Below are 69376 nucleotides of genomic sequence, written 5' to 3'. Positions count from 1 at the left end.
GTTGGATGAGATTTAAGAGTAAAAAAAAAAGGTTGTTTTTATGAATTTGACACTGCAGGATCAGATACTGTCTGTAGATGGGAGTGCCGGGCTTGACTGCTCCTCTCCATCGCCCCACATGGGATAAGGCTGTGAATTTCTCCTCTTTCATCCATTCTACAACTTCTTCTGTTGTACTTTTCTGTATTTGCAATGTAATTGTAAGAGTTGTGATTCTTACAGAAGACCAAGTGGAGAATCTTGTCAGTGTGGAAAAGGAACGCTGAACTCAAATCTTTTTGCATGTTGTGGAAAATGGTGCAAAGAAATGATGCTGGTGATGGCAATGTTGTGGTCTTACATAAAAAAAAAAAGTATTAACAACAATGTTGATAATGTTTTTGGTTTCCCAGCTTCTAATAAAGGCAACCTACTTTTTCTACAGATTTAACTACCTGGTTTCTGATGTTCTGGTGCTGTTGGCGTGCAATGATCTGTAATCCCTCCAGCCTCCACAGGGGGCGCTGCGTCAGGCTGCACCGATACGCGCACAAACACGCAGGTTTATAGTTCCTCCAAAACTCACATAACGTTGCAATTTCTGAAGTTCTGTCAAATAATCTACTGTAAATATTTGCACTGTAAATACAAACAACGTTAAAAGTTAGTGGGTCGGGCTAAAATGGCAAAGGTAAAACAGCGCTGAGTAACTGCGGCTTATTTGCTAATTAAAAATGTAGAATGGTGGAACTGAACCTGGAGGAGAATCCTTGATACCCGTGGAGGAACATTTGATACCTTTACTATAGGTTCTTGACTCGGTTTACGCAGCGAGGAATTACAAAAGCACTTCCATGACGTCAGTTCTTTAAAGGGCCACCATGTTAGAGTTTAGCTGCACAGTGTAAAAACTAAAAGAGCCGTCTTGACTTCTGAGGAAGCTGTAATTATTTTTAAAGGAGAGTAAGAACAAAAAATGCTCAGATGTGGGTCCATGTGGTTCTGGGGGGCCTCAGGACAGGGCCCTGGCCCTGCTGGGATATTCACCAAATCCACTTTATGTTATTTAATTGTGGGACAGAAACACCCCTGACATTTAAAATAAAGCTAACAGCAAACGAGCATGCGTAAAACAGGGGTGTTTTTTTTTTTACTTTCCATGGGTGAAGATGTGACATGACGTCGTGCTGTGTGCTGTTGCCAAGAAACCACAGCAAAGTTCTGAAGGTCTTTGGTGCATAAATGCTGCAGTCTACTCTTCTATCTACTTATCCTTGTGCTCTTTAGTTTATGTGGTTGGTCATTCTCCCTCTCTCTCCCCCCTCTCCCTCTCTCTCCCTCCCTCCCTCCCTCTCCCTCCCCCCTCCCTCCCCCTCTCCCTCCCCCTCTCCCCCTCTCTCGCTGACCTGTTGTTGCTCTGTTTAGCCACCAGATGGCGATGCTGTTCATCGGAATAAAGTCGAACTAATACCTCAACTTAATTTCTGCGTGACGAACTCTAATTAACCTCCATCACACCTCCAATTTGTGAGACAATTCTCAAACTATACATTCTGTAATTAACTGCTGTTTTCTTAAACTTCCAAATGATGACTCTTCACTTGAGTCGGTGTAATCCTGAGAGGACAGTGTGTTCTTAAACACAGCCAGGAAGTGCCTGCAGCCAGAATATTCTATATTACAATACACAAACCATTACTTTACATATTTTATCTAACACTCACTAACACTAACTGGTCCAGAATCTCTGTCCAGTTATTCTCTGTCTCTGTTCATATTCCATACTAGTTATGGTTTGTTTTTTTAAAAAGTAATTTATTTAAAAATTTAAAAATATTGAAATACTACCGAAATGATTATGTAATACATCTAAATAAAAGGCTGTGACATGAGAGCAGACATGAATGTAAATTTAAAGTAAAAAAAACACCAGTTAGAAGAGCATCAACTACAAAGAAGTAGTTTATGTGGCTCCAAAGAGCTGGAAAAATCCAGTAGATATGAAGAATAAGAAGCAATTAAGGCTGATCAAATGTCAGAACGGGACTGCAGACTTGGTGAGGAGTTAATTAGCACACGGCAACAACCCTGCTAACATCAGTAGAACAGAACTGGGTTCATTATTTGCTCTATTACCGTCTCTGGAAGCCAAACATTTGACATGGTTCCGCCTTACTGTCAATGTTGATTCCAGAGAAAATCACCAGACTTGTTATCACGGCCGTTGATAATGCAACAACGTTAAAGCACATTCAGTGGCGGTCCCAGAACAGAACCCAGTGGGACACCAGAGGTCCAGAAAGCAGCCACAGACATGTAGACAATAAGCAGCTGGCAAATCGATGGAGGAAATACTTTTACATCAGTATCATCATAGTTGAGCTCTGTAAAGTGATGAACGATGCCCAAGGTTGATGTCCACCATCAGGGTCTCTGATCCGTTTCCTGCAGCTTCCTAAGCCCGACTGTGGTTCGGACTGTGGTCACTACTGACATCCTTCCTCACTCCTCTGCAGTTTGGAGGTGTTTGAGGAGAAAAAGAAACATCACCGCTTCTTCTAACTGATTAGGGGGCAATATGAGGACAGATGATAATGACAAAATAAAACTCAATCAGAAGCAAATCAGAGCAATGACAGGAAGCCCCTCTACAGTTTTGCCTGCTGACTGCAGGATGAGGCTGTGCCAGGGAGGTCATGTGACCGCCGGTGTTTGAATGTGAATCATAGTCTATGATCAGCCCCCTCACTTCACTGAGAGCCTCCAACACAAGACCAGCAATACACGGTGGAAGACAAACCCATTGAAGATAATCCGATTGATTGGATCACCAGCTTTGGGTGTAAGTCAGCACGTGGGGGAATGAGCTGATTGGCGGAGGTGTGCGTGTGTTTTGTTTCTGTTCGTGGTGAAGTCATTCGGGACGAGGTCATCCCTCAGAACGACCATGTTCTGCTTCCGGTGATTGGCGCCGCCCCCGTCACAAGGCCACATTGTGCTCTGCGCCCATGATCAACACATGGCAGTCAGAATTTATCGGCCGCCGTCCAATCAGAGCGCTCCTATTAGGGCGAGCCTCCGCCGGGCTCGGCCAATCAGCGCGGCCGAACGGGACCCGTGCCTCTGAGTTGTGCTGCGATGCGGTCACGTGACGCTGGGAAAAGGAATGCCAACATGGATCCGTGGCAAGGACGCGACGTGAGAGCGCGACGACAATAACACGACGAAGGAGGGGAGAAAGCGTCCAAATAGAGAACGCCGTCGACGGCGCCGCTTCCTGCACCGACCCTCCTTCGCTCTGAGCACGGTAGGCCCAGGCAGATATTCGGGATCCCCCTGATCTGGTCACCAGAGAGACGGGGGGAGTGTGGAACATTTTTTTGACCCAGCCGAACTTGAGACCCGTGGATTCCTGTGCAGGCGCTGCTGTAGTCAGACGAGTTTGCCGTCTTTTGAACGCTTCTTGCGCGACAAAGGCCGTCCTGGCTTCCTCTGGTTCGGTCTCCGGGCTGGTTTTGCGTGTGCACACGGCCGTGGGTGCGTCGGTGAGGGCCATGTTTACCAGCCCTGCTGGTGCTGGTGGAGTCGGAGGCCTCGCTGCAACATGTGCTGAGGCTCTGACAGCAGCCACAGATTCCTTCGACATGATCGCAGCGCGGCTTCGACTCTGCCTTCAGATTCGACGCGTAACACTGGAAAATGAGACGCTCTTCATTCGAATCCGCCGAATCCACACGTGTTTAACAAGAGACTGAAAAGGCGAAAGGTTTTACAGGTTTCTTATGATCGTATTTTCCAGTGTAAGTGTATATTTATGCCACTATTTTTAAAAAGAAGGAAATCACCGATGTCCTCGTGCTTGCTGGGGCTGTGCATTGGATCAGAAATCGATCTATAAGATCAAATGTGGAAATATGGCCTTTTTTTGCTTATGACAAATTAGGAATGTTTATAGAGACAGTAAGTATTTACTGATATTCTGAGGGTCAGGTTTTATAATAGATTTGCTGTATTGAATCTAATACCTGTGTTAAATCTGCTCACGTCGTTGTTGTTTATAAAAAAGGAGGCTCTTCCTCCATTTTCATCATCACTCAGAGTTCAGCTGGAGCGAGATCTCGCTGATTCCCTTCAAGCGTGCAAAAACTGCTGCTCACTTACTTCTCCTTTAATTTGATTGTAAAGAGAACAAGGTTTGAGTTGTTGAGCTGAACCTTCAACACACAATAACACTCGCTCGGTGGTTTTAACGTAAAGTGTGTTTATGATGCAAAGAGATCTATAAAACACAGATATGGCCAGAAATGAGTACGTCTAACCTGATCAGTCATAAGAGTGTGTATTTAAATTTATTTAGAATGTGAATATAAAAGATGAGTTATGTGATAGAAGGAGAATGTGAACCAGTCCTGTTGAATGCTCATCATGTCTATTCTCAACGTTGCAGGTTTTCTGTGATCCCAGTTCTGGAAAAAGTGTTTCTTCCACATCTCTCTTCTGCATTTGGTTGGAATCAATGGTGTCGCTCCACAGCAGAACCGGTTTGGACAACGACCTGTTCAGGGACGGCGGCTGTAGCGGCCTGTTCTCTCTCGGTCTGGGAGAGGGAGCTCACAGCGAGGGGGGCAGCTCGGCGTCGTGCGACAGCCCCGAGGCCGGGGAGCTCGCCGCCATGCACAGCTCCAGTCCTGGGGAGGAGGAAGATGGTGAGGAGGAGGAGGAAGATGAAGAAGACGAGGCATGCCTGCATATTTTCCTTGGTGAAGAGGGAGAAGATGAAGCTGCAGGTCAGGAGCCCAAGTTGCCAGAGTTCCCTTTCAGCTCCTCTTCCCCATTCTCTCCAACTCTAGAAGACATAGAAGAGTTCCTGAGGGAAAAAATGGAACTGGTCAAAGACGAGGCATTGAGCCCCAAAGAGGAGCCCTCCCCTCAAACATGCATGGACTCGCCATCCTCCAGCGCCCCTCTGACCACCGATTCAGACACTGGCACCGAACCTGGGACGAGCACCTCGCAGTGCACTTCAAGACCAGACACTCCTGGCAAAACAGAAGGAAGCCCAGCTGACCTGTCCCGTTCTCCCCAGGTGAACCTCTCTCCCACTCCAATCACCCCACCTGTGCTCCTGGGGGCTCCTCTCGTTCTGCAGCTCCAGCCCCTGCAACTGGCCCAGTCTCCCACCCCCGCAGGATCCCCCCCTGGAGTCCAAAGTGGAATTTGGCTCACTCATCTGGTCATGGGTCTCCAGAATGGAACAGGACAAAATGTCACACTGTTGACCCCACAGGTGCCCTCCACCCCCACCACATTGGTATCATTAAACGCTGGAGATACCAAGTCAGTGGACCAGAAGTATGTGAAGATTGCCCCGCTGCCCCTCACGATGAGGACCTTAGAGATCAGGGGCGTGAGTGGGGTCGGGGGCCAGGACAGCAGCCTGTTGAAGGCTGTAGGATCCCGCGTGACCAGAGTGCCCCCCACTGAGAGGGTCCATAAGTGCTCTCACCCAGGCTGTGGGAAGATGTACACCAAAAGCAGCCACCTGAAAGCTCATTTCCGCCGCCACACAGGAGAGAAACCGTACACATGCAGCTGGCCTGAGTGTGGATGGAGGTGCGTAACAGGATTGTTATCTTTTTTTCCTCAGGTTTGAAGGCATTTTTTTAGAATGTGACTGGAATTTAATGTCACATGACCAGCGCACACGGATGGGTTGGACAGAGCATCATGCTGTGCCCAACTATTGACTGTTAATCATAGAATCCACCCATGCATGTTGCCTGCATATTAAATAGAAACAGAAGGTGATAATTAGCAACCATCTGCAAACTAAAAATTTCAGGGAGTTTCAGGATTAAATACAACTTAATATTGAGTATTAAGGTCTGAGTCCAGCAGAACTCTGGGTGTAAGTGACAGTAAAGAGGCTCAGCCTTGTGGTGTGTGTTCCTCTCTGAAGAGAATAAGCAAATGTTAACTGATAAATCCATAATCTGATGATCTGTTACTGGGTTTTAGTATTCCTTTTCTCACCCAGAAGGCTTCCACATGTTTCCATCACGTGGATAGTTTCTTGGCTCTTCTCTGATGATCACCTGCCAGCTGTCCAATAACGGTCCTGGCTGCCGCTGCATGTGTCGCCCCGCCGACACATTTGTGTGGGTGGCGGGTCACTCTCAGCTGCTGTGGTCCTTCACCCACCTGCTCTCTCTGCTCCTGTCTCGCCAGGTTCTCCCGGTCCGATGAGCTGTCCCGTCACCGCCGCTCACACTCTGGCATCAAGCCGTACGAGTGTTCGCTGTGTGAGAAGAAGTTCGCCCGCAGCGATCACTTGTCCAAACACACAAAGGTCCACCGCAGCTCCAGACCCAACAGGATTATCAGAGCTACAGTGTGATTCTCAGCTAGCCCCTAAAATCTGCCCTGCATCCATCCTGGCCCCCCTCCCCGGGGGGCTCCAGAACTCAGGACTCTTCGTGATCCAGTGTCGACTTTTCGGATGAAATTTGAGAGCCAGCTGCTGCATCTTCAGCGTTTCTTCCTTCTTTTATCTCCTCCCTGCCCTTCGTGTGTCATCTCAACGTTGAGCGAAGAGCCTCCTCAGGAAAATGTCCGATTTCCTGGCCTTCACATACGCTCGTGTTCAAGGCGGCGTACAGGAGGGAGCTTTAAGTGGGCTGCTTCCACCTTGTCTTTACGTGCATCCCGAGGGAGCCGGGATGCATCAGAGGCCAGAAGGCTGCTCGTGATATAAGAAATCCCCTCTGAACGTGTTAGTGATGAGAACACAAAGGCAGTCCGGCCTGGACCCGGTTTACTTCCCATCAGCCCTCCTCTGTCAGGCAGAGCAGCAGCGACGTTCCCGCCCCCTCCGGTGCGTTTCAACAGTAAATCTCACTGCCTCCAGTTTTTCCCAGACTGTGCGCTGCAGTAGAACTCTTCTTTGTAACGTTCTACACATCAATTATGCACACACGATGTTGCTGTACTTGCAGAAGAAGAAGTAAGCACTTACCTGAAGTGAGTCTAGATACGTTTATCTATGCTGGTGGAAGCTATGTACATGTTTCTGTAGCAGGGTTGTGAGACCTGAAGCAGTCAAAGAGAGCCACGGGGATGTCCGTGAAGACAAGGTCAGGAGAGCCCTGGAGAACCCCTGTTTGTAGCCTCTACCTGCACTATTGTTCCAGTTTTGAAGCTACTGGGTACTGCTGGAAGTGTACTGGCACAGTAGTTCAATAAGCTCCATCTTCTTTTGGAATCTTCCAATCAAAGCCAAAGGGTCCACACGCATTAAGATTTTGAATATTTTTGTTCATGGTAACAATGAAAGTGTGCCAGGTTGGCAGCACATTTATGGTATGTGTTCTCATCACAAGGAATGCAATGAAATATTTCTCTTTGCTGAAATCATGGACGCTGCAGACTCCTCCAGAAGGGGAGGAACAGATTTTCAGGTCATCTGGAACTAATAGTATGGCTCCTTGATTGCTTTGCCTCCCGTTGGACTGGGCTAAAACTAAAATCTGCTCTGCTCTTTGTCAGTTCTGGCCTTTTTAATGCAAAAGTCATAATCCTCCTTATTTTGACCTGTATGCCTTTGCTCAGTCCCCGTGTGCCCTTATTGTGACTGATGCTTTTCTCTGTGATACGAAGCCTAACTTTAACCTAATATTGTCACAACCAGCTCTTATTTTATGTAACTGTGATTTTAAACGGAGGGTTGCCAAACCAGTAATTCCCGTTCTGGCCCCGTACAGGCATGAACGCATCTACCATGTGCTTTCGCTTTATAAGCTCCTTGTTCTCTGAAGTTCTCTTGAAGTCAGTGTGCAGCCAAACCTGCTGCAGATGGCCTCGAAAACAACTCGGATTGCATGTTCTGTTTTGTGACGTGGAACATGGCTCCTTCCTCTTTACAGCAGCGTTTGCTGTATATGGTGTTCTCTTGTGTATAGCAGCAAGAAAAGCTAATCGGTCAAAGAGCTGGAAAGGTAGCTAACATCTCTTCAATCCCTGTAACCCGGTATAATCGTACTGAAACTGTACAGCTCGTAGCCATTGTATAGGTGTATTTTTTGAACAGAGAGGAGGTTTTAATCAGTGCATTAAGCTATTCATGTTTCTCAAGAGATTTTTTGGTCTTTAATATGAGTTTGATTGTAGTGTGATCCTTCTGTGGAATGTCAAACTGATTATGGGCTGGGATTTGGAGTCCTAAACTACCACCCTGCAACCATTAAGGTGTCAAGTGCACTTGTGTTAGTGGAAAGTGAGAAACAATAACTGTGCTCTTATGGCAGTTCCATAAACTTATATCGGAACCATGAAATGCCAAAACAATAAAAAGCATTAAAAAAAAAAAGAGCTGAAGGTTGAGCTGCACGAGCGGTGCAGTCCCTCTTCTCTTGTACCCTTGATCCGATCACCTTGGTGCTTCATATGAAGAGTCTGTCTAAATGCCAGCGTTGACATATCTAGATTGTTTCCTCAGAAACAGACGACTACAGTGCTGACCACAGGTTACTGCTTGAACAACATTGGTGCTTCTGGTAAACACTTAACGTAAAGCACTTATTCATGCCGCCGTGCACAGCAATCATGTTTATATCTGTGTTTCTAGCATCATGGAGGCGTTGAGTCTCACTTTGTAAAAACATTGGTCTGTGTGAAAGCCCACTGGACAGACGGGCAGACGTGTTTATCTGTCTGAATCAATGCTGTCTTTGTGTCTGAGCCTCCCCAGGCTGCTTCTACTGACCTATATCCAGACCTGTATTCCCTAATCACCATCATCCAAATCTCTCTCTCTCTCCCTCACTGTCTCTCTACCCATCTCTCCTCTGTTTCTCTTTCACTCCCGCCTGTGCTTTTGGTTGAACATGGGCTGTATATACAGTATTTTGTTTTTTGAATACCAGAAATGCTATTTTCCTATTTGCAGAAATAAAATTGAAAACGCTGAATCATTTTTGGTGTGGCGCTGTTTGTTACTGACCCGTTTCAGCCGCCCCGACAGGTTCACGCGGATGGGAGGAAGTCCCACAGTCCCGTTCAGGCAGCCATTAGTCCACTTGAGCTGATGATGAATTTGGGGGGCGTCGGTCTGCAAAACAGCTCTGGGGGGTTTTAGCAAACAGGCTTTCAACTAGTTTTGAAAAATAAATAAAAAGAGGCAGCAGGGCCGTCCGAGCATCCACAAACTGATGCATTCGGTGTTTGAAAAGACCTGAAATCATTTACTAAGGTGCTTCTACCGCTAATAAACACACTTAAGTACTGTGAATAAACAGCATTTGCTCAGCTTTCTTGATATATTACCGGTATTAGTTGTAAATATAGATTTTAAATGAAAAAGTTCCGGGCATGGCTGGTTCTGGCCAGTCCTGATCTGCTCCATCGTGCATGTATCCTGTGACCCACTTCTGGTAAACACCATCAATCTTTCACGGGATTCTGCGTTGTGTTTGTATATGGTCACCTGCCTCACATCAGACATTAAGACTGGGAACCAAACAGGATGCGGCACTGCTGCACAGTCATTACAATCTTAATTACATGTAAAATTCAAATGCTGTTTCAGCTAAATCTTTGCAGTTGGAGGTGATTTCTGAAGTGTTTGTGTTGATCTACAGGGACAAATCTCGCTTTTTCTGGTGAACTGACTCTCAGATGTACTCGTGTGTTCGGTGCCCTGTGCAACAGCGGAGTGGGTGGAGGAAGAATTAAATCAAGGCCAGTAACTTTTCCAAACCGAGAATACTGCCGACAGTTTCAACGGTTCGGCGCCGCAGCGTGCTACAAGATCTGGGGAATGCAGAGAGGAAGTTGCAGCTCTCCGCCAGCGCACATTTGGGGAATTTCTACATGCTGGTGTTGCTTTGTTTGCCTGGAGGAACGAAGTTCAAATATTTGCTTCCACGCTGCAACAGAACTCACGTATGGTCGCTCTCAGCCTGTTCTCACTAATCAGGGCTGAAGCGATGAAGGAAGAACGGCCCTGATTTCTGACAGCAGGCCAGAAGAGGAGAACAGTGGGATGAAGAGGCTGTCCGTCCAGGAATGCAACACAGCCGTGGCCTTGTAACGTACCACGTCACTGTGAAAGTGACTTTTGTCAGTAAGAAATGCTGCACTGCCTTTGAAATTTCCTCTGACAAGAAAACCTCTTCTCACGGCCCTGAGCACATTCTGATCCTTTTCTCTGTCAAACTTGTTTGCGTGTTTTTGAAATATATTTTGACCCTGCCCTTTGTTTCCCTCTGTCTTGTCGTATTATGTGCAACAATTCAAAAAAAGACATAAAGAAAATCTAAAGCACTAAAAATCATGTTTGCAATTGTTGCCTTTTGTCAAAGAAGAGATGCTGTTTTCCGACTGGCTGTCATCACTGCGTGTTTTGCTGCAGGAACATTTCATTTTATCTTCAACTTTGAGGAATAAGCTGGTGGGAAAAGGTGCTAGCCCGTTTAAATTCTCCGTAATCACCACTTCAGAGACGTGAATATTTGCATATCTTATTTTTTACACTTAACTTACACTGTTTTAAATAAATGTCTTTATTGTTATTATTATGTTCATGTTATTATCAGCATCCACAGGCTAAATATTTCATATAGTGGCAACACTGGAAACTGCCACCCTGCTGCTGTTTCATTGTTCTTTTATAAAGGCTCCAGAGGTCAATGGTGACAGTTGGAGAAGGAAATCTAATTTTTGCCTCAACAGTGAGCCTTGGCCTGAAAACGTTTGACATTTGATGCATTGTTGGGGAAAGCTGCCTCATAGTGGTTAGTTTATTAAACTCTGCAGTCTCACGCAGCTTCCTGCACTTTCTTTTTAGATTCACAGAGGCCAATTACACTAACCAAACTACAGTAACTGGTGCTACTTAGACTTTATAAAAAAATGTACATTTTGTGACCTTTGGTACAAAAATGTTTTCTCTACTGAGGACAGTTAGCAGCTCTATAACTGCATGTTTGCACTCCTTTATTTGTTGATTTCCACACCTTATTTCACTCCCCATCTGATGCAGGCTGCAGCATTTGTTTGCTTTTATTTGACGCATGTGCAGTCTAAAATCTCTCAACGCTACGAGACAACAACCTATAATCCTTTATCATAGGCAGTAGGCATTTCAGTTTAAATCTATCTTGCTTTGTGCTTGTATTTTTTAAGGACAAAACGACCGGAGCGTGTGATGTTGACTAAACAGTAAATTATGTAAATGAGACCAAGCTGCAGGAAAATATATTTTCAAAAACACAACAACAAGAGGAAGTGATCTCAATAAAAATTAATGTTGCATTTCCATACCGCCCAAAAAATCGGAAATCGAACAGACGTTATTACGTTAGAGTGGCAAAGTGTTATAACCTGAAGTGCAGAAAAATAATGCAACTCTTGGGTAGCAACTGAGATAACTGAGAAATTGTTATTATTCGACGGATACCACACAGTCTTTAGTGTTCTTAAGTAAATGAATTTGCGTTTTCATTTTTAGACAGGATATCAGTTGTATTGCTTTCACCGGTTGTAACAAAAGCACCTCTCAAGACTGAATCTAAAACACATTTTATAATTTAATTATGATCTAAATTCGCATCCACAACAGTCACTAACGAAAACATATTCCCCGTAAAGGCGCAACGATTCTCGATATTGACATTTCCGAGTAGTTTTAAACGCAACATATTTTCAGTTCAAAGGAAATGCCGTCATGACGATCCAAAGGCAGTTTAATGTATTTTATGTTTAGGTATTTTTTTAAAATCTAAAACTTATTTCACTGCATATGAAACATTAATACGGTTTTCAGAAATGTTTTGGGAACGTATCGACGCGACTCGACGACTCGGAAATCCACCCGTCTCTAGGAGCGAGGTAGGTTAGCCGCTGAGCTAATATGCTAAGAGCTAACTTCCAGTTCAGAAACTGACGCTAAAGCTTTGATTTGTTGGCCTCGACGTCTCCGTGCACGGAACAGCAGCCGTCGGGCTTTTAAAGGCAAACTGCGTGAAATCAGCAGCGAGCCTGTCGACTGTCACCAAAGGGAGGGCTTTTAAGCAACAAGTGGTCTTTATTTCCCACTGTTGTCGGTCTGTGGCGGCGCCAGTAAAGCCCAGTCGGACCCGTCCGGACCCCTGGATCATGTCTCACACATGTTACATGAGCCATTTGTCTCAGCTCGCGTTTGCGCCATTTGTGGCGAATGTTGCGCAACGACGCTGGTTAATCTTCCCGCTGGCTGCAGGTTGGACGCTGCCGAACTTTGGATAGCTCTGGTTCTGACAGGGTTTCCAACCTGTCAGGTGTGGATGAGTCAGGCTCATTGTTTCTGTTGCTCGAGGCGCGCACACGCACATGTTGACCGGTGCAGATGTGTGTCGGTGCTTTTGGCTCCACTTCAACCATAATAAAAAGGAATGTGACCAAATCACAGCAGCGCTTTGGTTCGGCCCATCATCAGGTTCTGGACGGTCTCTGTCTCACACACGTGTATAAATGCCTCTCAGAAACCTTTCTGCACTTGTTTGACCAAAATCTTCCCCATTTTGTGTGACCTTTGGCCCCGACAGCAGCGTGTTGGGGCGTCAAACTCCAGAACCAGAACAGAATCCCTCCTGATTTCTCTGTGGGTGCAGAACCTTCTCCAGCTTCTCTGAACACACACGGCCACGCTGAGCCAGGAGGTCCAACCCGAATCAAAGCTGCAGCTTCCTAGAAGATGATTATACGGTGGCATTAGAACATAAAACACTTTGGTAAGAGCAGACCTGATTAGAGGTCAGTGCACCTCACACCGGGGGTCTTATTCAGCACTGGGTTCTGGATCAGAACACACTGCACCTTATGAGGACATCTGCTGCGTGGGAGGCAGCTTTTCATAGGGGATCTGGGGCGACATCACACCCATGTCCCCAGCTACAGCGGCGAGATTTATCTCGAAATGGGTCTGGAAATGGAAATCACCACCACGACCCAGCTGATGGACCCAGCTGGTTCCAACCCGGTTCCTCCCTGTGGACGGTCCTGATTTGGGCCAAATGTTATTTAAATGACTTTAAAGTGGCCGGAACTGAAATGTAAATGCCATTAGAAGCAACAAAGCTGCCGAAAATGGTCGGCAGGAGGCCTTTCTCACAACTTTGTGGTGCCTCTCTCACAACTTCTGCACCAGCAGGTCCGATCTGCCAGTGTGGCGTCATGAGGGCTGTGATTCTGAATCTATATTCGGGAGAAGGAAGCTGTTGTTGTTACAGAGCTGCTCGGCTTCATGAATGGCTCATGGAAAAGTTGAACCGGGTCATGTGACCCCACCAGAAGCACGAGTCCCATATCTTCTGGTTCGGCTGCGTCCGTCTCGCAGGTGTCCGTGCAGCGGATAAAACTTGCAACTTCTTTTTAATACTGAGCGTTTCCCTTTAAAACGACATCTTAAGTGCTTCGGAGGCGTGAAACACGTGGTCTTAAACTTCATTTTACCTGATTCGGCCGCTGGAAGGTTCCAAATGTGAGTTTTTCCTCATTTATCAGGGCTCCCTGCTGTTATTAGGGATCAGAAGGATGTCGAAGAAGAGGCCTTTGTTCGTCCAAATGAGCAGTTTTAAGACGGAGGGATTGCGTTGGATAAAAGTTTTCCTCTGTTCACCAGCCTCCGTCTTGGCCTTTGGGATATTTAATGTTCACAGCTTCCTGGGCTCGGACAGCCAGATGTGAACAAGATGTTTGTAAAATAGTAATTAGCTACGTTAAAGCGTCAGGTTTCTGTCTTCTTTTCTATGACTGGGTGCTACTTTTCCTTCTTTAGCGCCTGGTTTAATGCCCCAACACGTCACCTAAAACCTTTATTCTGTGTAACAGCCGTAACAGACACACTCACTGGTGACTTGGCTGCTGCCTTTTTACACCAGGGTCCAGATCTGCCTTTGATTTATTGATATTAGGTGGTTTCCACCACACAGATCCTGTTTGGATCCTTAGAACGTGGCTCCATTAAAGAGGCTAAAGGTCAGGAGGAAAACGCCCACCGATGCAGGAGACGGTTGGAACCTGACAGTTTGGTGTTTGGTGTAATTTCTTTCATTTCTCTTTTCCAGTGACAGACATGGACAACTCTGTCACTCTGTGGCAGTTCCTCCTGCAGCTCCTACTGGACTCCAGTAATGAGCAGCTCATCTGCTGGACCAATGAGAAGGGGGAGTTCAAGCTGCTGCAGGCGGAGGAGGTGGCCCGGCTGTGGGGAGCCCGAAAGAACAAACCCAACATGAACTACGACAAACTCAGCAGGGCTCTCAGATACTACTACGACAAGGTAGCTGCAGCGGAGACGCTCGGCACAAGTGTGTCCTGTCCCCCACTGTCCCCGTGGGTGTGGACGCCTCTGCTTTAGATGTGGGGCTCAGACAGAGGACAGAGCGCTGTCCCACGGGCCGTTCTGGTCTCTCCAGTCATCTTTGGTTGGGGCAGAACTGCTCATTTAACACAATATTTGTTTAACATCTCCTTATTTATTCTCCTCCACACGTTTGTTTCGCAGAACATCATCAAGAAGGTGAACGGCCAGAAGTTCGTCTACCGCTTCGTCTCCTATCCGGACATCCTGAAAGGGGACGTTTTCTCCCGAGCGGAGGGAGGAGATGCGCCTCCCCAGGCCAAGAAGGGGGACGGCCCCCTCCCGGAGGGCGAGCCGGCCGACCACGGCAAGGTGGGAAGCAGCTCCGGCAGCAAGCAGTCGAGCCGTAACGACTACATCCACTCTGGCCTCTACACCTCCTTCACCCTCAACTCGTTGCAAAACGGACGGCAGCTCTTCAAATCCATCAAGATAGAGAATCCAGCCGAGAAGATGGCCGACAGGAGGAACGCCGGCCCCCGAGCTCACAGCCAGGAGGAGGCGCCCCAAACGCAGCAGCCCACCTTGTCCTCCGTCATCAAGTTCGTGAACACCCCTCCAAAGCCAGCACCAGCACAGACACCAGCACCCCCCCCTCGGGTGGACATAGAGCCCGCTCTGAGCTCCAGCCCGTTGGACCCTCTGCCAGCCACGGCCCAGAGACACGAAGGCCTCGCCACACACTCCTCCGTGCCGTCCCAGTACGCCTACTCATTCGAACAGGTCCCGCCGTCAGAACCAGCCTTCAGCTTACAGGACCTGGCCTCCACGAACCCGTCACCAAATCTGGTGCTCTACTCCTCTCAGGAGCTGGTGATGGACAGCGACTTGGAGTCTCAGCCTGTGGACCCTCAGTCGCAGGAGAGGGTGAGTAGAGGACCGCACCCTCCTGTTTGACTCTTGTTATCTTCTAAAATCTGTCCTGTCATGTGATGTTTTTATTACTAGAAATAACATGTTTGTAGAGCTAGTCGTGGCAGGTGTGCCCGTCCCACTGTGGAATTCCCTGTAGCATTCTAGTGAAGACAGTGTGCAGATCCGTGTTCTGTCCTCTGTCCTCCAGGTGGACAGTAGCATTGCTCTGTCGGACGAGACCAGTCTGGTGGATGCTGAGACCAGTTCATCCTCAGTGAGCAGCAGCACCACAGTCAGCACTCAGAGCTCAGGAAAATCCCGGAAGCCGCCAAAAGTCCTGCAGATCAGCCCACCCACCCTGCTGGTCACCACCTCGGACTTCTCTCCCATGAGCCTCTGCAGCCCCTCGTTACCCACCGCTTCTCTGACACCAGCAATGATACCGGTGAGTGTGTGGAGGCAAATCAGCACAGAATATTGGACCGACGTAATTATCTGATAGAGGAGAGATTAAACCTGAAGATCAACCACTTCTAAATCTTAATATTTGTGGGAAAACTGCTTCATTTATTCATGTAAACTTCAGTTCCAGTGTCGACCAATAGGTGGCAGTAGACGCTGCGATGTGAATGGTTATTTGGTGTTTTTTGTGTTGTTTAAAGCTGCATTTAATGTTGTTTGCTGAACACATGACTGGGCCGCAGTTGCAAGATTCTGTCATTGTAATTGGATTTAGCTTTAGACAATGTAGTCTTTCTGGTTCGGTTTGGGGCCGTGACTGATCACAAGATCTACTGGTGTGGTCATCCAGTAAAACCTTCCTGTTAGTTTAAGATAGATTAAGTAGATGAGAAAACATCTTCACATATTAAGATAAATGTCTGTATCTGAACATTCAGGTGTTTCTTAAACAGAAACGTTTACATTTCCTGCTCAAGGTTTTGTGGTGTGGACAGTAAATACGGTAATTTCCTCCATAAATTAGTGTATTAGTGTCCTCCCTCTTTCCCTCAGACTCCCACCCTGCTGTTGACTCCCAGTCCTCTGTTGTCCAACATCCACTTCTGGAGCACGCTCAGCCCAGTGGCTCCCCTCAGCCCGGCCACGCGTCGTCAGGGAGCTCATCTGTTCCAGGTAAACGCATCAAAGTGCACCACACACACACACACACACACACACGCACAGGCACACACACACTCTGCAGAGATGTATTCAAACTTCTGTCCTTTTCCAGTTCCCGTCCGTCTTCACCCCTCAGTTCCAGATCCCTGTACACAGCATGGACGGAACCAACACACCTGGTCCCATTTCTCCAGACCCTCAGAAGACTTAGAACTCTGCAGCGTTTGGACCCAGACAGGCAAAACTCACAGTTGCAGTATTTACACTACACACACGCGCAGGAGGACCTGGAGTCCTTTCAGAATCCGTCCTCACACACTGATACTCTTGTTCCACTCGGACTTTTGGATTCATGTTCCGGGGCTCCTCGCGTGCATCGGTTTGAAGGAGGGAGAAGTTTCTCTATCAGCAGCAGGTGGATCCACGCTGGACCCCCACCAGCGACAATCCCGTTGGGTTATTTTGGACTCGAGCAATGCAAAGCCTGGATTGTTCTTTTAATGTGCAGTTGTGTCACTGCTTTATTTCCTGATCCAGCTGCACCTCTGCTGGCAATAGTTCTGTTTCCTTTTCTCTACTCAAGTGTTGCAGAGGAACCTTCTAACCGCCATGTTTCTCTGCAGTCCCTCGGAGCCCCTGAACCCGCTTTACCTGCCCGTGTACTGTCTGCTGCTGTGAAACTTGGGCTGACTGTAGCCTGATCAGCTCCGACTGTCTCCGTGTTGACGTTGAATCATTCCTCTTCTCAGTGTAAAAACAAGCCATAACACTTTGTGTGCATCAGATCTGCGCAGGCCAAAACTTAAATTCAGCCCCTGTCGCGTCTCTGCAGGAAACGTGCAGGTGGCGCCAACAGTAATCCGGACTAGGACGACGGCATCCCAGCACTCCTGACTTTGACCAAAGAACACAAACGCCACCCTCTTCTGACAGCCACTTATCAAACCTTAATGACTGGTGTGTTTAAACTGCACACACGACAAACTGTCAAAATATTGACTCGCTTTTCCCCGGGAAGCTTCAGCTGGTCGGACTCATCGCAGGCAAAAGAACAACAATTGATTTTGCACTTATTGCAGACTCTGTGTTGTAGTTATGTGGGAATACTGGCAGCCACACCCCAGAGCTAACGTTCTGCTGGCCTTGATGATGCTTGTGGAATTTAAGGATCCGTACGGACGCCGCTACGCGTTTACGGCAGGTGGTCGGGCTGCACGATATCCGCACCAACAGGTGCTTAATCAGAGGCTACAGGTTCATGTGCTTCAGCTTTAAGAGATACTGGGCTGCACCGTTCTGCTGCTCCTGGACTTTACATTAGCTTGTTTGCTTCGCTAATGCTAGCTTTTTATAACTGCATAGATTTTTGTGTGGGTATGGAAATAATCGTCCTTCAGGACGCTAAAATTGTTAAGCATGAATGACGTAAAACCGCATTTCTAGCATGTGGCTAATGGATGTAACAACACATTCTGTTGTTTTGATCTCTGCTCTCCATGTTTGACATATTTACCACAGCTTTGTTCATATTTTGTGATTCTTACGACTAATACAACGAAGTATTAGGTTTAGTGTGAGCCCTAACATGTGTATGAGTGTCACCATAATGGAAATTTTAATTGTGACGCTGAAAAATATGATGAGTAATGGTCAGAGTAACTGACGACCAAATGATTCTGTTTTCCACTTCCAAATCAAGTATTGAAACATATTTTGTGACGCATTAGCAGACGACAGAAAGATGCAACGCCACTCGGTCAGCAGTCATTTTCCAGTCTACCAGCCTGAAATTGAGCCTCTTCTCACCAGTGAATGACAGCAACCCTTAATCCAGAAGCCCCCGAGACTCTGATACACCTTCTTTAAGCTGCACCCTCTCCATAAAGAGCCATAAACAGTTTTGGACCTGTTTCCTAATAGATGTAGAAGCCATAAGTCTGCGTCAGACTCATGAACATGGAATTATGTTTACTCGATGCTTGGATAGAAGACACGCCTGTCTTTCTTTACCCAAGTGTCCCTTTCTAACCCAGGGATGTACCAGCAGAGATGTGGAGAATACTGGCTGACCTTTGACCCCTTTGCCTGCAGGCTGTCATTCCAATATGGTGCCTTACCACAGCCAAGCCCGAGTCCATTTCCTAAAATGCAAATCCAAGTAGGCGTAAACCCAGTAACAACGAGCCTGTTTAGTGAGTTTTGCCATATCACAGCGGAGGTGCTGAAGCCGATCAGCGCACGTAAATATGCAGCGCTTGCAAATCTAAGACGGCTTCTACATGTTTGCGCTAAATTTTCTTACATTTTTCTCACAGAATATAAATATTTAGACCCTGTTCATTCAGCGTAATCTCCTTTCCTGTAACCGTAGATTATTTTTGTAAGAGCCCGATGGCTTAGACGTGTTTCGGGTTCTCGGATTTGATGTTTTTTGTCCAGTTTCTCCTCCCGTGAGTGTGGAGGCAGCTGTGCAGCAGTGGCATTGTCTATTTTTGAGAATCAAAAGCCTTATTGAGAGAAATCAAAAGTCTATGTTTTATATGTGCAGTGTTTTGATATGGTGTTGATATTGTACATGCAGATGTGGTGATGGAACGTTTGCACTTCTCCAGGTTCTCCTTTAATTGCATTCTGTCGCTTTTCACATTTACTCTTTGACAAAATGTTGTTTGTTTACTGACTAATGTATATTTTCCCAAAGGGAGGAACATCTTTGCACTTTGTATGAAATACGATTCTCACAATCTGTCAAGCTATTAGTCATGTGATTAGTCATGTGATTAGGTTAACCCAGACTATTTATTTCAACATGACTCACAGAATTGGTTTATATTGCATTTTGTTTCAGTGCTTTTAATTAAGAAAAAGTGTCCGTGAGACTAAATCCCTTTTAAAACTTTCTGCTCGTCTGGACCTCCCCATGTTTTCCCCTCAGATGTAAACTCTTGGTTTTTTTTTAAAAAAAAAAAAGAAACAACCGTTGTTGCTTTTTTCTGTCCACTTTTTATTTCTTCTTCTTTCCTGATGTTTACAAGTTACTTGTCTGAAGCTGCACATCGATGTACGAGAGGCGGCGAGGGAGAGTTTATAATCGGTGAGACCAAGAATTAAAGATGTGTAACCAGCCCCGTGTCACCTTATTAGCAGGTTCAAGTAGCCGCAGGTAGGAACGTATAAGGCACACACACGCAACACAGAGCAAACATCGTTGTGTGTTCTGGAGGGCAGCTACAGCTGCTGAGGATGTGTGACGGGTTTGCCCAGAACGGAACATAATAGAGTCCTGCTCTATATCCAGCTGCCTCTGGAACATACGTGTCACTCGGATCTTTGGAATTCCAGGAAAGTCCTTGTGATAGGAGGGGACGTGGGGACATCAGCAGCCTCTTGTGGCCCCTATTTCTTTCTAGATTAACCTGGGGCAGATTAGAGGAGGGTTTCCTGGGATGTTTGTCTGTCAGCCTGATCGAGGAGGCCTGGCATGGTAGCAGAGGTGGGTTTACCTGCGCGGCTGCTTCTGTGGAGGTGCTGGACGTAGAGGAACAGCAGGAAACAGCAGAGGGCCGTCACCGAGGCTGTGGTGCAACAGAGCAGGAAGGTGAAGCTGCCCTCACGCTGGATCACCTGCAGGGAGAGACCACAGGCGACATCAACGGCTTCCACGCGCTGCAGCTCTCATTTTACCGAGGAGATGGATCTTGGCTGAGGTTTCAAGTGTAATCATCATGACAGGGAAAACGGCACTCACAGATCCAAAGACCACTTGCAGCAGCATCTCTCCTGTGCTCGCACTGGTCACCAGGACGGTGGTGGCGCAACCTTGAACGCAAAGAAGAGGAACGGGAGTTCACGGACAGATCTGTTGGTAGATTCCAGAGGCTTCCAGAGTTTACCTTTGTAGTCCAGGATGTCCTCTGTGAAGGCCAGCATGGAGGGGAACATGCTGCTTATGCACAGCCCCAACACGCACGTACCAATGAAGAGAAACACCCAGCTGGTGTAGAAGATCATCAGCATGAACTGCACCAGTATGGCCCCCACCTCAGGCAAACATGCGGACGGACAGCAAGGATAGAGAGTAACTGATCGGGGTGGGTATTTACAGAGGTCAGCCTCCTTAAATGAGATGTTTGAACAAAGATTTGGGTTTCTGTCGTCACAAACATGGACTGGTTTCCCAGGAGAAAAGGAGATTACAGGCAGAAAATAGACTCCACCCTGCTGTTAACACACACCACCCCCCCCCCCCCCCCCCCCCCATCTGCAATGGACTTTAGCAGGTTCTTTCCAGAGGAGCTGCGTGTAAACGCATGTGTGACTACAGAGATGTGAGAGCTCCTGGTGGGGCTGTCGGCTCACACACGCAGCACCGCGAGGGCGTGCACGTCACACTGCAGATGGTCTGAGACACAGACGCATCACACTCCTGGAGCATCGCTTCAGCCGTCCTCTGCAGGATCCCCTCATCTCCTAGATATCACTCCTCAGCTTCGTGCCATGCTTTGAGGTTCCTCTATCTGCCGTGCAGTGGCCCATTGGCACGGCTTCAGTATTTACACGAGGGGACGCGAGTGAATCTGGGTGGGAACAGCAGCTGTGTTCACACATCCAGCTCCTCTGGACTGAAACTCGAGGTGGACTCTGAGCTGCGCTGGGGACAAGCTTCTTCCGCCTAAACCACACGCCGATCATCTCTTTTCAGATTCTTGAAATTTTAAAAATCCGACTCTCGTACCAGACTGAAGGTGAGCAGCCTGGGTGCTGTGAATCTGTACGACATAAAGATGAAGCCCAGACGTCCGATTGTGATGGAGGCCCAGAATATGCTGTCCAGGCAGCCGGCAGCCTTGTGGCCCATCAGCAGAGGAGGGGACACGGCGTAGGTGTAGACGAAGCCAGCGTAGGAGCCCTGGGAAGAAGGTTAACTACAGCAGATCAGGGCCCAACTCCCAGGTGAACAGACATGACTGTGAACGCCTCACCATGATCCCATCAGTGAGGAAGAGGATGGCTCCGCCCAGAGCATGGATGAGGAAGAACGAAGGAGGGAGGCCCCGCAGATTAGCAGGGCTGCAGCAGGAAAACACGCTGCCTGGAGACGAAGGGACAGTGAGCAGCTGTGTGGACAGCACGGACACAAAGACGGACACACACACACGTGCTGTGTGTTACCGGGAGCGGCGTCCAGAGAGGAGCCGCCGGAGCGTCCCTCGAGCAGACCCGGACCCTTCCGGAAGCAGGGCAGCAGCCTCTTCTGGTACATCAGGGTGAAGACGGCCACCGGCACAGGGAGCTGCCTCAGACACACACACACACACACACACACACACACAGCAGGAGTATTAACACCCTTTCCAAGGAAGAAGCTCCTGAACAAACGTATTAATGTCATAAATGGGAACCGGTGAAGCGTAAACTTGGGATTTCAGCAAACTGGTTCCTGCAGTTTCCCCAAAGTCGACTGAACAACACACTCACGCATTTACACCTACACACTCCGAGAGTATGAAACACACTTCCCTTTATTCTGCATAATCGGGCCGAAGGACTCACGTTGATCAGCGCCATGATCCAGAAGGCGTACGACACGCTGCCGATGGCCTCGCCCTCGATCGGAACTCCATGCGTGGAGATCTGGTCGAGCCGGGCGGCCTCGTGCTCGGACGTGTTCATCTGGACGTGGTGATAGTTTGGGGTCCTGTTGGTTTCCAGGGTGCAGTTGTCGTCTGTCAGGAAGGGGTCGGCCACCAGGGGGCTGATGAGCGCCCCCAGTCCGATGAAGAAATGCAAAGACTGTGGCCACGACAGAGTTAGAAACGGTCCGAAAGGCCGAACCAGCAGAGACTTTTATTCAGCTTCACTTTTACATGTCAGGGGGCAACTTTAAACTATCAGGGATTCTGAAGGAAGTTCTCTGCAGACCGCCAAGGTTTGGTCACATGATCTGTTCAGATGTTGATCAAGATGGAGTGATCAAAGATGATGATCAGGTCCCATCATGAGCTGATGTCGCCCCTGACCATGACTCTGACCCTGACCTAAACTCAACCTTAAAACCACACACACACACACACACACACACGGTCCCCTGACCTGTAGGAAAACAGCAGAGTTCTTCTGGTACAAATTCACGAGCTGGTAGTTGGCGATGGTGTCGATCACCCCCATGGCACCACCGGTTATCGCCATGGTGACAAACAATGGCACAATATGGTGGCAGAACGGTATGGCAGCGAACAGAAGTGAGATCATGAGAGTGCAGAAGAACAGGGCCAAGAGGGAGGCCAGAAGGCTGCGGATGAATAAAAAACATGATTCAAACGATCGCTTAACGAGCAACATTTTAATTTAGTATATTCGCTTCTTCCTTCCTAGTTAAAAAATTTCCGTTTTTAATTCCCTCAGACGCTTGCCTGAGGCTTACAAATTTGAAATGACAAATTTTCAGATTATGTCTAAATGATTGTCTTTTCCCTCCTAACAAATGCTGGAACGACCAACTTAAACCCTCAGAAGTGTCGCAGGAGCTTTGTGTAGTTTCAGTCTTTGTTGTTCTGTAAAAGTACCAACAGCAAACGCAAAGCAGGAGCTCTTTTGTGTAACTGTGGCCAGAAAACTGTCAAAAAGGTGTTTACGCTGATCCTATTTGCTCTTCCAACAAGTTCTTGTCGGACCAGAATGTCTAATAATGTCACATTGGTCAAGACAGTCTATCCATAAACACTGAGGTGGTTTTTATTATTTACTTGTTACATAAAAAGTTGATTTCACCACAAGAAGAACGAACTCACTCTGACTAACAGGCGAGAAGCAAGCAAACGTTTCGAGAATGTATCGTAGAGAAATATGATGACGCACTCACGTCTTCTTGAAGAGCCCCCCCACACAGCTGCCCACCAACAAGAAGAACTGCTGGGAGAAGAAGACCCAGGTGATCTGCTCCACTGTGGCCCCAGTCTGACATCGCAGGTCCAGGATGGTGGGTCCCAGGAAGGAGACGCACAGGCCGAAGCTGAAGAAGACGCTCCAGTAGGTGAGGGTCTGCTGCAGGTGCTGCTTCAGCAGAGGCCAGAGCTGCTCCTCCATCAGCTTCATCTCGCTCCTTCACAGCAACTCCAGCTCCATCCGCACGGCCGTCTGGTGGAGCTCTGCTGCCTCGGAGGCTCAAAGTGCCAGCAGACAGAGTAAATAGAGCTGTGGGACTCCCAGCAGCTGACAGGAACCAGTCGTCTCGCTGGTTGGCTGGTTCAGGGCAGGACTTCCAATCATTCATCCCACTGAGTTTCACTCCTGTGTGTTGGTTTTGACGAACGTTTACTTTTCTGAGAAGATGAAATTTTAAAAAATCTGTTAATGTTTCCCTTCAGGTTATTATGAATTAGATATGGATAAAATCCTGACATCGGAATTATAAGAACTAAATTTAATAGCGACTCCGACTCAAAGGTGAAAGGTTAAGTGTTTATGAAAGCTTAATCTTGGAAACTCTTTATATTTAGTTTTAATGCAAATCAACGTGAAGTCCGGGATGCAGGAATGCGACCAATGTGATCAATACCTGCTCGATACCGGATTCAAACCTTCGCTGTTCCGGTTTTTGGTCCGTTTAAGAACTAATATTCCATAGATAACCGTGAACAACCGTTTACATGTTGGTCCGGCCCAAATCCTTCCCAAATAACTAAATTATTGAATTAAGACATTTTCCTCTGCAGTCACCGGGGCCCGGCCGTGCCAGACAGTGGAGCTGCAGCGCCACCTGGTGTTCACCGACGCTCATAGCACCAAATGAAGGTGACGAGTCGGACGCGCCACAAAAGCTGCTGCAAACTCACATTTCCAGTGTCACAGAAGATCAAACAGCGAACCAGTGGATGGGTTTCAGAATGACAAGAGTTTATTACTGTTTATTTCTCCGATTAATCAATTATTCACTCTGTTTGCCGTCAGGCTTCAAACTACATTCAGTTTCGTATAACTGTGGAGACGACCAACACTAAATATCACATAATACAAAATCTAAACATTTTTATAAAACAATTAGACATCTGTTTTATTTTAAATACAGTGGGTTTTTTTTTAAAACTTTGAACAGCAGCAAACGCTCTAATAAAAATGAAAACATCTGTTAAAATACATATATAGTTTATTGTTTTTTATTACTGTATTTAGAATTAGCTTAAATGACCACAGCTAAAACACAGTAATACTTCTGCCACTAAAAGAAAGAAGAGAAAGGTCAGAAATGTAACATCCACTGGAAGTCTCAGCATGCTTTGCACTGATTCCAGGCCGAGGTTGGACTCACGCACTTTTACAGGCGGTCAAACACTTCACTCTTCACGTAAACACACACGACGTCCAGGGTTTCCCTTAAATTAAGTGCAAAAAGCTGAATTTAAATACAGTCTCTATTATATTGGAGTACGTCACAATTTGTTTTTTTGCAACCACGTTTTTTCCTTAAATCAATCGACAAAGTGGAAGTGTGAAGGTCAGATGTGCAGAGTTCTGGTTGTGTTGGGTGAGATTTAATCACTGTAAATTTGGCAGTAAAAAATGTTCCCAATAACACAGCGGTCAAAGAAAAGTTCCACCAGTTGGAAGCTTTGAGAGAAGGAACCTGCATGGAAAAAACAAGATTACAGATAAGACTTGAGAATGAGCTCCTCCGTCTGTCTGCAGGTCCCAGGTGAGAAGATCTAGTTCTACTGATTTACAGTCGGCTGTAGTGTTTACCCTAAAAGAAACGTCTCGAACCAGTTCAGGCTGTGAAAGGCAGTTGAGATTATAACTGGAAAAAGCAGTGTGTGTGTGCTCTTGTACTTGCTACATACTTAGAACCAAAGTTCCCATTTTACTAGCAAAGTGGGGACATTTTTGAGGAGTGAGCACATTTGGCCGGTCCTCACGACTTTAAAGGACTGTTTGAGGGTTAAGACTTGGTTTTAAGGTTGAGGTAAGAATTAGGTCAAGGTCAGAGGTTAGTCTGGATGTTCGGGGTTAGGGTTCGAAGCTGGGGAAATAAAGCTGTCTAGTCCTCACAATGATAGGAGTACAAGGATGTGTGTGTGTGTGTGTGTGTGTGTGTGTATTGGCATCAACAGACTCCTGAGAGTCCAACTTTTCAGTCAAAAGGGTGAAACACTGCAAATAATTTGAAGTCCTTGCAACTCTTTTTGGTCCTCTCAGCAGGAACCAGCAGCCTCCGAGCTGCCGGTCTCGTTAGGACAACATACGGAGAACTGAAATGATGTGGAGAAGCTGAAGAAGTTCACACTACTTTTGAGGTTAATGTGGTAACTTTCCCCTTAAATGATTAACGTCAGTTGCGTCAGGTTTCCAGGACTTTAGATTGTAGTTTAAAATGCAAATGACTGCACAAAGCCTGGTTCCTGTCAGGGAAGATCCTTCTAAAGTAGCCGGTACTGGTGGAAAGCATCACTTCCTGAGAGTCAGACAACCTGAATCCCACCTCTGAGGCTCAGAAGGTTCTCAGCAGGATGTCATAAACAAGAACAGAAATAAATCTGCAGTCCTTCAACAAGTCACACTCAGTCCTAATGAACGTAACTTTGCTACCAATAAGCACCTGAAAGTACAGTCGCAGGTCACGCTCGGGCCGTCGCACCCTGCGGGGATTCACAAGACACGGAGGAAAGTTTACAGCCGGGCCTCAGAGGACACTTCCGGTTTGTGCAAATCCTGGAAAGATTTCTAACTCTAGTCAGTTTTTCAGACACAAAAAGCAAAAACTTTTGAACCACTTGGCTTCACAAGATCAAATAGGCTGTCTCCACAAGGCCAAACCATCATGCACAGGTTACTAAGGCAACGTAAAGACACGACAGTCAGCTGTTAAGAGCGTCCGCAGCACAGAGCTGCACCCAAGGGCCCCTCAACCTTTACTGCTGGAGTCTGTCCTCCTGCCAGCAGAGGTGCTGCTCCGCCTCTGGATGGGTCTTTATGTACACCGTCACCAGCACCAGACTGGAGCAGCATCCTTCACAGCAGGAGAGGAAGTCAGTGTGAATCAGCGTACCTGACGCTGGTCAGGTCTGACAGGTGTGGGAGCTCCCTGAACCCCCTGGAGCGTGTGTGTGTGTGTGTGTGTGTGTGTGTCACCAGTGGACTCTGGATGGCAGCAGCGCCTCTGACTGTGCAAATATGTGCAAATTATAAATGTGGAGCGTCTCCGTCGTGCGGTGCGATTTCCTGTGCAGAGAAATGTCCAGCGTCTTGTGCGTGCATGTAGGTGTGTGCACGTGCTGTAGGGGAGCATGCGTGAGTGTAATGAGCCGCCGGTCTTTGTGCCGCGGTGTGAAAAGGCAGCTCTTCTTCTCTCCGCACCTCCGCTTCGTCTCTCCCGCTTCTAGAAAATGCTTTGTCTTCGGTTTTTTCCTCGAACTGATGAGAAGAAAAAAAACAACACATCAACTTTCAATTTTTCCAAAGAAACCACCGAGAATTAAAGGTGTAGAGGTGAGAGAGGGTTTTACCTAAAGGCTGAAAGACGGAGCTGCGGTGTCCCGGGTCCTTCTGGAGCTGCACCTCTCTGAGGGAAAACACTGAAGCAGCTGAGGGACAAGAAGAGGGGGAATCTTTTAAGATCACAGAACAAACCTAAATAAACATAAAATATACAGACTATAAATGTAATGTATCTGATGCTGTCATGTGCGTATTTGTGCTATTACTATGTTTTAATTTAGCATATTACAGCCCTATTACTAGTCTATTACCTCACCACGTGGACCATAACACTGGTTTATAGCAGGGTTGGGGTTTGCTGCCCTCTGCTGGAGATCACTGCTAACACGTGACTTGTTCCCAGGCAAACCCAACTTTACTGAATGAAACAAAGCCTTTGATATTTGCTGTCTTCAGAACGTTTAGAGGGATTCTGATCGTCTCGGCCGGCTGGTTGTCAGAGCTTGTGTGGCTGTGGAACATCCCAAAACAACTGCTCCGACGCACATAAACGTCAGACTTCTGCTCATCAGAACTACCAGCTCTGGATATCAGTCAGCTGAAGCTGAACGGTGGCAGCTCCAACGACAGATGGAAGAAGTTAAAGGAGCCGAATGGTGTCAGAGATGAAATTATCTCAACACGTTCGCGTCCTGCTGGATTTGTTGCTGTAGCCGGTGAAGCAAGACGTGAAACGCGTGAAAAACGGGCTTCTTAAATTAAAAAGGTGGAGGATGAAGTGACGCAGATGGCTCATTTGTAAATATCCCTTCATCACTCTCACTCTCCAGCTGTCTCGTCTCTGACTGTTCAGTCTGTTTCTGGTGGGATGTGTACAACTCACTGTCTGGCAGATTGTGGATGATCTCCCCCAGACTCAGGAAGTACGAGTGTCGCAGCGCCGCCTCGCCGCTGAGTCTGCTCCTGGTGTCAAACTGCAGCAGGATCAGAGCACAGAGGGTTAAATGTCTCTGAGGTCAGCAGGGGTCAGCAGGGGTCAGCAGGGGTCACTGGGCTCTGGTGTCCTACCTGCAGCAGCGCACACAGCAGGTCGATCCCCTCCGTGTCCAACCTGATGGAGGCCAAAAGACACTGAAGTGGAGAAACTACAACATTCTCATAACGAATCCACAGAGATCTGAGCTACACCATGAAAGACGATAAAAGAAACCCGATTTATTTCATCTGAAGGTTAAAGTGCCACTAAAATAAAAGTAAAACCTCCTAAAACGCCTCAACGTTTGACCCGCAGGTGGTGAGAGCCAGAGGGGATTAGAGCTGAACATTCTGGTAAAAGAGAAGTTTGAAGCTGTGAAATCCTCCAAAGAGACCTCGTCTTAGTCTGATTATTGTTAATCTGCTAATGACGGAACTTGTGTTCCGGCCAAACACTCAGGCTGCATTAATCAATCTTAAAAGGGGGCAAAATGAGGCCGAATCCCCAGGTTTAATCTCACAGCACAAACATACGACTTGTTAGAGCTGGTTCTGCTCTGGTGGCTACGTGGTAACGTGATATAACCTACAGACGTTAAACCCAGCTGGTTTGACTGGTAACTTCCCAGCTGCAAACCAGGCTGACCTTTGACCCCCAACTAAAACGGAGGTGTGTATTTGTTGTCATTAGAGACACAACCCTAACAGCGAGCGCGTTGTTGTTTTGCAGTTGCCGTTAGCCTTACCTGGGCACGTGGTTGATGAGGTTCTGGGCCCGGTACTGAGGGAAGAGGTAGGACCGGAACTCCTCATTACTGCTGACTCCAGGCCAGGTCTCCTCTGTGGGGGTTCCTGCAGGACAACACACTCAAATCAAGATGTGATGAGAAGATTTAAGCTCAGTCCCGACCGTGTCGCTGTTTATTCTGCACGCCGGCTTTTTCTACTGATCAGATTTTATCCAGATTCTCCCTAAAACTGACGACATTCCCATTTATCCCCAGTGAAAGGAGAGACTGATCTAATTGGCCATTAGAGACCTCAGTCGGGAGGAGGCGGGAGGAGAACTGTCTGCTCCTCCTGAGCTGCTGCAGCTTCAGGCTGTGTCACAGAAGCAGCTGCACACATAATTGTTCCGCCTGCTTCACAAACTTCATGGCATTTTCTTCCCCCAGATTTCTAATCTAAATATAGGGGGATTGTACATAAGAGGAAATTCTCAGAGCAGCCGCATCACCGTTCACAAACAGAGAAATATTCCCACAAGTATTCCCTGATTCCCTCGGTTTGGGGCGGATTAAAACGTTAAATCAAACCCATAAGTCTGAAGATCAAGTGCAGCTCCTCCTTCACTGTGGCTCCAGGAAACATCGGACGACCAGTGGCCATTTCGTACAGGATGCACCCAACACCCCTGGAGGGAAACAAAGAGTGAGAGGAGCTTCAGGCGCCGCTCAGCGTGCAAACACGTAGTCCCAGAACGGTGCAGTGGAGGGGCCCCCTGCTGGGCGACGAAACGAGGAGTTAGGGGGCCGTTATGTTGCCGCTTGTAGAAAAAAGCCAGCGGAGAAGGTGAAACGTTCAATCTCGCTGCTGAAAACTCCTAATGAGCAGCAGGTGAACGCAGGTGACGCCGCCCACAGGTGACTCGAAGCTGGGCTAATTTCCCAGGAGACTTCAGCATGTATGTTTCATGGAAACCTGAGATGCACCTCGTGCCTGAAGGTGGTGGCGCTCAGCTGCTCGGCGACGGTGGAGGGGGGCGGGGCTCCACACGCTGTGGTGGCCTGCTCAAACCCCCCCGAAGCCGCGGGGGATTTTTAATAGTGAGTTCAGCGCTTTAACCCACCACATGTCGATGGGTGTGGAGTATTCTGTAGAGCCCAGCAGCACGTCGGGGGGCCGGTACCACAGAGTCACCACCTCGTTGGAGTAGGTCTTGGTGGGCACCGACTTGGCTCGGGCCAGACCTGAAGGACAGGATTCACTTTCATTTACAACTGATCAATCGTTCCTTCCACAATGACCCGCAAGCAGCCAGTTTCATTCACTCCTACGCTGCCGATGTTACGAAATGCTGAATTTAAGATGTGGGGAATACTGCTCAGATTAACTATGGCTACATCGCACACTTTGCAAACTCAAAGAGAGGCGGGCGGTTGCTAGGATACAGGAAGTGAGGGTGCTGGAGCAATCAGTAGAGCAGTAGAGAAGATCTCAGTGTGGCAGTAAAATGTTATCAGAAAGCAAATCCTGCTACCCTGCTGCCGTTTGCGTCTACATCTACGTGTGGGTTTGACTCCACGTGTGTGTTTTCCCACCGAAGTCGGCCAGTTTCAGCTCCCCTCTGTCGTTGATGAGCAGATTCTGAGGTTTCAGGTCCCTGTGGAGGATTTTCCTCTTGTGGCAGTAGGAGAGACCACGCAGCAGCTGGAACATGAAAATCTGGAGGACAAACAAACAGGGATCACGTATGTGTGGCGCCCCCTACAGCACAGCAGGGTGCCCCGCCATGTGACGCCCCGCCATGTGACGCCCACCCGCCCCTGAAGTTAAAAATACCAGGCCGCTAATGATTTGTGACTGTGTGTTCCAGTGTGACCGTGCACACGTTCGGTCCACACTCACACGTTAGCAACATGCGGCAGTATTTTGAACTCTTAAAGCCCTTATTACTGCTGCCTGAACCAGAATGACAGTATAGCACCGCGCGTGAAGCCGAAGGAGACGCATCATTAATGGGTGACTTCAAAGTGAGAACGTGGAGCTTTGATCTCAGCGCTTGTCTGAGGGGCAGTTTGGAGCTGCTGAACTGTGTAAAACATCAGCCGAACTGGTGATTTCATCCAAACTGGGGGAACGTTTTTCAGCCTACTGATGCTGTAAGGAAATCTGACACACACACACACACACACAGACACACACTGCTCACCGATGCTGCCGACTCACCTTGACATTATGCATGCTCATCAGATTTCCACAGTTGTCCAGGTACTGTTTGAGGTCACTGTCCTGGAGGTCAAAGATGCACAGGACTCAACCAAAGAACCAACCTGGAGTCAAGACCTCGTGAAGAGCTGCACGCTGAAGTGTCCATGTACTCACGAGATACTCGAACACCAGCGTGAGGCAGCGTTCCGTGTGGATGATGTCGTGAAGTGTGACGATGTTGGCGTGTTTCAGGTTCTTCAGTAAGGACACTGGAAGGAGAGACAAGCCGCTACCGTCACCAGCACAACGAGCTGCATGTGTTTAATGTTGGTGAAGGTTCTCAGTCATCCAGGTAGAAAGAAAACTCTTCAAAAAAACGCTTAACTGGACTTCTGAGGCTCGTCGCTACAGCGACCATGTTGTCAGCAGGCAGGATGAAGAATCTGTCCCGTCTTCATCTTCTCGTTAGGCTCTGACTGTGTGTGTGTGTGTGTGTGTGTGTGTGGGGGGGGGGGGGGGGGGGGTGTACCTTCTCTGATAGCTGTGCAGGGGGCTCCCTCATCATGCTCAAGCCTGATCTCCTTCAAGGCCACCAGGTTCTCGGTGAGTTTGCTTCTTCCTTTGAACACTGTCGCGTACGTTCCCTGTAAACACAAACACATGATGTTCTCTGAGGGTTCTCTGAGGGTTCTCTGAGGGTTCTCTGGGTGCCGTTACATAAGAACCGCCATGCCGCTCTGATCCGCTGGTCATGATAATTGACAACAAAAGCAGCTCTTTTCGACGGTTGGCCGAGGATGAATAATGAAGACAGCTTGTGACAGTATGCATCCGCCTCCTTCAGGCAGGAGCTCAGATGAATGTGAGGGATCTAAGTGTTCTGGGCACGAGAGGAGATTCAAATTGGCCTGTTTATTTATTGGCACGGAGCTGCCAGCAAACACAGAAAAATTAAACTTCCTGGATGTGAACTGATGTCTGAAACGAGTTGGTACCCATTTGTTAGCACGGTGAACATTAAAGTATTACAGCCTCTCAGCATCTGTTACTGGGCAGACTGAAGGTGTAACTGGTGCTAACATACTTCACCCAGTTTCCCCAGCTTGACATACGTCTCCAGTTTTCCAAAGCCGATGTCGGACTGATGGGAGAAAAGACACAAAGGTTATTGTTTCAGCAGCGAGATGCTCATTAATATGCAGATTTATGAATGAAGAGGCTCCACTCGTGTTGAAGGTCAACATTTGTTGTGTTAGCATTAGCCAGCCTCATAATAGCTTCAAAGTCCATGTTGTTTCCCTTTTTTCCTGAATCCTAATGTGCCACTCCGACTTTTGCTCTTCTCCAACACAAAAAATGTGAGTTGAGACGGAGATAAAGGCGAGCAGATCGGACACAGACAGATGTCACAAACCAGTGAAGCGCGTCGAGACATGCGGCTGAGAGGTTTGCAGAGCGGCGAGTTTTCGTTCTCGGGCTGCAGCTTCTTCAGGAACTCTGGAGGCAGACGGATGTCCATGGGCAGAGACATCCGTTTACTGACGTCCTGCAGAAACCAGCACAGACCATGAAGGAGAAAACAGCTGACATTTGTCTCAAACGCAAGGACAGTCAGAGATTTGGACATTTTGGTTGAAGCAGAGCAGAGCACAGCGGGGGGGGAAGGGGGGGGGGGGCACTGTGAAATAAGCTTATCCTGATCCTCGCTAACTCAAGTTAAATATTAATAAGGGATTTGGCCGTGACAAGTCTTTTCCGTAGGAACTACAATGCATAATGGGGACAGAAATAGTAAAAGCTCCAGTTCAATACAACCCTGATTGACCACATGTCCACTTCCCCCCTTTGGCGCCATTGACGGTGTTTTTGATCAATCCCACTCCCTCCTGATGTTGTGTCGCTGGTCTGCTGTGATTTACACGGGACATAAAAAGGCTGGAGCGGCATCACGCTGGCTCCACAGGGGACATATTGAGTAGGCACAACTGTGCACTCTCACATTAAGAACACAGTCGTGCGCTTTAGGAGCTTTAAGGTGTTTGAGGTGACGCATCTAGAAGTGGGAGTGAAGAATGGCCTGATGGGAGGTTTTCAAACCACGCTGCTCAACTCCATTTATACATTTTAATGGGTTGAACTGATTTTTCTATTATTGCTCCCGTCCCTGAAACTAATTTGGGTTGCAATCAGATGAAATGGTGCGGTAAATTGGTTGATTTAATTGTCCTGGCTGTGCCTCTCACCTCCATGGAGAAGCGCCTGTGCTGCGCCTTGCTGTGATAGAGGAGGTGGGACGGCGACTGAGCTCCGGGTGTTGTTGGTTCTGGACTCACTGGGCTGACGTCCTGGGATGGAGGACCCAGCATGTCTCCTGTCGGGGCTAAAAGAGCAGAGCAAATGATGGGGAACATTTCTCCTGGCTCATATATGTGATTCACGGTACTAAAGACGCTGTTTGGAGGCGAAATCTGGTCCGTTTGCTTTGGTGGTCACTTTTTCTAAATGATCAAAAGAATCACTAATGAGATTAATTATGCGTCTGCAGAAGAGCCTCCTGAAAGTGAAGAGATCATTAAGAAGCATAAAGATAGAATTTCAGGCAGCGCTGCAGCCTGGCAAGGTAACGATGCAGCTCCGGCGCCGAGACGGACGGACTTTGATCCCATCGTTTAACATCTTACATAACGCACGTTTGATGCATTCTGAAGTCTGCCGACCGGGAGTTTTCAATGCCTCTTTGATCTTCAATGCCGGCCGCCATCGCCGGTACGCTCATGCGTGAATTCAGACGGCTCTTCAGCGCTTCCCTCCCAACCAAAGTGCCTAAACGCCCCGTTTCCATGGGAACAACGGTGAACTAGGAGGTCTCCCAGCAATTTACGGTCTCTCCTCAACATGCAAAACAAACATTTACTGTGTCGTAACCCTGTGACCTCTGTGGAAATTTAATTAAAGAGGACAATAGAAGCACACCCTGCAGAGCTGTTAAACCAGGACGTTGGATTCACGTCACTGGCAGAAACAAGCGTCCGACTGAGTCCTCCAACTCTTTCCCTTCTGTCTCGATAAGTTCAATACTAACGAAGTGAAGGCAGAATATCACTGACCAGAGTGGATGATTCAAGCTTACTTGGGTCGATTCATAGATTTTCTGTCTGTGTTCGAGTAATGAGACGAGGGCAAATTAATCCAATTAACTTTTCAAGTCGAGCCAGATGCACAGAGGCCGCGAGCTCAGGAGGAGGAAATACGGTTTAAAGCAGCCGTGTTTGGATTTACCTGATCCATTAAACAGCTCTAATGTCACAGAGGCCAAAAGGAAACAGATCTTTAATTTACTGAGGCCTAATCAGCAAAAACCATTGCATCTGCTGGGACTATTTTAAGGAACTTCGTTTTAAACATGTGGCCACTGCGGATTAAACAACAAATCCAGTTCAAGGTCTTCGGCCACACGGCCTCTTTCACCTTTTGGTTTGTGCGAATGCAAGAAAGAAATAAAGCAGCTCATGTCTAATAATAGAGCTCTGTAACACTGTAATCTCATCCTTCGTGTTTAATCCCAAACACAAAAGCGTTCTTTCCCCCGTGTTTGTAGCACAGCCTCACAGATTAGCAGTTTCCCCCCCCCCCCCCACCGCCGGTCCCACCGCCGGCGCCGCGTCGCCGAGCTTCAGGGTGCGAAAGGAAATGAGGCGAAAACGAAGGCGGGTGGCGAGGAGCGGCAGAATGCATTCTGGTTCTCAAGTGTCTCTGAGTGTCCAAGCACCTTTTCTAAGAAGAAGCGGGAGAGTCTCACCCCCCCCCCCTCACTACATCACACTCTGCTTCCCGAACGAATGCGTCCGCTCCAACTGGTCCGTGGAAATATCACCGATTTACATGTTTTGTTTGCTTGCAGTGACATTTTCACATTTCAGCGCTCGGCATTCAAGGTTGGGTTTGACATCTGAGTCCTCCGGGGGGGGGGGGGGGGGGGGGGGGGGGGGGGGGGGGGGGGGATGACCTCATGTGCATCAGTGGTCTGCCTGAGAGAAGAGAACAGCTGGGTGTGCAGCCGACCCCCCCAGACTGAAGCTGTCTGCTGCCTGAACCAGACAGGGAGAGGAAGAGCAGGAGCCATCTTTACCTCCTGTTGGGGGGGGGGGTAGGAGCCACCGTCAAACCCTCCCGCCTCCAGAAGCTTCTCAGCGGGTCTGTTTTATTAATCAATCTGGCGGATCTTTAATATCACAGAGGTGACCGCCATGATCACCCCCTTTGCTGAGCTAAGCTCCATATAAACCTCTAATTTTCTGCAGTTATATTTTCTTATTATGACTAAAGAGGCTGCAGCAGGAATAAGGACTTCGTGAAGCTCTTCGTCCCTCCTGCTGCTAAACTTATCAGCACAAACACGGACGAGGACTCGGCCCACATTCACGAACCCCCCACGTTAAACCCTTTGGGAGGACCGACCACATTTAGGCTGAAAACCTTTTGTAAAAATGGGGGTTTTACCCTGGATGTGCTGGATGTTGAGCTGGTTTATCTGGCCGGTGAAGTCGTTCTCCTCGATGGTCTCAGTGCGGGGAACCGAGAGAGAAAACCGTCGTTTAAAGTTCTTCATCTTGTTCATGGTGCTACAGCACAGACTCGAGGAGAGAGAGAGAGAGAGAGAGATGGTTTAAAGTATTGAACAGACCATTTCATATTAGGAAGCAGAATCACAGAAACATCACCTTCAGCCACCATGTGAGTGTGTTTTCAGGTTTAATGAAAGAAAAAAGCAGCAGGAGAGCATTGGATCAATATAATCTGTTCCCCCCAACTAATTAGTTTTTTACTCTGTTACACACACAAGCACGCACACACACACAAACACACACACACACACACACACACACACACACATATGTGTATGTTTCACGCACCCCCCTCGGAGGACACCACTTTCTAAATAGTTTGATAGACACTAGTGTGTAGTGTGTAATCCATTAAGCACCCGGATTATGAAAATCACTTGAGATTTTACTTTTGATTTTTAGTTTTGAACAACCTTTGGTCAAATGAACTTTTAACCTTTAACTTGGGGACCCATAATTTGAACGTCCTTTTTCAAATACACGAACTAATAAAAGTCGTTAGACGCAACCAATGAAGACTAATTAAACCTACACTCTTGTGTTTTGTGATGATGGGGAGAAAAACAATGGTTCAAAGTTTAAGATCTTTTCCTCCATTAGCTTTGTGTTTAGGCTCCAATCATTCTTCTTGGTGGCTTCGATAATTAGGGGAGTTCTCGTTATCTGCTGCTACCTCCAGGCCTGAGGAACACATCAGAGAATTGCTGTGCAGCCACCTGAGTCATGCATTACTCATATGTCATATCAAATGATTATGAATATATCAACGGAACTGTGCAAAACCCACAGAACTTTGAGGTTTAAAGGGATTAAAATGCATGATCATAAGGGCGAAGCAACACTCCCACTCAAATTAGAAGCTATCCAGTTGATCCAAATCCATTTTTCCAGTTTTTTATCGTGTATAGTTGAACATATGGATCTGTGCCAACCACATCGAGCATCTGTTTAGAGAAATCTAGTGAGGGGATCAAACCTGAAGGAGAATCCGATTCTTGCTGCGCAGAAATAAGATGAGCAGTAAAGTGTGGAGGGAAAAGGCATCGTTGCTAATGGAGGTGTGGGTGGTAGCCAGAAATACAACAGAAGAAGAGGAAGCAACTTGAAAAGCAATAGTGGAAGCAAATGATTCCAAGATAAGAGGACTGAAGATGTGCGAGCCTAATGAGGAAGCACGCGGATCTTTAGAGAGCCGTCAGATTCTGCGAACACGGTTTTTTTCAAGGGAACAAACTGTCTGGCTCAAAAGTCACAAAGCTGCTTTTGTACGGTGGTCAAAACAGAAGAGGGGATGAGAGGACACGGAGAAGGAGTTAATGTCAGACTGGCTGCAGTGTCTGACGCTCTGGTGGTGGACTGATCTGCCCACGGATCCGTCTCTGCCTCCTGCAGGAGCGCAGAGGACAAAAGAGTTTGAAAATCAATATGTTTGGGCCGTTTAGTCTCGGAGCATTTCATGATTTTCCTTCAGATTTCTCCATACTGGGGCTCAGCAGCTCACGTGGAGGTGTGCGTTCACTGGACACGCTGTGATCCCAGTCATGATCCCAGTCATGATCCCAGTCATGTTCCCAGTCATGATCCCAGTCATGTTTCTGGTCATGTTCCCAGTCATGTTCCCAGTCATGTTCCCAGTAATGGTCCCAGTCATGATCCCAGTCATGATCCCAGTCATGTTCCCAGTAATGATCCCAGTCAGGATCCCAGTCATGATCCCAGTCATGATCCCAGTCATGTTCCCAGTCATGATCCCAGTCATGTTCCCAGTCATGATCCCAGTCATGATCCCAGTCATGTTCCCAGTAATGATCCCAGTCAGGATCCCAGTCATGATCCCAGTCATGATCCCAGTCATGTTCCCAGTCATGTTCCCAGTAATGATCCCAGTCATGTTCCCAGTCAGGATCCCAGTCATGATCCCAGTAATGATCCTGGTCATGATCCCAGTCATGATCCCAGTCATGTTCCCAGTAATGATCCCAGTCATGATCCCAGTCATGTTCCCAGTCATGATCCCAGTCATGTTCCTGGTCATGATCCCAGTCATGATCCCAGTCATGTTCCCAGTCATGTTCCCAGTCATGTTCCCAGTCATGTTCCTGGTCATGATCCCAGTCATGATCCCAGTCATGTTCCCAGTCATGTTCCCAGTCATGATCCCAGTCATGTTCCTGGTCATGATCCCAGTCATGATCCCAGTCATGTTCCCAGTCATGTTCCCAGTCATGATCCCAGTCATGTTCCCGGTCATGATCCCAGTCATGTTCCCGGTCATGATCCCAGTCATGTTCCCAGTCATGTTCCCAGTCATGATCCCAGTCATGTTCCCAGTCATGATCCCAGTCATGATCCCAGTCATGTTCCCAGTCATGATCCCAGTCATGTTCCCAGTCATGATCTCAAGACTGTTGCCTTTGAGCTGTTTTTAAAATGGAAGTAAAAGCAGCTTTTCCACATGTGGTTTGTTACACAACTTGCTAATTAGTAATATAATAATTGGAATGTGACCAAATCAAACTGTCATTATAAAAGTGATCAAACTAAAGTGTGAGTGAACAAGAAAAAGGTGCAACAGGACGATAACCTGCACAACGTCTTTGAAACGTGGCTGTAAACACCATAATTTAGGGATGTGAATGTTACTGTAATAACATCTCTGCATGACTCCTCGAGCCGATTCTATAATTAATGTTTAATTGTAACGAACAAAGCCAGCTCCGGCTTCTGCCGACTCATCTTTTCTGACTGAAGACATCATTTACTGTAAATGCATCAACACTCGGCGTGTTTACAGAGCCTGTGAACGTACGTGAGCTTTGATTCCCTCCACGTCCTCTTCACCTTCATCACCTCACCTCTCCTCCTCAGACTGGCAGGAACCTGTCTGATGGTTGAGGTCTGGAAACGAGATCCCGCGTTGTCGCTCCTCCTTCTCGCCCGATCCTCTGAGCTGCTCTTGCTCTCCTTCTGCTCTCCTTCTGCTCTTCTTCCTCGCTGGTTCCTGCCTCCCTCCTCCCCAACATGGCAGCTTGTGTGTATTGATCCATATGGAGACAGTTGTGCAGACGGTTAACACGAGGACAGCCGCCCTCTGCCGGGTTGACCTTGTGTAACCTGCTATAATTACGCGTGAGTGTGCGCCGTTTGTCTGATTCAGGCAAAGTGCTGGTAATTATGGCAACAAAGGCAAAGTCACTTTCATGACAAAGCTCTAAAGTACGCTCTGACAACAACCGGTGAAATCCCGCCACCTTGATTTAACCTCTGGTTTACCCCTTTAGCAGCGCGTCACACCCAGATGAGCGTGCACATTTAAACAATATAGATCAACATAAAGATCCCATTGATGTTCAGTGTCAGCGTGCGTCCAACTGTTAATATGGTGATAATAGTGCTATGAACAAGCAGCTGAACCATGTGACTGATGATGACACTGATTTAAGAGTGTGTCTTTGGGCCGCGGGGGGGTTAAATATCTTCACCCAGGTCAGTGGGCACAATCATCAGGAAACAGGAACCATTCTGAAATAGGAATCCTCCATCCGAGATGGCAGCAGCCAGCTGAGGGTGACCCCTCGTGCACGCCGGTGAGCGCTGCCGGCACGAGCTGCTAAAGCTCGAATCAACTTCAATATCAGCCGACATTCATAAACATCAATAAACAGTCCAGCATCCTTCGGGAACGGCCCGTTTCCTGTCAGCATCTCTGTTTTCATGAAAGAGGGAGCCAAGATAACGATTCAGAAAAGCAGATACACACTGTTTCAGTCACTATGTGTTTGTCCATCTGTCTGTGTGCGTGTGTGTGTGTGTGTGTGTGTGTGTGTGTGTGTGTGTGTGTGTAATCAGTCATATGCACTAAATGTAACCTTGAGCCTGGGGTTATATTACTCTATGCTCCAGTTGATATCCACTGAAAATTCAGCTTTGTTGAACAACTGGCACACACACACACACACACACACACACCCACACACACCCACACACACCCACACACACACACACACACACAGTCAGAAAAATAAAAACTCCATTGTGAATCCATCGATGTGATTTCCAGATGCCAGCAGGTGTTGAGCTGTTTGAAGTATAAATTGTGCATATTTCCATGTTTGTCCCCGATGAGGTCACATAAAAGACGTCCGTTTGTCCTTCACCGTGCTGCTAAGCGGCATGAAATTACTGAGTAAAAGTGTCGGTGGAGCTGAACAACTGAATCATTACACTATAGCAGCGAACGTGGTGACGAAGGCTTTATTTGCATTTTGTTTGGTGGAGAATGAGGTGACAGGAAAGGTGATGTGGCAGAAATGCCCCGTCACACCTGCATTTCCTTTATTTTACCCCAGTATATCTGCTAAGCTAATTAACAGGTGGACATTGCTGATGCGTTTTCATGATACAGAAAGAATGAATCCTTTTATATTTACTGCAGCCTCAGTTCATTAGAAAGTATTTAATTAGTGAGAATTTTAATTAAATACAGAAGCAAAGCTGCATGATATTAAACCGTGAAAGGACAAATCCGGAATTCTTTGATAATGACATATTTTGGGTGTTTTCTGCCTGTGGTATCTCAGTGTAACCCCTCATTAACGCGGCTAATGTGACACGTTAGCTAAAGCAAGGACACAACAACCACAATGCCTCCTTCTCCTTCATAAAAAAGAAGTTCTCTCTGTTTCTCCTCATCTTTAGCTGGAACCCAAACGAGCAGGGATTATGTTCTCAGCTGAATGCGGCAGATCGCACCTCTGAGGCACATTGGACCACGTTTTCCGTGTGTTTCCGTCATCCCAGGCTTGTTTTCCAAGCAGATTGAAAGCAGCAGAAATTATGCAGTTATTGCTGAGCGACTCCCAGCAGTGATGACAGCAACAATAAATCCTCTGTCTGTCGTTTGGTGCATCCCTCCACTTCATCCCCAGCTCCTTTATCAACAGTAGAACTACTGTGTGCAGATGTGTGTGAGCGACGTGGACATCTGACCGGTGATTGTGTCACAGGCCACCGGAGTTTGTGCAACAGGCCACAAATGTGAGTGTGTTTGAGATGGTGACAGATTCCTCCTCATCACTTTCACACCCGCCTGACTGTCTCTGGTTGCTCCAGACAGGTAAAAGTACTGAAGAGCAGTTAGTTTGTGCAGGTCTGGTGCATCTGAGCTGCAGGCGGAGGCACTTTAATCCAGCCAGAGGAATAAAGTTGTGATAAATTTGAGTTTAAATAGGGCAAATTTACAGATTCACAATAGGAAAGTACGAAAACGTGGCGATAATATGTTGGAGTTCAGGTCACAAAGAGCCTACAATCATTTGAAAAGAGAGAATTCTTAAGAGCAGCTTTATAATCTTAATGCTGGTCATTTCTGATGCATCGGAGGATTGTGTTTAGTTTAATAGAGATGCGGGTGAGATGTGATTCAAACTGAAGACATCTGCACAGCTACAGAGGGAAAGAAGCTCTAAAAGGATTTCTGAAGGATTTCAAACATATTGGATCATCTTTCGAACCCGATTGTGTCTTCAGAACAGAGCAGAACCTGAACCAGAAAGGTTCTCCCTCTCCTTATTTACCATAAACAACATGACATTTTAATATTAGACTAAAAAGACAAAAAAAACACCAATAAATTAGTGACAGACTAGATAAATGTTCCAGACCTGCACATCTGTGCACATTATGCGTGCGTGCGTGCGTGCGTGCGTGCGGACCACACATAAACCCTCTGGGCTTTTAGCTCATGTTCCTGGTCCTGGCGGAGCCGCTCTGACTCACAGCTCACCTCAGACCACTCTCATCACATTATACATTTCCCAGGGTGCCTTGTGCTTGTGTCTGTATCCAGGCCGACGGTGGATAAGCCATCAGTGCCGCAGCTCTAACCGAGAGACACTTGGGGAAAGCAGGAGGCCTCCAATTATGTAATGCAATTATGTTTGTATGCTCCCAGATGCCTCTGAACACAGAGATAAAAGTGAGCACATCTGGCTGAGCTCAGATCAGGAACAAACGCTGATGTCACGCTGCTCAAACACTCCAACAGCTTCCACCCAGAGGTGGCAACAGCGAGATAACGCTGAGTTTTTTCTCATCCTGCCACCCTGCGACCAAAATAAAGCCCGATCCGGATGCTGCACCCTTGCACATGAAACCTATTTATGATGAGATTTAGCTCATTTTGGATTCTGGAGCAAAGAAATATAACATCTCATCTACAGCAGAGCCTTCCAGTGAGAAGATCCAGCACCGGTCCACAACAACCCTCTTCTTAAGGTACTTATGGAGTGTGTAGGAGCAACCAAGGAAGGTGGAACCAGAGCAGGAGCAGAGCTCGGCCAGGCTGCGTGGAGCTGCAGCTGCCATGGATCCGTCAGCATCTCGGCGCTCCTCTCAACACAACCTGAAGCGATTGAGACGGTGCTGCTCACTGCTAACACCTCCCGCTAAACAGACGCTAACGACGCAGGGCTGTGATCTCGCCGGTTCAAATCTAACCGAGAAAAAGAGGAAACAAGTGCTTTCAAGCTTTTGATTCATCTGAGCGTTCAGTAAGACTGAAAGTGTGTGAAGGTGTTATTTGTGGCTCTGCTGTCCACATGTCAGCCAGCAGCTGATTGCTTATCAGAGTGGTCTGATGTACTGGTGCTTGCTTAAATGTGTATTTTTCCAGTTTGTCCAACTGGGGCTGTGAGCTATTGAGAAGAGCTTCTGAATGGAGACAGAGCTCAGTTTGAATGAGATAATATCATTCAGCTCTGCAAACCAACAGAGGAACCATTATGTGTCCCAGCACAGCTGCAAATGTATCACGATTACATTTAAAACAGATCTAATGCCACGTCTCCTAATAAGGTCTGGATGTAAACAGCCGTCTTTAATCTCAACAGAACAATGTTTGTGATTTGCATGCGCTCCTGAGTTCAGTTAAAGAAGAAGGATTTGTTTTCCTCTTTCACGCTGAATTATTTAACCTTCCAACACGAAGAGACGAGGCTGACATTTTCAGCCTGTTTGTTTGTGTTGGTTGATCTAAGTGCTGTAATGTTCTGCTGCCACAGTACTTATTAGATATGGACGGCTCTGTCTTCGTATCGTCACAGCTGAATGGGCTCAGCCCCATAAAAAAGCACCTCTGGAAACACTGCTGGTGTCATTCACCTGCAGCAGCCCAGGACAAACAATTACTGCCATTAAATGGTTCTCAGAGCCACGAGGGGACGCAGACAACAGTCACACATGGACCCGAAGTGACTGAGATAACGTTGATAACCCCATCTCCACTCGGGTCGCCCGTTGGACACGAGTTACGACATCATATGGAAAAATCCCAACAGGCCCTGTATTGTTTACTTCATTTTCTGTGACACATCTATATGAAATGAAGTGTCAGCTGCTTAAAAGACAACACCCAAAGGGTGACGAAAAATCCCAGCCGAGACCCAGAGACTAGTGGAACCGGTCCACCAACGGGCAGGAGGATCAACGTTGGTGGAAAGAGAAGTGAAAGTGAAAGTGGCCTCTGATGTCATCAAACATCAAACATCTGCTCAGCCTCCTGTTGGGTTCCAACATCTGACCGAAGGTCCTGAAACAGCTGAAGCTGAGGGTCAAGTCAGAACTGTTCAGGAAGCTGCAGCTTTAAGGCCGAAGTCAAGTCAGAGCAAAACTTTGCAAATTCAAAGAGAAACGTGCACATGGAAGCGTGTTGTGAATGACAATAAGACACACACACACACACACACACACACACACACACACACACGCAGGTCCTGTTAAACAGAGCCGTGTATCGTTGGGCTTCACTGTATTTGCCTACACTTGAACGTGCTTCACACGGTTGTTTCCACGTCACGAGCGCTTCCAGGCATTTTCACCTTCGGTGTCTCGTGTTCGTCCAACTGGATCTTTTATTCTAATATTTTATAAGTGACTCGAACGGCTCAAACAGCTGTTTCGGTTCCTCTTTTGGTACTAACCTATAAATGAGCCTCCGTTTCAACTCGTGTTTGTGCTCATTGAAAATGTGAAACACTTGCACTGTAATTCAAGAGGTGAGAAACAGGGGGAGAGAAATGCAACCGAACTCTAAGCAGCTAAATAAGTCACACTTCCAGCCCCTAATCAGCAACGTGAGGAGAAGCCTGCATCTCCGATACTCACAGAAGTGTGCAGGTCATCTACACGCCACCCTCAGGTGGGATGGAGCAGCGGTGGGGGTGGGGGGGGCGGGCAACCTCCTGCCTCTCAGCCTCCCAGGAGTCTCTCGTAGTCGTCCGAATCCAGCAGACGCAGGCAGCACCCTCTCGTTATGTAGCTACGTGCACGTATGTGGATGTGTGGCGCAGCTCGTCCCGGAGTCCCGGTGGCAGCTCGGGCTTCCTCCACAGGGAGCCGCCTGACTCCCAGAGCCGATGGCTGATGGAGGCCGGCAGGAGAGATGCAGAGGAGACAGATCAGGGGGAGACCAACTGCTGCTCAGAGGCTTTTATAATCATCCCGCTCCTCCCCCACCAATCCCTGCCTTTGTCCCGCCCTCATCGCTATGGCAATCACCAATCATTTGCAAGCTTTACAACAAGCCTCTTCCTGTCCATCTTTTCCCTCCCACTGCCCCCCCCCCCCCCCCCCCCTTGGCCTCTGGTGGTGACAGGATCGTCACACACCAATGAGTTTTATTTAGCTATAGATAAGTCATTCGGTTCTCATTATATAGCAGAAACAGCACAGAAAGAAGCTCGTCTGTGTGTGCGCGCGTCACAACACTGAAAGTATTTCTGGAGTGTTTGTAGCCTCGCCTGTCGTGCATGAGCGTGTCATGCCTCTGCGCACGTGACCGCCGATGGGTTTGCATGCTTGTGTCCACATGTGCAAAAATAAAAGAGGCAGGTTCTGTCCTCCTCCAGCTGAGGACCTGTTTGTTCCTCTTGGTCCTCCAGGATCAGACGCTTCGTCGGTGAAGGTTGTGGAGCCGGGAAGCAGCAGCAGTCGGGGAAATCGGATGAAATCCGAAGCTCTCGTGAGGAACGGGAAGCACGCTGGGCCGGTCTGCCTGAGTGATGTTTCTGGGGAGAAGTGTCAGAGCGCGGCGTGCCCCACAGGAGACGCCGCGACCTCCGGTCTGGCTGACCGTGCAGTCAGCAGCAGAGCAACTCAATGTTCTAACCTCCAGCTGAGGTCTGACACTCGAACACGACGGGCCCGTGGCAGAGCCGGTCCCGTACGACCCTCACGGCTCGCCACGCTTCCTTATATAAGCAGGGGGAGCAGGTTCAGGTGCTTGGTCTTCAAGAAGACCGCATATTGGTGAGGGAGTGTTGGTCCAGAGAGAGGGGGGGGGGGTGGATCCAGACCAGACATACGCAGTGAAATAGTTCATGTCTGGATGGAAAATGCTTTATAACAGCTTCATTTCACCATAAAATTCAGATAATCCAGATTACACAGTCGTCCAGGTGCCTCCAGGTCTATTTTTGAATAAAGGTTCTCTGATACTCAAATACAATAACCTGGACATGCACAGACGACAGGGAACTTACAGGAAGTGACAAGGGGGGAAAATGAAAGCGTGACACCAAGATCAGAAGAGCGTGTTCACTTGAATCTTCAGATTTGTTGTTTCTCCCCTCACCGTTGCTCGATCGGCTCCGTTAATAACAGGATTGAACAAAGACCCTCAGAAGAATGTTCATAATAAGACTGAAGGGGGGGGGGGGAGGTCATGGAAGAAGCTGGTCTACTCAAGTCAACTCTGAAAAGGTCGGAGGTCAAGGACAGATGTTGGGAACCAAGTTTCCTGACTATGATCAGTTGGACACAATGTTTTAGTCTCTTGGTTCCTTCAGCTACTAAAGCCTTCACACACACACACACACACACACACACACACACACACACACACACACACACACACACACACACACACACACACTCTCTCTTTCTCAGAGGAGCAAATTGTGCTGATGTGTTTTTTTAAAAGTATCACTCACTTTGACTTTGACTGGTGAGATACAGTTTTTCTTCCATCTTCTGTCTTTCCACCCCTCCATCCCTCCACCCCTCCACCCCTCCATCCCTCCATCCCTCCTCCCCTCTACCCCTCCACCCCTCCATTCCTCCATCCCTCCACCCCTCCACCCCTCCATCCCTCCATCCCTCCTCCCCTCTACCCCTCCACCCCTCCACTCCTCCACCCCTCCATCCCTCCACTCCTCCACCCCTCCACCCCTCCATCCCTCCACTCCTCCACCCCTCCACCCCTCCATCCCTCCATCCCTCCTCTCCCCCCCCATGTGTGTAGAGGAAGAGAGCGAGACCTCAATAATTAATGACTTGTCTTGTGACTGCACAGCACAATATGCGCCTTTTAGGAACAATTTGTGGTTGTGAGTGCCGTTTATTACACAATCATCTCTATGAGACTGCAGCTCAAACACACACACACACACACACACGCGCACACACACACACACACTAGCAGACAAGTTTACGACTATCTACCGTGACATTAGGCTCACAGCTCTACTGTGGCCGCCTTCCTCATTATAAGCCACATCTATTATCTAATTACTCTCATTTCGGTATAAAAACTCACCATTCAAGCTTTCAACACGTGAAAACTATCGAATTAAATTTAGTTAGATTTTATCGTTTGAATGCGATGATTTCCATATATTTTTTAATTGATTTATTTTTAAAACACAACTGGAACAATATCTCAGGGTCTGTGTTGGAAATAAGCGTCAAACTTGGGATTGGTAATAGCTACTTGTTTGGCTGGATATTTTACTATATTTAAGTCATTAAGTCATGTTAATATCTATAAGTTTTGTATTTCAGTTCGTTATTTGTGGCCCTTATGGATCTGTATGTCTTGATTTGGTTTATAAAAACATAATTATTCGGGCTCCTGTCTGCCATTACTGGGTGTTTGGCTCCCTCTTGTGGTTATTTTGTGTTGTTGCTCCGCTGGATGAAACTGGCCGCCGGGCCGAGGTTCTGGTCAGGGTCTGAGGCCGCTCCCGGTGCCGGATCCTCTCTCAGGCCGACTTTTCGTCTCAGGCCCGGAAACAAAAAACCCAAGCATATAAGAAACTGCAAAATAAAATGGTGATATGTATTTTTTTCTTAATCCGTAGCACTTGAAATAGGTGAAAGCCTGAAAATGGGGTTTAAATTTAGCTCTGTTATTTTAAAAAAATGGCAAACAATCTATAATTTTGGGTTGGATTTTTTGGGCCTTTCATCCTGTGTTACAACAAACAGACCTTTCCTATCTATTTTACCATTGAATAGTTTAATATTCGTGAATTGCAGGATTCCAGCTGATGCATCTTCTCTGAACCTGAAGAATAGAAATATTAAAATCGGAATATAATTTAAGCTCTCTTTTGAACCATTCAAATTGTAAATGCTTTATAATCTATTACTTTAAATGGGTCCTCCTCAGACCTTTCTTGTTTACTTTACACCTCTTTAGAAGAAAGAGGCCCAACATCTCAGAAACGGTTTAAACTCAGTTCGTTTTGTCTAAATGCACCAATTTGGCTGTAAATTGCAACATTTACTGACAGTGAATCATGTCGATGTGACAGGTCAGCGCTCCCTGTGAGCTGCAGCTCCACACTCCTCCTGCTCCACAGATGATGACAGTTCTGGAGGGGAATTATTGAATTATTTATTATTTAATTTCCTCCTGAAACACAGCACATAGCGCAGCGTTGTCAGGGGAAACAGCACCGGTCCTGGGACAAGCTGAACCACAGGCTTGGTTAGCTTCATTATCAAACACCTACAAACAACAACAGATCACTAGTTGGTGCAGATCAAACGGGAGCTTTAGCCCGAAGCTCAGGGGTCAGAGGTCAGACCTGCTCCCTGGCTGATCTCCTGCTGCCTTTCTGTCCCTGCAGGATCTGACTTATCTCTCCGTCAAGGATCAATGATTCTGTTCTGTTCTGATCCTGAAGCTTTGGGGTGAGCAGCCAGGCCGAGTTAACCTTCACCATCACATGTAACATAAAGTCTGCCGGACTGCTGCATCGTCATGGTGATTCTCTCTCTCTCTCTCTCTCTCTCTCTCTCTCTCTCTCTCTCTCTGTTTTCACCCTTGTTATTGATACAAGTCTATTTTCATAATGAATAATGCAATCCCAGCTTTTGAGCTACAGAGAAGAAAGAGAGAGATGGTGTGTGTTTGTGTGTGTATCTGTGTGTTTGTGCTTGTGTGTTTATGAGACAGAGTAAGAGAGCGAGAGAGAGAGAGAGAGAGAGAGAGAGAGAGAGAGAGAGAGAGAGCCTCACCCAGACATCTACAAAGAGATGAGGACCGAAAAAGCTGTGAAGACAAAAAGCTACATGGATGGACAGATGGATAGATAGATAGATAGATAGATAGATAGATAGATAGATAGATAGATAGATAGATAGATAGATAGATAGATAGATAGATACCTCATTATACTTCCTCTCCATGTTTCTCTCCTTTTTTTAAACAGCAACTTTGGCTCCATCTAAAGGCTAAAATGAGTATTACAACCCAAGAATAAACCAAAGCAGTTTAAAAAATGTGAACAACCATCTGAACCAAGAATAAACCCATGAATTAAACACTTGCCTTGGGCATCACGATGAACTGTCCTCATCAGCTCCTATATAACTTGTTGATAGAGTTGACTGGACTGGTTACCAGTTCATCACAGGACTCAAAAACAACCTCAAACTCACAGCGACGCACTTCCTGGTGGCAACAGGAGCACAAAATGCAAACTACCTACAGAAAAGACCCTGACAGGAGCAAAACCTGGCCCATGCGCTGTTAAGTCCCATGATGTTACAAAAAGGAACATGAATTTTTAATGAACCATTTTAGTGTTTTGTTTCAAACTAAAATCTCATTAATTTTACATGAAAATCTTGTATATTGGCTATTTTTTTTTATAGCTGTAATCAAATCAAAACTCCTATCTCGCACAGAAAATGGTCCCATTTGCACTTCCACTGCGTTCCAATCATGTCTAAAGCTTATGCAAACAAGCGGAATATTATCTTATATCAGTGATGATGAAATCTTTGATGAGCCAGGACCTGGAGCTCCCACAGCTCTTCATTTATAGTGCGCAGTAATTAACCTCCGCCCGTGTGCTGCAGCTTTCCCCACTCCTCCACCTCCAGCTGAGGCTCCCTCCTCTCCGATGCACTTGTCTCCTCTTATCTGGCAGGTGAGAGCAGTGGAGAAATCTCAAACAGATGGCACTGAAAGCCCAGAGTGACACACAGGAGTGTTTCAAAGGTTATTCTCAGAACTGCAGCACACGAGTAATTACACCCACATTAACGCTATTACACTCATATAACGCAGAGAGACGCTCTTCAGGAGGGTCGGACATGAACTCATGTAAATAATTTTTATTTTGTCCTGGCAGCAACAGTGTAATCATCCTGTGGACACCAGTAAAGGCTTTCAGGCTTTAATGGGAAGCCATTAAATGAAATGAAAGCTGTAGGTGCCTCAACTGCCCAGCAGAGGGCAGTGTTTACACGCAACCGCGGATTTATTCATCTGCGTGGTTATAATTTCACGTTGAGCCCAAATAAACTCGGGTAGTTCTGAAATGACAGATACGCTCTCATGTGCAATGTTGACGTGGTAATATTTCAAAAAAATTTAGCATGTGTTCACGTGAAATATAATTTTTACTCTAAATTTCAGCTGTATTGGATCTGTGCTATTCAGAATTGAAGTCACTCATGAGAGGCTTTTTAAATATAGCGAAGCAGGTGGTGTATTTGTTTAGCTTTATTAAAAGAAAAATTAAAATTGGCATTAAAACAGATTAAGCAGCTCTACAGACTTATTATATTCAGAACCTGTGTGGAAATGTAAAATTTGCACCAATTGTGGAGGAAACCTCAGACTTTGGCAATTAATAGTTGACGTTGGGCTCCATGTGGTTTAATGAGGTGGAATCTTTAATATCAAGCCCATGTGACCATGTTATGATTGTCATGCCGCGGATAATATCCGGCAGTGACAAAAATCTAATGAAATCTGAGAAGCAGCAGTAATGAAGCTGGAGGAAAGTTCAGCCAGAAGGAGGATGTTTAAGGTCAGTCAGCGTGCAGGTTTCTCCTGAGCTGCACCTTCTTTGCAAAAACAAACCCTTCCATGTGCTGCAGACAATTCCAAGCAGGCTAAACATTCCCAAAACCTGCTTCCAGGAGCCGGCGTGGCTGATGATCAAGCCCGAACCGGCCTGCAGCTCCAGCACATCTGCAGCCACTCATGCAGAAATGTGAGAAGAATACAAACATCGCCCAGAAAAAAGGAGCTTTCTGTGGGATAAAGGGGCTTTAATCTGCATCAAACATTCTCCTGCACCGCAGCCATTTATCACATTGATTTACAATCACAATCTCCCTCATCGAAAACCGATCGACGTTGTCGCGGGTGTTGTGGTTTGCTTGAGAAACGAGGTGGGAACGCAGCCTTTTAATCTCAGTTACGCACGGAAAACCCGAGTGAAGCGTCCAAACTTCCTGCCGCCGCCACCGTGTGACGCGTGAGGTTGAGGGTTGAACTCCCAGCTCCTACGGCTGCTCTACAGATGTTAGGTTACCATCACCGGGGGCTCTGCAGGGTTTGTTTAGGTGCATCAAAATGTTACATTTGCAATTTATTCTGTGGAAAAAGTCCTCAGTTTAAATTCTGAAATCAATTTTAGGGCTGGTTCCTGAGCACCTGCAGTGGTTTTCGGAAGAATAAAGCAACTGGAAATTCCTTCTGAAATACTCCATGAAGAACTTCAAATATTGACAGATCACAAGAGGGAATCTCTTTCTTCAGCCCCCCCCCCCCCCCCCCCCCCACCAAAACCACCCAAAAAAATAAAAACACTTCTTCTTTGACTTTATTGAAGACAAACAACAAAGAGAAACTGGTTCTCTCGTAGCCTCAGAAGCTTCTCCGACATTATCAGCTGATAAAAACATTTGAAATGGAATTAATTTAAATGTAATAAAACCTGTAAGCGAAGGCCAACGTCACATCCGATCAGGTTCACCGAGATGTGAGAAAACCTGTTTTAATCCACTGATAAAATAACAAATGTGGTCGGCTCAGGCTCGGCTCTTTATTTTAGCTCCCCAAACCATTCAGAGCGCTCGAGAACTTAAAAACTTTGAGTGTTGTCAGCGCCCCCTCACCTTACAGTCTGCTGCAAACACACACACACACACACACACACACACACACACACACACACACACACACACACACACGAACAGCGAGAGAGAGCCCAAAGGGAAACAGCAGGATAGCGGAGAACACAGCATTTGCAACTGGAACGGTTCACCCGACAGGATTTTCTCCAAATCCTCCAATTCAATTTCTCCCTCCTGCGAGGGGAAGACGCTCCTCTCTCTCCAGCCTCATATCCCAGAGCTCTAGCATCAGCAATTTGTGTTTGCCAATCCATTACGACTATGAATATTTTAGAGGGAACATGGAGTCGGGGCGTCTTAGTCCGGCTCTTCACGTTGAGCTGGAGCTCAGAATAAACTCCAACACACGTCGATCGGTTTCAGGCGTTGATGCGGTCGTTCCACGTATTTTGACCAACACGTTTACCATCTACTGAGGCTCTTGGTCCTCACTGGCGGGTTTAGTTGGAGCAAAATGGAAGAACAGAAAGCGAAACATGACAGAAATAATGGGGAACTTAATGGGATTAAAATCCAACTACTGCCCAAACAGATGAGCTGACTGTGGCGATGGAGATGAGGAGAAGTTAGAAAATCCTAAAAATAATGAACACATGTTGATTTCCAAGCTCAGCAACATCTGCTCCGAGCACCAGGTCGAGGTCGAGCCTTAACTACAGCCCTCCCCTCCCAGAAAGTGTCCTTATTTTAATCGATCTTACACCCTTCTGCTCCCTCACGAGCAGGTGTTTCAATCACAGAGGCCTGTAATCCGCCACAACTCACCTCTTTAATTTTTAAAGCCCCCTCATAGCAGCACTGATTCCCTCAGTCCATCTCCATCAGTCCAGGGTCAAAGGTCAGCATTCACAGTCGTCACCAAGCTCCAGTTCACACGTTCATACGCTGGTAGCTGAAGTAGGAACTCATATTCCCACATGCTGCAGGGCCTTTTGGAGGTTTGAGAGGCTGACTGCAGGAGGGGGGGGGGGGGGGGGGGGTGTTCTCTGAGGTACAACACTCTGTGATACGCTGCAATCGGATTGTTTGCTAGTCAGGTTACCGCGATAATGTGTGCTCGCTCCCTCCGGCGGCCTCGCGCAGATCAAGGATTCGACGCTATTTTTAGCATCAATGTCATTTCACCGTGGCACGAACGACCCAGGAGGAGGTTCCCCCAGAGTCCTGGCGTGATGTCACACAGGAACCGCCGTTGTTCTCGCACCCTCCAGTGGAAATGCCAACCAGATTACAGCACAACGGTCCAAAACGCACCTCGCTGCAGGTGGAAATACAGCAGGAGCGCATCGCCATCGAGGTCGTGCTCTCATCACGGCTGTAAATATAATAGCAGTTGCTCATTAAAGCTGATAAAAGAGCGCGTCAGCAGCGGAGGGATGATGGATGAAATGAATAAATGAACTGCAGATCTGAAGCAAACAAAACTAAAGTGTAAGATTGTGTCTACAGGACGCGGACGTCCCCCTTCAGGTCTCATCAGTCCAGGTCATCATTTAATGTCTGTTTAGGATGGAAGGTGTTTTTAAAAACATAATCTCCTTTCACCAGAGGTATAAAACAATCATCATTATCAGGCACAGCGACACCCAGTTCAGACCTGTCACGGGCGACATGGTGCCTGCCTGATTGTGATTAGCAAAGTAATCAAAGATAATTGCGGTTCTGTCAACCTGTTCCTGCTGCACATCTCGCTCGGTCACATCTCTCAGGGAGGAGATTAATCCAAGACCCTCAACCGTGCTCCGTCATCAGACAGATTTGTCTATTTAGTTCTTTTTTGGGGAAATATTCTCCAGGTTCGGGAGCCAAACACCTTTATTTTGATGTTATCTGTGTTCAGTCCTAGTTTCAGCATTTATAAGTAACATTGGGATAGTTTTACTATCATTGTGAGGACCATTTTGTGTCTGGGCTTCCTCAGCGACGTTCCTACCTTCATCCCGGCCGGTTGATCATTTTACGCTCAGATTCAAATAAAGCCACAGATTTAAGTACTTGCCGTGCACAAACGTGTTATTATATTGTTATTAACATTAATCACTAAAGTGTTTCCCATCTAAAGTGGCAGTTCTCTTGTTTGGCGCCACCTCACCAGTGTGAGCTTCTACAGCCAATTAAACATGATAATTATGACATTATAATGATACACACACACACACACACACACACACACACACACACACACACACACACACACACACACACACAGAGCTTGTATCTTTGTTATTATGTTTGTGGCATTTTTCATCCTATATAGTCTATTAGTGGCTTTTGAGATAAAATCTTATGTTTTGAGTCCATTTCCCCAACACACTCATTACCTTACTGTCGTTCACCTGTGTCTACTCCTTAAAAGCATCTTCCTGGAGTGGAGGCTACCTCTGAACCATCTCTGACTCCTCTGCTGCTTCATTAAGATGTTGCTGCCTTTGCAACTTTGTTTTCAAGCATTCGCCATGAAACATTGTTGCTATTATTGGATGTATGACGGCGTACGAGCAGACGGCCGTAGCGGAGTAGCCAGGATGTGTCCGCCAGCTCCGGCTGTCAGGAAACGACGTTAGTCAGCGTGCACGTCTCTGTAGGCCCATGATTGACGAAGAGCCTGATGATAAAAGTAGTAATCACCCTGCCAGTGACTGAAGTGGATGCTGTTGTGAAAACCTGGTGTTTTCTGTGTGGGTTCACAAACAGCTGTTATTAGTGTGTGTGTGTGTGTGTGTGTATGTGCGTGTGTGTGTGTGTCATCAACACCCCCTTGCCCAACTGCCAATCCATCAAGATGCTCTATGACAATGTGGGAAGTGTGTAAGAGTGTGTGTGTGTGTGTGTGTGGATGGGGGACCTTTGGGTTGCCATGTGTTGTCTGTTACTACAGCAGAGCGAGAGTGTGTGTCAGAGGCTTGCGTAGATGAGCTCCCGAGCAAGTGTGACATCTTAAATTAGACAACATTCCTGGCCACAGAAGTGCTCAGCCCTGCCAAACACACGGCAGACAGCGCCATTCATGTGTGGCAGACTATGACAAGACACACACGCGTACACACACTCGCGCAGACGCGGTGACTCATACGTCTTAATTAGAAGCTAAGCAGCAGCGTGTTAGCATTAGTGAGGAGAGACAAGCCTGTCACTGCAGGCAAATGAGAGAGCGCGATTGGGCACACGTGCACGAGCATGTGAGGCAATTTCAGGGCCTGAAGTCCAATTAATTCAATACCTGCAGAACTCTGATATGTGAGCTGAGGTTGGAATATCCAGGCTCACATCAACACACGTGCAGGAAGCTTAGGAGGCAAAATGTGAGCATAATGACACAGCGCACATGTGTGTGTGTGTGTGTGTGTGTGTGTGTGTGGTAAAGTGAACACTCTTAATATGATGTGTAACACTAATATGACTGGCTGGATGGTTGCACTGGTCAGTGGCATTTTTCGAAGTTCATGCAATGCTCACACATGCGCGTGGGCGCATGCACGCACACACACACACACACACACACGCACACGCACGCAGATGGTGGCATTTGGTCAGAATTGTGCTGGGGATTTGGGGTGGGGTGTTCACTGACGTCCTTGTTGCCATGGGGATGAAATGACCTTAAAAGGCTCCTCGTGAGGGAGGTATGGGGGAGTTTGACAGATCAGTTCACCTTAATGTCAAACAAAGACACAACTATTAAAAAGGAAGTGAAAGACAGACTGTGCCCACGGAAGTCATGGCAGGAATTCAAGTACTCCTGAAATTATGAGAAGGTCAAAGGTCATCATAAATCCCCAACTGGAGGATGTTCATGATACCGGGAGCCGAACTCCGACAGTGACGTCCACACCGCCCACTTCCAGACCAACACAACCCATTTTGCCCCTGACTCCTTCCTCTCCAACTTTTAAAACTTTTCTCTCTATATATTGGCAATTCTGCTCCACCTCTCCATCCTACCCCCCCCCCCCCCCACACACACACACACACGCACACACACACTGATGAGCTGAATGCTGCGCCACTCATCAGATTGCCTGCCTCTCCTGTCCTGCTTTCTTTAACACTTGTAGAAATGACCTGACACATTCAATCCCAAGTTATTACACAGATGTGCCCACTCTCTCACTCGTTCTCTCTCTATCTCACACACACACACACACACACACACCGAAACGTGTACACCCCCAGTAGGACATTTTACACATACATGCACAAGCACACACACCTCCCCATTACAGGAGCCCAAATGAAAATGAATTATGTATCCTGCTTGGCCACTTGTAACAAGCTTATGATACATTGGCTGTTTCCACACAATTGGGCAGAGAGAAAAACATATGAAATTGGAAAAGTGGTGAGACAGACAGACAAACAGAAACACACAAACACACACACACCATCATGTATTAGGGATGTTATTTCAAAGATTAGCTTGCGCACATGGAACTCCTTACATCAAATACTGTATTTGATGAAACCCTGGCCAACTCCTCCACAGCGCTCACGCTCCACCAAGGTCATTGGCCTCCCCCCAGGCTTAAGCATTCCCCTTGAATCCCCCATAATCCTCAGTGTTTAAGCCTGAGGTACAAATACTTTCTATTCAACCTGCACAAAAGTGTCTGCTAATACGTAGAAGCTTGTGCATTTGTGTATGTATGTGTGTCCTGGTGTGCTGCAGGGAATCTGTGAGTGTATACCTGTGTGCGTGTGTATGCATGTGCGCGCGCGTGCACGTTCTGTGCAGGGATTTATGTTTAAAACCCATCCGTGTTTAGTATTCCTGCCGCCACGCGTCCTTGCATCCCCGTGCTTATTATTTCCTGCTCTGTTCTCCCTTTTCAGACAAGACAGCTGATGAGAGGACGGTATAAAAAAGGGGGAGAGGAGATATAGGAGGAGGCAGAGTGAGCAACAACACGTGGGCATTGAGATAAAGATTGGAGTAACTTCAGTACTCTTGTGTTCATTCTATATCAGACTTAAATTGGAACTCGGCCTTGGCCAAACCCACCCTCAGCCGTCTAATATCACAGCGTCACGTGCGCTTTTGTTACATAAACTAAGTCATTTTGCGGTGACGTTCGGCGACAGGACTTGTGACTTTTATTCTAAAGTCAGCTCAGTCGTCACAGGCGATTAGTTTCAGGCAAACGCTGAGGAAGTGGCAGCAGCGTCAATTGAGTCCGGACTAAATCTAATTTAAGGTGTTTTCAGGCTGCTGTCCCCCCTCCAGATGGTGAACTTTTTATTGTGGGTGGACCTCAAAGCAGAGTACAGACAAGAGTTTTAATAAAACCAGTTGGAGTAAATAAACAATAAGCAGCACACAATCAATCAAATGCCCATTTTGTGAGGTGGCAGGTGAAGGTTTTCTGTTGGGTGGTGAAAAAGGCTTCGTGCAGCTCTGCTTTCTCTGCACACTTCAAGAAGCTGAGATCTTTTCATTCATGGCGTTCAGAGGAAAGATTTGGATCTCGCCGCAAACACAAATTCTTCATTAATGTCAGCTTTTGTTGTCAGAGGTGTTGGATCAAGAGCTGGAATCCAGTGCAACATAACTATCCAGGATAGTTGATAGAGCGACCGTCCTCCATTAACGAACATAACTAACTAACACAGTAAAAGTAGGATTTGGCCCATCAGGAGCAGGAACGAGATCAGAACCACACTCTAGATTATAGGCTTCAAACTCTGGCCTGCGGGCCAAATTTGGCCCGCAATGTAATTATATTTGGCCCGCGAAGCCATGCCAATTGACTATTATTGCTTAAAGCGTATGTGCTAATACTACAAATAGCAGAATGCTCTGCTGGTGTTTTGGTGTGAAAATCCACACTCCACATCAGTTGGTGGTGGTAATGCACCAATTTGTGGCTTGCCAACCACCAAGAAAGAGAAAGTAGTCATAGCGACCTTATATGCTAATGCTAATTGTGGCACTACCCCTCTGAAAAATGATTAAAGGCAGAAAATAGGACCTTTCTGAACAGGTAGGAGGCAGAATATCTGTTGTATGTAAAAGATGTACCCGTCTGTCTTGTATGTGGAGCCAATGTTCATTACAAGGAGAACAACAGCAGATGACGCTATAAACGCAAGCACAAGCACCTGGAAATTACTCAAAGGTGCCAGAAAGTAGAAGAGATGAAAAGGCATCACATTTACATTACATTAACTTACAATGGCAAAAGATTACTGTTGGAATTTAATTCAGAAGGCTGCAAATAAAAAGAGAAGAAATGAATGCCAGTGATGTGTGCAGTAATAAATTATATATTGTATTGTGTGAAGCTTTGCTTGTTCCATGTTCAGTTGTTGAGCAAAACTAGTTTGGGTCCATATCAAAAGGTTCCGTGTTATAGCTAGAGGAAGATTATTTCAATAAATATCAATGTTGGCCCGTGACTTTGTCCCAGTTTTGAATTTTGGCCCACTGGGTATTTGAGTTTGACACCTCTGCTCTAGATCATACTAAGCTATATAAACCAAGTTTCAGAAGTGGTTGTGAACTTATAGAGAGCATTAGCAGCTCCGCGGTGCAGCCCAGTTCAGTTTCAGGGTGACTGAAGTGCACGTGGAGGATGGAGACCACTGGGTCTGCACAATGGGCCCAACAGGAAGCTGACAGGAGCATCTCTACCCAGGAACTGTTGAGCCTTCTCACTCACTGCTCCACATTCTTCTGTCTGGATCAACTGTCTGTGAGAAACGTGGCGCTGATTGAATTGATTCAAATCATCAAAGAGATTTCAGATATCCACGTCTACCATCATCTCACATTTGAAAAGCTACGAAACCTCCTCCCGCCAGGAGGAGAAGCGGCACCAGTTTGCTCGTGCGGATGTTCTGTAATCACTTTACCTGCTGTGGCGTCATTTTAATGTCAAGTGTTTTGAATTTTCAGTGTGGGGAAAATAAACCATCATGCAATAAAGAGACGTGCGTTACAGAAGAGCAAATGTGAGTATTGTTTTATTTTTTTTTAAAATCTTTTTGTTCTGCTGAAGCGTTGGCCGCGCAGGAGGCTCAGCTTACAATCACTGCTTTCCAAAAGGGTGCTAAAATTTAATGTAAATTGTTAATGTACCTAACTCCTGTTTTTGCTGTGGGGCAGCATGTTTTTATGAGCATGTAGTGCATGTTTGTGCGGGTCAGTAGTCATTATAATCCACAATAGGTTCAAAGTCAACACCAATATTTGGTCTCCAGGGTACCGCTCACCCCTGCTAGTTAGATGAAAAAGGCAACACAAGAGTCAGGAAGTAAAGGACCTCACATAAAATCAGGCATAATAACATCCTTGACTACATGCTGGAAGCAAGTATCACTGAACAAAACCTCTCTTCAGACCACGTTTTTTTTAAGAATTCGTTGTACGTTTTATTACTAAAATTAAAAGCATTTTTAAAAAATTGCTAAAAGCCGAGGGTCAAAGTCGTGCTCATACCTTCCTACAATAGCAAGAAGACTGTGTAAAACCCACAGTGACTCAATAAACCATTAAAATCATACAGGAAGCTGGTGGAAGTGCGTTAACAAAAGAACTGGCTGAATATAAGCCAACAGCAGGTTCTTCCACCTCCCCCTAAACACAAGCTGTGAAAATCATTTATATCACATCCACTTTAGCGTCACGCAGCTTGCAGCAGTCGTATACCGATGCAAACATTCTGCAACCACCTCAACTCCACATATACACCTCCAAAACCTTCAACATCCTTCATCACCTGCACCGGCAGCTTCGTGTCACACATGCTCCTTGATTCTATAAATCTGTGGCTCTTTTTTGGATTTCAACCAAATGCAATAGTTTAAAAGTTGGGTCGTGAGTAAATATTAATTTATACATGCACAGTGGTTGCTGGTTTAGTTTGGTCCCGAACTGTAAATGTTAACACCATGGGGGATTTAAACCCCCGTGTGGGTAAGCGTGATCCTTTTTTGAGGTGGTTACAGACTTTATGAAGCATATTATGAGCCCAGAAAGTGGTTAGACGGAGGGGTCGTTGTTGATTGATGCTGGTTGGAGCGTCTCAAATGCTGGTTGGCTTCTCGCATGCAGAAAGTGACATTGGTTTAGTCTGAAGAATATTGATCTCGAAGGGCTCCTGTAGAGCACAGATATGGAGGGCTGTATTGATGTTCACCAGGGTTCTCATTTCAAGCTCATCTCTCCTAACTTCTCTCTCTCTCTCTTTCTGTGTGAGTGTGTGTGTGTGTGTGTGTGTGTGTGTGTGTGTGTGTGTTGCAGCAGTGCCGGAGGCTACTCAAGTGTGAAATCGTGTGACGGTTTCTTCATTGCGCTTCATTTAGCTACGCATTGCCCATCTCTCATTCCTGACAAGTTGCTTAACTGCTCCAAAATGCAAGCGCCTCGGGGTGGGGTGGTGGTGTAGTCCTGTCAGTGTACAATGAGATGTGTGTGTGTGTGTCTCTGTGTGTGTGTGTGTGTTTGTGTGTGTATAATAAAACCAGCAGCTGCCATGGAAACTAGAGCAGAGGCTAACTCATCCCACACCTAGGGACCCATCAGGACGTCGGCCATGGTTCAGATTCACATGCGCCCCAAACCCCGACATGCACACACAATTGCGTAGTCAAGGCATGTAAAAAGGCCTCGTGCACAAAGAAAGCGACACACACATGCACACCTTAGTGGTACTTGAACAACATGGATGTTCAATAACCAGCCGCAATCTTCTCTCTCCTTACCAATTGTGTGTGTGTGTGTGTGTGTGTGCATGCATGCGTGTGTGTTTAAATAGGTAGATAAGAGTGACAGTGTACTCAAGTTGACATGAAGACAGCAGCTTTCTCCATGTGACAGGTTTATTGCATTTCTAATCTCTGTTTACTTAAACCCTCAACATCCACACACACACAAACACACACACATCCACACACACACACACACACACACCAATATAGATATGCATACACGCAAACATTCATTCATACACACTCTGCATGGCTTTATCCTCCCCCTGTCACAATGAAAAGGGCAGAGGAAGCCAATCAAAATGATCACCATTAAGAATATTACCCATCAGCCTGTGGGGGTGGGGGCAGCTGGGTTGGACAGCTTGTCAAGGTTCTGACATTTATAAAATGGATTGCAGGGCACACACTGAGGAAATAAGGTGCGTCTAAGCAATATGGTGTACGCAGATATGTTGATTGAAAAGGAGATGCTGTTGAAGGTGATCTCCACCTCCGGCGTCACAAAAGTGTCACAAGCTGAGCAAAGACGACAACACTTTAGGTGGATGACAGATTTGTTCCCTTGACAGGTCTGCAGATGGAGCTAAACCGGAAGAGATGCGATTTAAACGACGACGCGGTGGAGGTTATTGACTCAACGAGGCAGCGGCAGAAACGGAAGATAAGGACGAACGTATGCAGGAGATGATGACAGACTGCAGCTTTAGGGATGCAGAGTTCTCTCATCTCATGTACTTGTTAAACCGAAAACACAATAACAACGTTCAAATATAGATTTTTACAGCCTTCAACTCTTTTCACCACCATCTGCAGTGAGAAAATGCAAGTTATGTCTATTCATATACTGTAGCTCTTCCTAAGTTGGAGTCTCTCAGGGGTTTTGTAACGCCCACACAATGAAACAGTAAATGAAAACGGCCCCCCGCAGCCCTAAACCCACAAAGAGCGCAAGAGAAACCACCCACCGAAACCTTATTAAGGGAAGTAAAACAAACTTTTAGGCTGGATTTCACTGCAACGACCAAGTAGAAGAAAGTAAGTAAAGTGTGAAAGTGCAAGAGGTGGGCAAACACTGATTAATGGAAACTGCTTTCCTGGGAAGGTAGCATCACGTCTATCGGGTGCAACCCCATCCAAGCACCCCGATCAGCTGGTTAAACCTGACTGCTTAACCGCGACCACATTACTAATCAGACATCTTTAAAAGGTTCTCTTTAGGTTTCATGCTACACGTGAAGCGTGTGTGTGTGAGAGAGCTGCATGGCGGTGCGTTCGAGGGAATGTCGGATGTGTTGTTTTTGTTCTTTTGAATAATTCTATTGAAAGTGTGGGTTTAAAAAGGTGAAACCTGAGTTTCAATGATGATCCTTGAGAGAAAAAATAATAAGCTACTTCTTTGAAATCATCACACTCCCTACAGATGCTCCTCACAGCAAAGTTTTCTTTACATCGCAGCATGGAAGCCGGCGGAGATGCGTTCATGGAACAGGCGCTGCCTTCAACTTGACCTTCCTTTCTCTTCATAAACAATTTCACTTTGGTTTGAATTCTTGTTTAATCTCCTGCTTTTCTTCAGATAAACTTCTGTCGCTGCAGCAGATCAAAGGTTTCACCGGAAGTCGACACAACACCTCATCGAAATGTTGCACTACTACTACTGTAAACATATAACATGCACAAACCCCAGTATGACCCTAATTTCCAGAACAGGGGATGTAAGAAGTGAAGAAATGACATCAGGAGCACGTTAGTAGCTGAGCAAGTATTATATTTAACAGAAAATGTTGCACTAACTCTTATTGACTGGGTGCTCGGGGCTCAGATGGTGGAGGGGTTCTCTCGTAGAGATGTCCCTGGTGTCAGAAATAAAAAGGTCAACATTCTGTCCACAACCACCATATTAGTGCAGCGTGGATCCAGCGTGAGCTCTCTCATCTTTGGAGGGTTCAGTGTCACCTGTTTCCTCAGCACCACTCCACCATCTCTGTTCCTCTTCAGGGGAGCTTTCCTCTCTGTCTTCAGCAAAGCTGATGATGCCGCGGGATGAGTGGATGTTTGGGATGTCGAGGAGTGCAGAACCTCTGTGGTGTATTCGTGTGTGGTGGTGGAGGTCACAGCAGCACCAGAGGGATGGACACACAAAAATGGCCGAAGTCGCTGAGAGTCTTTAATGGACAACGGCGCTTCAGAAGGACATGATGGGAGGAAACCTTCTGGATGGAAGATAAAATAAACTACTAACAATCATAAACATTAGACATAATTACCATAGCGATGCACAAACCTAACTACAAGAACTTGGCTATAAGGGAGGTATTACCAGAACCAAAGCACCACCTTACAGTGAGGCAGATGATAAGCTGTACTTTAAAAACAAATTAGAGTGCTCGGCGCAGTAATTACTGCATAGACAAGAGCAAGAACAAGTGCGACTGCCTATAAGAACAGCCACCCGTCTCAGGGATCAGCACCTCGTAGTACTGAAGGGCTTTGAGAGCTGCTCAAGGACCACGTCACCTCCAGGCAGTCCTGGGCTCTTCACAAGTCCAGATTACAGTGGAGAACCTGGATCGCTGATCTATTTTGGACCATCTCACCCATATACTTATATCTTTAGTTAATGTATGCATCTTATGGTACATCTCATACAGGAAAAAAGGAGCTATGATGTGACGTGATGGTGTCTAAGCCCAGACATTCTGAATGGAGTCATGGAAAATGCCTTTTGCTGCCCTGCAGTCGCTCTAGGTTGTCTTTAACGGGAACAGCTACTCTTTGTTTTTCACCACTAGATTTAACCAAATCCTACAAACCGGAACTTCACAACTTTGATAGAGAACTTTTTTAAATCAAGATTTCCCTCCGTGAGCTCATTTTTTTTGGTTGTAAAACTGTGAAAAGGAGGGGTTGGACAGAACAAAGTAGCCCTCACATGCGGCCACTTGCATGTGACCTGGACATTCATTCATGCACGAGCCTCAGGCTGACAGCCAACAATGGAAACCAAGGAGACACCTGCATGTCTGATACCCCCCCGCCCCATCCTCCTCCTCTTCAGCCGCTCTCCTCCACCTCCATTAAGATTCAGTTCGGGGTGAAGCTCTGTCTCCGTGAGTGGCTTAACCATGCGTGTCATGGTGAGACGCTGTGAATGATAATGAACGAAGCGAGCGCCTGCGTGTGCAGACGAGGAGGAGAGGAGGTGGCGTGCCTGCTGAATCACACCCTCTATCACCCCTCCATCCACCTACCGACCCATCCATTCCTCCTCCACCTCTTCCTCGTTGGTGGCGGCGGCGCGAAGGACTGCCCCCGTGTTCTGACACCCTCACACATACGTAGACGCACACCTCCGCGATGTGTCACTACCAACCTGCCTCTTCCCATCATTCCCGCTTGCAGTTGCATCTACCTACACTTGCGCTTTTCTCGTCCCCGCTCTCTCTCTCCGTCCATCCACCCCTGCTTGTCCTCGACGTCCCCCCTACGCCGTGTGTCACCGCTGTTGGGGAAGAAAGAAAAATGCTCCGGCTGACAAGAGTGAAAGAGAAAACGGTGAAAAGAGTCAAAGGTAGTGAAAGCTGGAGAGTGTTTTCGGCGCATCGGTGCCTCCACCCGCCATGAGTCCAACTCTTCTCTGATGGAGTATCCCGGTCGGCAGAGAGAGGCAGAAGCGACACGAGGAAAAAGTAGAAGAGAAGAAGGACAAGAGGAGACAGAAGGCTGCTCGCATCAGGACGGTATGGAGACACAAACTAATGAGAAGAATTAGGCTGTTTTTCTGTACACTCTCGTCAGTCTTCTCTCTAACAACTTCAGCTCTTCTTTGTGCCATTTCTCATCATCCCTCGCTCTTTCCACATATCCTCTCTGCTCAGTTGGCTCCTCGGGGATTAGTTGAGATATTTTCTAATTGTGAAACTACTCTCTGAACTTGAGCAGAGAGAATACTTTCTTATTCTAATGACCCCCCCCCCCCCCTCCTTCTGCAGACCCTCTCTGTGCCTCTGACTTGGTCTACCTTCCTCTCTTACCCCCCTTCTCCATCTGTCTGTCTTTGAGAAGCAAATAATTGGACGTGGAGACGGGCTTTTCTGCCGCTCAGTCGGGATTGTGGCTGCTCGGTACTTCACACACAATTACACGCAAGCGCTCGGTGCTCCGGCTGTGTGGACATGAATTTGCTTTTCCTGTGTGAGAGCGATACAGAAAAAAAAAACAACTCTACAACCAGCAAATATCAGAGATGTTTTATGTAACTGCAATTTAACCAACCCAAGATAAAGGGTGATACAAGAGCTCCATTAGCACCTTTGTTCTGTAGTTTGATGTTTTTTTTATATAAACTCTTACTCAATTGCATGATTTAAAAAAAAATAACTTCATAATCAATAATACTATTAGTGGCAGTATTCTTTCATTGATATTTAAAATACAAATGATGAGGAACAGGGAGGAACTTCAGAAGCTGGAGGATCTGGGAGACGTTTGAGAGGATTAGAAGGAAAAGAGAGAATGCAATTAAGCGGAGGACTGAAGAGCTGCAGAGACAAAACGACATGAATCGTGTTGTAATGCGAGTGAGCTGTAGCCTGAGACTGATGGGAGACCCACACACACACACACGCACACACACGCACGCACACACACACACAGACTGTACACTTTCTGTTGAGAGGCAGAGGTCTGAAGTGATGAAGAGGGGATCCTTACAGAGCTTCACACATTCCCAGCACACAAACCCTCAAATGACGGATGGAAGGACTCTGCGTCAGTGTGACCCTTTTCACAAATGTTTTCCTTCACCGATTCCTTTTTTCCTCTGCTGGATTTCATTCTTCAGTCTCTCTCTCTCCCTCTCTCCCTCCCTCTCTCTCCAGACCTCCCTCCTCCCTATCTCCTCCTCCTACTACTGCTCCTTGGCTCTATCCAGTCCAGCCTCGTCAACTGTGCACACTCCTCTGGCTGAGTGTGCGCGTGCATGTGTCTCCTCAAGTACAGAGGCGCAGCCGCTCATTTTTACTCCACGGGGCAGACGAGTGCCGGGTTCCACTCTGAGGTGAGTGTGTCGACTCGCTATCTAATAAACACACTTTTAACTGGTTCAGCCAGTCATTTACTCTATAAATCCCTTAAAAGTGAAAGTACGGTGTGTATGGTTGTGTGTGTGTGTGTGTGTGTGTGTGTGTGTGTGTAGTGCAGCCATAGGGTAAGCTTGACTGAATCTTTACGTGCTCTGTGTATGAATAACAGAACACAGCTTGAGTTTAAAGTCTTTGCCAGTACAGGCTGATCATGCAGCCTCTTTCCCTCCCCTCTTCTCATCCTGTCACGCTCTTTTCCTATTCTGTGTGATTTGACTTCACAGTAACTTTATTGGCGTGTCTGGCTATTAAAACTTTGCTGCCAAAGCTGTGGACGACTGTTTATGCGTTTAAATGGAACTGTAACTTTGGGGTTTTTTGCCTCTTTCTCTCACATTTACATGTATTGCACATATACACACATTCCGAGGCAGATTGAAATATTTCCCGGCGGGCTTGCAGGGCCAACAGAAATAGATCTAATTCTAAATCAGGATGGAGAGCGAGAGACTCGGGGAGACTCGACACCCTCCCTTCTTCCAGTCGCAGCCAGCAGCTACAACACAGGAAAAAAAAAAGGGAAAAAGTTGAAAGATTAGCTGTGGCTAATAACGGTGTGAATATGCTGCAACAGTGTGAAACAGGAACGCTGCTGCCAACTCTGCACCACTCTGCTCCTAATTCTGGACACCAGATGTCTCGAGATTAAAAAAAAGGTCTTTGAAAAACTGGGGAAAACAACGTAGCTTTCCGATTGGCAACCTCGCCACCCCCAGAATAATGCTAAAGATGTTATGCTGCCTTGCCTCTTGGAAAGTGAACTTGAGAGAGATTTGAGGGGGCTTAAGCTGTATGGATTTGTTCGTTCCAGCTCTTGGTTGCTACAGTAGCCGACTGTGCCGGAGAAAGAAGCCGGATTAAGCCTGTAAGACTGAGGTAAAGATACCAATCTGGAACTGATGAGTTTCTAGCTGCCGGTCTATCCTCACACCTGTCTGTCTTCCCACCATGCGTATGTGTCAGAGCTGCGATAGGATAGGTCACAGCCCACCGGCTGCCTCCAGTGGCCCAGGGAGGGGTGAAAAGATGGAGATGAAGGAAGGGGTGAAGGGAGGGGAGATAGGATGAAGGAATGTGTGTGTGTGTGTGCGTGTGTGTGTGTGTTGAAGGGTGAGTTTGTGACAGTGGGTAGGAGATAAAACAGGATGAGGGTGGGGGGTGGGGGGATAAGATGTGCTGAAGGCTGGATAAGCAGCACCTGGCTAGAGAGAGAAAAATAAGATAAGAGAGCACAAAGGGGAAGTGAGGGTGGGGGTTGCAGAGGTGGGTGAAGGTGCTGTGAAGCTACCTGCTACAGTCATGCTGAAGCTCACGCGGAGCTTCCTTCTCTCTTACTAACCAGCCTCTGCTTGCTCTCCCCTTCTCCGTTTTTTGACAATGAGCCTGACAGCAAAGAACAAAAGGCGACATAACACATGCAAACCTTCCCCTCTCTGCAGTCAGGCTGGAGGAGGAGGAGGAGAGGAGGAGGAGGAAAGGAGGAGGAGGAGAGGAGGAAGAGAGAGGGATGAGTAAGACATAACAAGGAAGGTGAATGTGGTAATCAAAATATGTTACAAAACAATGAAAATGAGCTGCGGCGTTGCTTCCACGCAAAAGTCAAACTTGCACTTGTGAACCGTGGCAAATGAGTAGGTGGGACGATGTCTCCTGAACTAACCGATGACGTCCACGGGGACGTCCTTAAACTCAGATGTAACCTTTAATGATGCGATTTATGTCAACATGTCAGGGCACTTAAAACCCTACAATTATTCACATGTTTAAAGCAGCCTGTGCTAGTTGCTCGGCAACAGTCAGCAACGTTGCTTGCAGACCTGCCACAGCAAGTGCATCGCGCAGTCACATGACAGCAGCTACCGAGTTTATTCACATCTGATTTAGGTGGTTAAAAAAAGTTGAGCGGGAAAAGGGAAGATGGAAGATCACTGCTGCGTGAGTTTAGTCCCGAACATCCAGTGATGAAGGATCAAACACAACTGAGGACTCTCTGTTCCTAAAACACACCTTTGCACGGTCGAAGTGGTGGAAGAGAGCCGTCAGTGGCTCGCCTGCCCTCTAGTGGTGGGCTCGCCTCTCCCGTCTGGTTTCTTCAAAAACCATTTAAACTTTGTGAATGAGGCGACTTAAACAGATCGTTGACATTGGAATGATGGAAAATGGAGGAACCCATGCAGGTCTCCCATGTTGGCTGGTCCTGTGGACTGGTCTCACTGGTCTGACGATACTGGTGGCTGCTGTGTGTTCCGACCCCGGAGATGCTGGTACCCGCCGAGCAGCGATCAGGCTGACAGTGATTGCAGCTGCAGTAATTAAAGAAGTGTTAGCGCTGAGTGAATAAAACATGCATCAATCCACCCCCCGCCTTCCTTCTCTCCACTGCTACTGTTTTTCCTTGTTCCTTTCTCTTTTATCTCCCGTCTCTTGCCTCCCCCCTCTCTCTCCCCCTTTAATCACCCTCTTCCCATTTTTTTGGCTTTTTCTTTTTTCCACCCACCTTCAATTATTGTGTCTTCTTCTCCTTTATGGACCTTCTGGTTCTGACTCCCCCTCTTTTCCATTTTTCCTCCTTCACTATTCTCTCCCAGATCACACTTTTCACCTTCCCCCCCTCTTGCTTCAGCGTTTCCTCCTCCTCTTCCTCCTCCTCCTCCTCTCATTCCCAGAGGTGAGACTTTGTGTGCAAGCTGTTGCAGCAAGGGCAGCGCTAGCGTAGACAGAGCTGGTCTACAGGGGATGTGTACAGAAACTCAGTCTAGGACACACACACACACACACACGCACACACACACACACACACACACACACACACACACACACACACACACACACACACTCCCTCTCTCTCGCCACTGCAGGTGCTGCGTCAAGATAAATGAGCTGTCATTAGCCAATCAGGTCAGCCAGTGGGAGGGCGATGAATGCCGAGGAGCGAGATGGGTTTGTAGAGGTCAAGCCTCTGACAGGGGAGATGTGTGTGTTTATGTGTTTCACTGCACAGAATGAGGCTGAGAAGGAGGATTCCTCAATTAAGTCCACTCTCCCAGGTTTCTCCTCCACCTCCTCTGCTTGTGCAGCCCTTCTTGTCCTTCCTTTACTACTGTTCCCTCTTCCATTTTCCCACCAGTGCTCCTCAGGGAGGTGGAGGAGTTCTGGGTCTGTTTTTGTGCAGTTGTTTGACGGCCTAATGGGCATTTTCAGCAGATTGTTTGTGTCTTTATGAGGAAACAGAGGATGAGGAGGAATTAAAGGCATTTGGGACCTATGAAACTAACTGGAGTGAGTGCTAAGACAGCGTATCCCATATGCTTGATAGAACACTATAATTGATCAGTGTGTGTATGTGTGTGTGTACATGGAAGTGCAGATGTGTATGTGTGTGCACATTTGCTTGTTTGACATTTAAATGGATTTGTGCTCAGAAAGAAGGTAAATGATTAAACCCATGGAAAAATCCTCTAATCTCCCACACTTTCTCCGTGTGTGTGTGTGTGTGTGTGTGTGTGTGTGTGTGTGTGTGTGTGTGTGTGTGTGGTTTCAGGATGGCCACTGGCTTTCTTTGATCACTAATCCCTTCTCTGGCCTGACTTTCTGTCCCTCAGTCTTTTTTCTTCTGCCCATCTCTCTGCTCTCCTCTCATCTTCTCTCTCTTTGTGCAACCATGTCTGTATTGTGAGCAGCTTACAGAGGAATAACTAGGCCAGGGTACCCTCTCCCCCCTCACCCCCTCTTTCTGAGTCGGTTCCACCTCACAATTGTTTTACTGTTCTTTGCTGTCTCGAAAGCCTGGAAGTTGATTTTGATACCTCACTCCTGGGTCAAACTCCAGGCTGCTGTTGTTCCGTCTCTTAAACGTGGCATGTATAGAAAGCTAAAAGAAGATTTCTGCTCCAAACTGCAGAACTGATGCTTCAGCAGTCTGTTTCGCACAGCCACTTAAAGTCGGGCCTGAGTGAACATCGCCGAGGCTGAATGTCAGGGTCAACATTGTGCATCGGCGTGCATACGCTCTGCTCTCGTTAATACAGTATTGAATACCTGTCCTCAGGTGTGTCACAGAACCCATAATTTATGTATCCTCCAGTATTTCTAGTTCCCAAGTTTGGAATCAAACATTTATTTAGAAACGGACACAAAAATGAAGTCAGAGGTTGCTAGAAACTGCTAGAAACATGGTTGAGCATTAATGTTGCACCCATTAAGGCGGTGCTGCGTCATTATTTGTTTAAATATGTTAAGTTAATGATAGTTTGATTAAAGGTATGTTAAAAATACTGGAATAAACCTGTCTGGCTTAGTTATATTCAATCAAAAGCTTCGTCTAATAGATAAGAAGAAACGTAAAGTGGGTTGAGAGCGTCCCAGAGCTCAACGGTTGGTCAGATAATGGTAGAACTGGTGAGACGCCATAATCCCGCTGCTCTCTGTCAGGGCTGTGGTAAGCTCTGTTCCCCACTGGGAAGGTTATAATTAATGTAGCTCTCTTGGCTCTCTGTACTCCTGTTCTCGCTCCACAAGAGGGCAAGAGAATAACCTGGAGAAGCACAGCACAAAGTGCATTCATCAGCTACCTTGTGGACGTGAAGTGCCGACATTTTCAGTGCGGAACAGAATCTACAGAAGCTGCACTCAAACATGTCGACCTTTAATTCCCCATTAAACGCTCAACTGTGGCAGATGGCTGCAGAGATATCGACTATTTAAAGAATTATAATAAGACATTAAAACCTGGGTGCACCCCCACAAAGAAACAAGTCCTTCTTAGTTAAGTGTGTCCACCGTGGAGGTCATGTCCGCAGCACCCTTTTGGGTTTTGGTATGCAGCAAACGACTTGATAACGGGAAGGAGTAAAGTCAGAATTTTGGGGCACCTCCTCCATCCTTGCCGGCGTCTCGTTTTGGAACAGTTGTTCCTGACCCCATCAGCACAGGGCAGCGCATCCACCTGAGCCGAGTCTACCAGCTGTAGCCGGCTGGGGCGGCGG

The 69376-nt window shown here is 47.0% G+C and overlaps 5 protein-coding genes and 1 long non-coding RNA gene across 15 annotated transcripts in view; 4 read left to right on the top strand and 2 right to left on the bottom strand.

Moving 5' to 3' along the window:
- nucks1a (nuclear casein kinase and cyclin-dependent kinase substrate 1a) overlaps nt 1-430 on the top strand; it is a 7443-nt gene extending 7013 nt beyond the window's left edge. The window contains exon 8 of the mRNA XM_003973739.3: nt 1-430. This exon is cut by the window's left edge and continues 1933 nt beyond it. The gene's annotated coding sequence lies outside the window, so the exon portion shown is untranslated.
- Nucleotides 431-3112: 2682 nt separating this feature from the next.
- LOC101071465 (Krueppel-like factor 15) lies at nt 3113-8942 on the top strand. The gene is made up of 3 exons (XM_003973763.3): nt 3113-3286; nt 4427-5592; nt 6208-8942. Exons 2-3 carry the CDS (start codon nt 4496-4498, stop codon nt 6374-6376), a joined length of 1266 nt encoding a protein of 421 aa, XP_003973812.1. The 5' UTR covers nt 3113-3286; nt 4427-4495; the 3' UTR covers nt 6377-8942.
- A 2728-nt stretch (nt 8943-11670) lies between these two features.
- On the top strand, nt 11671-19332 carry elk4 (ETS transcription factor ELK4). Of its 3 annotated transcripts, none has more exons than XR_003885854.1 (7): nt 11671-11865; nt 14082-14296; nt 14522-15244; nt 15441-15677; nt 16247-16366; nt 16467-17104; nt 17187-19332. XR_003885854.1 is itself a non-coding variant. In XM_029826110.1 (7 exons), the coding sequence occupies exons 3-7, from the start codon at nt 14090-14092 to the stop codon at nt 16563-16565; spliced, it is 1386 nt and encodes a 461-aa protein (XP_029681970.1). In that variant the 5' UTR covers nt 11671-11865; nt 12561-12746; nt 14082-14089; the 3' UTR covers nt 16566-19332. The 3 variants fall into 3 exon arrangements, 2 of the variants coding, with proteins under 2 accessions (XP_029681970.1, XP_003973813.1); XM_029826110.1 differs by adding an exon at nt 12561-12746 and having other exon boundaries at nt 16467-19332; XM_003973764.3 differs by having other exon boundaries at nt 16467-19332.
- On the bottom strand, nt 19320-23536 carry mfsd4aa (major facilitator superfamily domain containing 4Aa). Of its 4 annotated transcripts, XM_011614374.2 has the most exons (10): nt 23217-23533; nt 22448-22646; nt 21908-22147; nt 21527-21647; nt 21337-21446; nt 21090-21263; nt 20248-20470; nt 20103-20173; nt 19858-19978; nt 19320-19770 (listed from the first exon to the last, which is right to left on the bottom strand). In XM_011614374.2, exons 1-10 carry the CDS (start codon nt 23447-23449, stop codon nt 19766-19768), a joined length of 1497 nt encoding a protein of 498 aa, XP_011612676.2. In that variant the 5' UTR covers nt 23450-23533; the 3' UTR covers nt 19320-19765. The 4 variants fall into 4 exon arrangements, with proteins under 4 accessions (XP_011612676.2, XP_011612675.2, XP_003973814.3 ...); XM_011614373.2 differs by having other exon boundaries at nt 19749-19978; nt 23217-23536; XM_003973765.3 differs by having other exon boundaries at nt 19749-19978; nt 20248-20395; nt 23217-23532.
- Nucleotides 23537-24229: 693 nt separating this feature from the next.
- Nucleotides 24230-43782, bottom strand: cdk18 (cyclin dependent kinase 18). 5 transcript variants are annotated; one of them, XM_011614379.2, is made up of 16 exons: nt 43480-43782; nt 35192-35325; nt 32935-33071; nt 32106-32237; nt 31776-31832; nt 31221-31335; nt 30866-30960; nt 30710-30772; nt 30082-30205; nt 29610-29730; nt 29077-29174; nt 28507-28612; nt 27854-27896; nt 27669-27759; nt 26854-26931; nt 24230-26761 (listed from the first exon to the last, which is right to left on the bottom strand). In XM_011614379.2, exons 1-16 carry the CDS (start codon nt 43494-43496, stop codon nt 26727-26729), a joined length of 1446 nt encoding a protein of 481 aa, XP_011612681.1. In that variant the 5' UTR covers nt 43497-43782; the 3' UTR covers nt 24230-26726. The 5 variants fall into 5 exon arrangements, with proteins under 5 accessions (XP_011612681.1, XP_029681969.1, XP_029681968.1 ...); XM_029826109.1 differs by having other exon boundaries at nt 35192-35313; XM_029826108.1 differs by lacking the exon at nt 43480-43782 and adding an exon at nt 38126-43460.
- Nucleotides 43783-62330: 18548 nt separating this feature from the next.
- Nucleotides 62331-69376, top strand: part of LOC115246973 (uncharacterized) — a 15477-nt gene continuing 8431 nt past the window's right edge. Inside the window, exons 1-2 of the long non-coding RNA XR_003886078.1 lie at nt 62331-62987; nt 64128-64306. This is a non-coding gene — a long non-coding RNA (uncharacterized lncRNA). The remainder of the gene's footprint in view (nt 62988-64127; nt 64307-69376) is intronic.

This window comes from Takifugu rubripes, chromosome 19 (assembly GCF_901000725.2).
Source record: "Takifugu rubripes chromosome 19, fTakRub1.2, whole genome shotgun sequence".
NCBI classification, from domain to species: domain Eukaryota; kingdom Metazoa; phylum Chordata; class Actinopteri; order Tetraodontiformes; family Tetraodontidae; genus Takifugu; species Takifugu rubripes.
The sequence above is the reverse complement of the archived record's forward strand: the minus strand, read 5'-3'. Positions and strand labels throughout refer to the sequence as shown.

Coding starts and splice junctions, on each gene's coding strand:
- LOC101071465 (XM_003973763.3), top strand. CDS start 4,496: ATGGTGTCGCTCCACAGCAGAACCGGTTTGGACAACGACCTGTTCAGG. Junction 5,593..6,207: donor TGGCCTGAGTGTGGATGGAG/GTGCGTAACAGG, acceptor CTGTCTCGCCAG/GTTCTCCCGGTCCGATGAGC.
- elk4 (XM_003973764.3), top strand. CDS start 14,090: ATGGACAACTCTGTCACTCTGTGGCAGTTCCTCCTGCAGCTCCTACTG. Junction 14,297..14,521: donor TCAGATACTACTACGACAAG/GTAGCTGCAGCG, acceptor TTTGTTTCGCAG/AACATCATCAAGAAGGTGAA. Junction 16,367..16,466: donor AGGGAGCTCATCTGTTCCAG/GTAAACGCATCA, acceptor GTCCTTTTCCAG/TTCCCGTCCGTCTTCACCCC.
- mfsd4aa (XM_011614373.2), bottom strand. CDS start 23,449: ATGAAGCTGATGGAGGAGCAGCTCTGGCCTCTGCTGAAGCAGCACCTG. Junction 21,447..21,526: donor CTCTCTGGACGCCGCTCCCG/GTAACACACAGC, acceptor CTTCGTCTCCAG/GCAGCGTGTTTTCCTGCTGC. Junction 21,264..21,336: donor TCCTCACTGATGGGATCATG/GTGAGGCGTTCA, acceptor CCTTCTTCCCAG/GGCTCCTACGCTGGCTTCGT.
- cdk18 (XM_029826107.1), bottom strand. CDS start 35,913: ATGGAGGAAAAGATCTTAAACTTTGAACCATTGTTTTTCTCCCCATCA. Junction 32,238..32,934: donor ACAGGCGCTTCTCCATGGAG/GTGAGAGGCACA, acceptor TGGTTTCTGCAG/GACGTCAGTAAACGGATGTC. Junction 29,731..30,081: donor GCTGAAACTGGCCGACTTCG/GTGGGAAAACAC, acceptor CCTGTCCTTCAG/GTCTGGCCCGAGCCAAGTCG.